At 42.6% G+C, this 72089-nt stretch overlaps 1 protein-coding gene and 1 long non-coding RNA gene across 2 annotated transcripts; both read right to left on the minus strand.

Annotated features, from left to right (window-relative positions):
• Positions 1–6031: 6031 nt before the first annotated feature.
• Positions 6032–18499, minus strand: LOC143723897 (uncharacterized). Its single transcript, XR_013197192.1, has 2 exons — positions 17569–18499; positions 6032–6258 (listed from the first exon to the last, which is right to left on the minus strand). It is a non-coding gene; the product is annotated as an uncharacterized LOC143723897 (long non-coding RNA).
• Positions 18500–45212: 26713 nt separating this feature from the next.
• LOC143723892 (uncharacterized) lies at positions 45213–47502 on the minus strand. Its single transcript, XM_077216761.1, has 5 exons — positions 47325–47502; positions 46845–47150; positions 46578–46698; positions 46244–46292; positions 45213–46136 (listed from the first exon to the last, which is right to left on the minus strand). Exons 1-5 carry the CDS (start codon positions 47392–47394, stop codon positions 46053–46055), a joined length of 630 nt encoding a protein of 209 aa, XP_077072876.1. The 5' UTR covers positions 47395–47502; the 3' UTR covers positions 45213–46052.
• Between the last annotated feature and the right edge of the window lie 24587 nt (positions 47503–72089).

Genomic DNA, 72089 nt, shown 5'->3' on the forward strand with positions numbered 1-72089 from the left:
TTTACATGTTGTGATTTGTATAGTCACAGAGTGCACAAATAACAAGGTCATATGAGACACAGCCATCTTTTAACCGTATAAATATTGGGAACTATATTCTCAGAAGGCGAAGCACTGCTACTTGGGCGGAGTGATAACCGCAGCACCTGACACGCGCCGTGGTGAGGAGCAGAGAGTTTGTTCAAAGTTGGAGTAATAGAGTCAGTTACTAGATTGTAAAAGCATGGTTTACAATCATGTGTGTTCGCTGTATTGTAAAGAGCTGCGACAATAAACAGGAGATACCAGGTAATACCATGATGTTTCATAGAATTCCAACCAAAAACGAATCAATGGCTACTTGCCCTATATATTGATCCAAACACACCTGAAGAGACCATCAAGGACCATCGTGTTTGCTCTGTACATTTCACAGAGGACGACTATTTAGAAAAAATGGAATTTGCCACACGGACCATGAAACGTGTGCAGAAGGATACGGCCATCCCATCGATAGCACAGACAGGACAAAGAAAGATCTGTGGTAAGTGTTCCATTATGTTTTTAGATAACTATCTTGTCTATCAGCTACCAAAGTTTGTAATTCCTCATCTGTGTATTCTGGCTCAAAACGATATGGTTCTAAATCTTGGTTTGATACCAAATAAAAATCATCTGACAATTCCTCAAAGTCAGCCATGATTACCATTCACGTCCGCTACTAGCTAGTTAGTCACGTTGGTTTTGTTGACGGAAGAAACAACGGCGCGTCTCAGGTGCTGCGGTTATCACTCCGCCCAAGTAGCAGTGCTTCGCCTTCTGAGAACATAGTTCCCAGTATTTATACGGTTAAAAGATGGCTGTGTCTCATATGACCTTGTGATTTGTACACTCTGTGACTATACAAATCACAACATGTAAATAGGAAAATGTTTGCGTTGTTTTGTCACTTATTGGGATTAGTATGCTAGCTGTAACCATTTACATCCAGTCTCTGTGCTAAGCTAGGCTAGCGGTGGGTGCGTAATATATAATTGACCTATGGCTAAGCCAAGCCCCCAAACGCGATGAGCCAATCGCAGTGCGCATAGCTCCCAATACACTCGGACATTCTTTGCTTCCACGTCCTTTGAAATGCATTGATTCGCCTGTGGTGGTGCATTCAGCTGATGGAGAGGTTTTGCCTAGAAGGAGTCACAGACAGACTCTACAGATAAAATGTCAGTATCTTGGCTGTATTTAGCCACTGTAAGAAAAGTGACACTAATGAGGTTTTATACAAATAGAGTGCCAACATTTACATATTTTCCAAAGGCATGGGCAGAGATTTGCATACTGGACAAAAGAATCGTCCCAACTCCTTCAGGGAACCCTTGAGCCTGTCTTTAGGGTGTCAAAATCCACCACCACCAAACTGTCGCTCACCAAAAGATTTGTGGTTGAAGAGGACACTTATAAGGTAAATTATTTGATTGGTCATATATCAAGCAGTTGCATGCTTGCTGGATAAATAGTTTAATTATTTTGTGCCATCATATATATTTACTTCACCAGGTGCAACAGCCAATCATTGTAAGAGACCTTCTTACATCGTGGTACTGGGTACACAGTCACAGAGACCTATTCTGTGGGGAGTTGACAAAAGCCTGTTTTTCTGCAGATGAACGGGGATCAACAACAAAATGCCCTCAGGAAGGTCCTGGAGGGGGGATTTCCTCAAGCAAAGGATGACTTTTTGTTTATATTCCAGTGTCTAGATGACATGGAAACATTTTTGTCATAATGTGCTGATGAACAAGGCCTGAAGGTCAATGCCATGTTCGTTCGTTTGTGAGTGTGCAAGCGTGTGTGAGAGAGAGAGCGTGTGAGAGTGTGTGAGAGTGTGTGAGAGTGACAGAGAGAGCGTGAGAGTGTGAGAGGGACAGATTTATGAATAAATAAATAATGTTATCCTGTGTGTTTCTTGTCACGGTTTATGGATTCGCTGTCTACTTTCTTGTCTCGCGTGTGTGTGTGTATGTGCGTATGTCTGTCTCCAGTTTTATCGTCTCAGCATCCCAGATAGCTTAGAAGAACTTGATATTGCAACAGAAACTTTTAACTCTCTCCTTTCCAGCACTTTAGACACAGTTGCTCCGTTGCGCTTAAAGAAGATTAAAGAAAATAGTCCAACGCCGTGGTACAACGAGCACACCCGGGCCTTTAAGAGAGCAGCCAGAAAAATGGAGCGCAACTGGAAGAAAACACAACTATAGGTATTTCGGATTTCATGGAAGGAGAGCTCGATTGCTTACAGAGAGGCTTTAAAAGCTGCTAGATCTGCTTATTTTTCAACCCTATTAAAAGAAAATAAACACAATCCAAGGTATTTATTTGAAAAAGTGGCTACACTAATGAAAAAGAAAGCTTCAAGCCCAGAAGTTTCCAAGAAACACAGCAGTAATGACTTTATGAACTTCTTCACTTATAAGATTGATAATATTAGGGACAAAATTATAACTATGCAACCGTCTACTACAGCATCACATCAGGGAGTGCATTATAGTCTCCCTGAGGTAAAATTTGATTCATTTGTTGCCATAGGAGAGGAAGAATTTTGCAAAAACGTTAATTCATCTAAATCGACAACATGTATGTTAGACCCTATACCGACTAAACTACTGAAAGAGATGCTTCCAGAAGTCATAGATCCTCTTCTTAACATCATTAATTTCGTCTTTGTCTCTAGGATACGTACCAAAAACCTTTAAGCTGGCTATGATTAAACCGCTTGTTAAAAAAACGCAACTTGATCCTACAGAATTAGTCAATTACAGGCCGATCTCAAATCTACCTTTTCTGTCAAAGATACTAGAAAAGGCAGTATCTTCACAACTGTGTTCCTTTCTTGAAAGAAATGGTATCTGCAAGGATTTCCAGTCAGGATTTAGACCGCACCATAGCACTGCAGGGCTCTCAAGTCACACGCATTTCAACCTGTTCACACGCTCACACGCCACACCTTGTATTTCTCACGCTGAGGAGTAAGGGAACTTGTCCCGCTATACAATTAATGGACGAGACGCAGGCAAACGGGGGGAAGTTCTCTGCCGAGTTCATAGCATCTGTCTCGAGTTATACAGAGTTAAATGCTAGCTACCAGCCAATCAGAAATTAGAATTAGTTGTTTCCGGGTAAATTATGTGTTCCCGCTGCAAGCACGTTCGTTACTAGACAACACGCACACACGGAGTGGAAGTTGAAAGAGCACGATCTGATGAATGCGGTTTGCGGACATCGTGATTTATTATTATTATTTTTTTTAGCATTTTGATTTTACGATTCCTGGACGATATCTCTTGCCTGTGATCAAAGACAGTGAGAGCTGATGTTGAGGAGTATAGCCAAATTCGTGCTAAATTATTTTTTGATGCATTCAAAAACTCTCCAACTGCTTTTAAAGGGGTCAACGGATGCAAAATACACTTTTATATGGTATTTGCAAATAAATGTGTCTTTGCAGTGTGTGGACACAATCACCATGCAATGAAAAAAATACATTCACTTTTTTTTAATCCTCAAAAAGCCAAAAAGTTGTTGCTCATTATCATTTAAAGAGACATGCAACGAAACGGGTCACTGTGAACAGAGCTGTTTTTGAAGAGGTAAAAAGGGTGTTGTTTTACACAACCTTTGAGAAGTTTTAACCAAAGTATGTTACAAACTTTACATGAAGACCCAAAAGAATCATACCAACTTGTGGAAAATGGGCATCCGATGACCCCTGTAAAGGTGACCGGTTTGGGTCTTGACATACATGCTCAGGGCAAGTTGTTATGACACAATGTTATGTACATTGAGCACTGATGTTCAGTTGGCTTGTTTGGGGTCAAATTTATCTTTTATTTTTCAATAAATTTGTATTTTTTAAATATAACTATTTATTTTATTTGGATGAATTTGTCTTTTTATCAGATTTAACAATTGTTATAATTTCCATTTGTGCTGGTCAATTATGAACAATAGGCAAAATTGAACTGCTAGCAAAAATTGAAGCGAATTTGGTTGGGTCGAGGGACCGCTGCTGCAAATATTTGGGTGGCTCCTCCCCTAAATCTCACTCTAAACTTTTGATAAAACTTGAGAGCCCCTGGCACTGAGACAGCTCTCATTAGAGTCACAAATGATTTGCTCTTATCATCCGATCGTGGTTGTATCTCTCTATTAGCGTTACTTGATTTTAGTGCTGCATTTGACACCATTGACCACAACATTCTCTTAAATAGACTAGAAAACTATGTTGGCATTAGTGGAATTGCATTAGCATGGTTTAAATCATATTTATCTGACCGCTATCAGTTTGTAGCAGTAAATGAAGAGATGTCTTATCGATCGCAAGTTCAGTATGGCGTACCACAAGGCTCAGTACTAGGACCGCTGCTGTTCACTCTGTACATGCTACCTTTAGGAGATATCATTAGGAAACATGGAATTAGCTTTCACTGTTATGCTGATGATACTCAGCTCTATATTTCTTCCAAACCTAACGAAACTCACCAATTAACAAAATTATCAGAATGCATAGTTGATATCAAAAATTGGATGACTAGTAATTACCTACTACTAAATTCTGAAAAAACAGAGATTCTAATTATTGGACAAAAAACTTCCACACATAATAACCTAGAATACCGTCTAAAGGCTGATTTATACTTCTGCGTCGGACCTACGCCGGAGCCTCTACGCCGTAGCCTACGCTTTTGTTTTAATTTATACTTCTGCGTCGCTGTCCGCGTTGACGCACGCAGAGGGAGCATGTGAAACCCGAGGGAGCGGTTTGAGCAGACCAATCACAGCGCTTGCGTCCGCGTATCTTGTGGTTTTCAATCTTTCCGAAAAATAACTTCGCAGAGATCTTTGATGCCAGAAATAATTAGACTTTATTTTCGAACGCCGTCCCGTTCCATAGAACGGCGCTCTAACGCTCTGGCCCTCCGGCCCACTGGCCCTCTGGCCTTCCAGCGCGCTCCCGAGTATATTTTGGTTCAGAGTTATGTACATACATCTTCTTCCAAAGAAGGTAACACACCCTATAGATAGTTTTGGGTAAAGGTCTTTTACCATGTGACTTCTCAGAATAGAATTTTCTGCAGCAAACAACATTCCATTCAAGGTCTTTCACATACACAGAGGAAATCCAAAGTCATAGACAGAAGAAATAATTGTGTCCAAATATATAGCAAAATTACTTGTTTTCTAAATAATAAAATCTTCAACATCCCCTCCTCTGAGGCTTATTAAGCCTCACATTCACTATCCTTTTCCAGAGTGTAGTTTCAAAATCCAGCTCCCTCAGTTATGCTACCTGGTGATGACTCAATTTGAGTCACCCATTCTCCTTTCCAATTACTGGATTAAGCCACCACACTCCGGAGGAGCACTCGAGCCAAACATCTTCTTCCATACATTTTTATTTCTTTTAGTTGTTCTTTCTTTTTTGTTTAATGGAAAAAGTAAAAGACTCGAGTTCTCCCTAATCAGACAAACTTAAACATTGTTATAAGTGTGTATACATTTGTTCTTGCATTGCATGTTATTGTCACAGTTATGTAGAGTATATCAAACATAAAAGTCTCTTATACTATTGAAAGTTTTCTTGTGGTGTAGATATCCCATAGGGGCTGGCTCATCAATCATCTTCTTCGTCCTCAATTCCTCATTTACTGGAATCAACATCCAGGGTTTGTAAATATCAATTTGGTTGCCCTCTCAAATTAGTTTTCATTATCTTTTTTTCCGCATTTCCATTCGTTTAACCGTGGTTTTCCAACTAGTGATCTTAATATACAAAGTACACAACAGAATAATAACCCACTTTCAATATTATTAATTCAGAATATGGCTGGGTAAACATAACTCTCTCGTTTTTATCACTTCTTATGGGAGAATATCATTTCTTAAATTCGAAGAATCCATCTTTTAGTCAGTCAATTTTAGTGAACATAACACTTTACACCTATCTAATAAATTGCAATACATTTCTGTCATAATGTAACGAAAGACGGGAAGCAAATGCAAGTAAACAGAATATTTATTGTAAATGATGATGAAGCAGTACAGGCTGATGTAGAACGGGTGACACAGGGACTTCGGTGATCAGGATCCGATGGTGAAGAGATGATGGTGCGGTGACGGTGAAACAGCAGACGAAACCCAGTGACGAAGACGAAGAACAGGAACGGGAACACAAGGCAGGAACTGGACACCGGAACACCAACACGAACGACATCAAACAACGATCTGACAAGGATGATAGAACAGCGGTAAGTATAAGTAGGGTGGTGAGATTGACTGCAGCTGGTGAAGTGAATGAGGATCAGCTGAAGTGGATCAGGTGATGTCATACACTCACACCCACTACACACGTGCATTCAAACCACAACATAAACACGAGACGAGAAGGAACAGAGAATGTGTCTACCGTGACAGTACCCCTCCTCCTAAGAACGCCTCCTGGCGTTCCCAGACTCCTTACCCTGTCGATTGTAATCATCGATGAGGGAGTGATCCAGTATGTCTCTATCAGGCACCCAACTTCTCTCCTCCGGACCGTAACCCTCCCAGTCCACCAAGAACTGAAATCCGCGTCCTCTCCGCCTGGAGTTCAGTATACGATTAACCGAATACGTGGTCTCCCCATCTACGAGTCGCGGTGGGGGAGGAACCGGGACAGGCGGATTAATATGAGAATGAAACACGGGTTTAATCTTAGATACATGGAAGGCGGGATGGATCCTCCTGTACGCGGGAGGCAATTTGAGGCGGACTGCCACCGGGCTGATGATCTTGGTGACAGTAAATGGGCCAATAAATTTGGGAGCAAGTTTGTTAGATACGGAGCGAAGAGGAATGTTCTTGGTTGAAAGCCACACTTTTTGACCAACGACGTATACGGGAGGCTTCGACCTGTGGCGATCGGCCTTAGCCTTAGTGCGCGCCCCCACCTGGAGTAGAGTCTCACGGGCTCTAGTCCAAGTGCGGTGACACCTCTGAACAAAGGCGTGAGCGGAGGGGACCGCTACCTCGGATTCCAGACTGGGAAAAATTGGTGGCTGGTAACCTACACTACACTCAAACGGAGATAGGCCCGTAGCCGACACTGGCAACGTGTTGTGGGCGTACTCCACCATGGAGAGTTGTTGACTCCAAGAGGAAGGATTCTTGGAAACCAAACATCGCAACACTCTCTCCAAATCCTGGTTGGCTCTCTCGGTTTGACCATTGCTCTGGGGATGAAACCCTGAGGACAAACTAACAGTCGCCCCCAGTAATCTGCAAAACTCTCGCCAAAATTTGGACACGAACTGGGGTCCCCTGTCGGACACCACGTCAAACGGAAGGCCATGTAAACGAAAAACGTGATCTACGACTGTAACCGCTGTCTCCTTAGCTGAGGGTAATTTGGGTAAGGGAACAAAATGGGCTGCCTTCGAGAATCGGTCCACTACAGTCAAAACGACTGTGTTCCCTTGAGAGGGCGGGAGGGCGGTAATAAAATCTAGCGCGATGTGGGACCAGGGTCTCGAAGGAACCGACAGCGGCTGAAGTAACCCATCTGGAGGTCGATTGGAAGTCTTACCAGTGGCACAAACCGAGCAAGCCAAAACAAAATCGTGAATGTCGCGAGCCATAAGTGGCCACCAGAATCGTTGCTTGACTAAAAAGCTAGTACGATTGACTCCTGGATGGCAAGCCACGTTGGAGTTATGACCCCACTGAATAACGTCGGACCGTAATCCCTCCGGCACAAACAATCGGTTCGGTGGGCAACCGGGCGGAGGCGTTACCCCTTCTAAGGCCTTCTTGACCTTCGATTCGACCTCCCATGTGAGTGTGGAAACGAATAGGGTTTCAGGCAAAATACACTCGGGAGTAGACGGGCGTTCGGAAAAATCAAATATGCGGGATAATGAATCGGGTTTGACGTTCTTGGAACCCGGACGGTATGAAAGAGTAAAATCGAAGCGACCGAAAAATAATGCCCACCGAGCCTGCCTGAAGTTCAATCTTTTGGCGGTTCTGATGTATTCTAGGTTCTTGTGATCAGTCCAGACAATAAAAGGTACCCCCGACCCTTCTAACCAGTGGCGCCATTCCTCCAACGCTAACTTAACTGCCAACAACTCTCTGTTACCAATGTCGTAATTGCGTTCGGCTGGAGATAAACGATGAGACAAAAACGCGCAGGGATGCATCCTGTCGTCTGTGGAAGAGCGTTGGGACAACACTGCGCCTACTCCCACCTCTGATGCGTCGACCTCCACCACGAACTGACGTGAAGAATCAGGGGCGACAAGGATGGGGGCTGAAACAAAGCGGCCCTTCAGTTTGGAGAACACAGCTTCGGCTGTGTCTGACCACCTGAACGTAGTTCTGGGGGAGGTCAAGGCAGTCAGAGGTGCGACTAGTTGGCTGAAAATTGCGAATAAAACGCCGGTAGAAATTGGCGAATCCCAGAAACCTCTGCAGGGCTGTTGTGGAAATTTTAATAGTCATTGATCCCAAACAGGTATCATAAGAGAAAGAACCTATTCAATGTATAAAAGTATATGTGTGTACGTGCTTGTGCGTGACTTTTCAGGAACATATGGGACAGGACCTCTGACCTTAGAGACAGTCAGTTTTGGCCAGTTTATTTCAGTACCAGTTTGTGTCTTTAAGTAGAAACTGAACAGCAGTAAGGACCTTATCTGAGTGGGTGAAAGGTACAGCGGGTGAGGAGGAACCTTGAAAACAGTATAAAGGCTGTCTCATATCTTCCTGTTGTGTGTCACTCTCTTGCACAGCGTAACTTCTGTGTACTAGACTGAACCTATTCTTGCAAGAATAAATACTTTTCTTTTTATTAATTTGACTCTGAGTGTCTCTTACGCAGTGATGATGTTTAACAGAATTTTTGCCACAACAATTTTGGTGTCAGAGTGGGATTCCTTGGAAGTGCCTTCTGGACCTGAGAGCGGACGGTGTTTGGCCACCTGGACTGAGCAGTTCCAGCTCTACCTCGTAAGCTTGAGAGAGAGGGGCCGACCGCTGTCGGGTCCGGGAGGGGCTCCACTGGAATCAAAAGAAAGCGAACCCGTGGCAACCAACATATCTCTGGTAAGAGACGTCTAAAATATTTTCTTTTGGGGAAAAGTATTTTGTTTCGGGTATGAAATGTGAGTGAACCATATTGGCTGAAGGCTGTTTCTGTGGTACGTAATCTGAGATTAATTGAGATCTATATAGATCAAGAAATTTCAAACAGATACGAGGGAAAATGATCTGAGATTAATTGAGGTTTGTAACAGAACAAGAAATTTCAAGCAGATAAATAATCTGGGATTAAGTGAGAACTGTAACAGATCAAGAGATTTCAAACAGATAGGTACCCTGAAAATTAGTTGTTCCACGACGGAGCAAATTGTTTTTAGGTACTGAGGCTAATTAGGGGGAACCAGAACAGTTTTTGGTAAACCTTAATTAGGAGGGCACTAATAGTGCAACCCGACCGATTTGGGTTAAAAGAAAAAATCGGGTCTGTTGGGGACGCCTAACAGATCAGGAAAACGCGCGTTGAAGAGAAATCCACAGAGAACAGAGAAGCAGCCAATATGGGGAAGTCTCAAGGTAAGCATGCAAAATTTGATACACCGGTTTTTCTATCAAATGAGAAAATTATGGGGGAAAATTTATGTTTTAGATATTGAAAAAACTGAGAAAATACCATTATTTCCCAAGGGAGGGAACACTGAGCACAACTAGACTGAAAGTAGTGCGAGAATCAGTTGAACAGGGCAGTGAGAAACAAAAAGGTTGTTATGGCTGCATTCAACATGTGTGATTAGGCAGATAAAAAAGTCGAACTGCAAGGAGAAATAAAGTTTTTACTTCTTCATCCAGTAAATGGATGCATGACATTAGATGTCTGAGAACTTAAATTTACATGATAAGGATTGAAGTAGCAAGCAGCAATAAGGCTGTCTGTGTGAAATAGAGGGAACTGTAAGTGAGAGACTTGATGGAAGAGGGAAGTGAAAAACAAAAAGGTTGGTGTGTGAGATATGTGTGTGGGGATTGTTAGCAAACAATCATGTACTGGTTAGATAAAGATAAGGAATGTTTCATTAAGCAAAATGGGGAAAAATTCTATATTTTAATGGTAAAATAATGATTGAAATTAGGTTTAGTTTTAGTTTGATAACCATTGTGTTTTGAACCTAGGGTCCAGCTATGCTGGAGGTACAGCAACAGGGTTTGATTATTCAGCCCGGTTCCCGGATGTTAGATATGTACTTGTTCTGTAATTAGGGTTGTTGATGATAATACCAAATTAGTAAAATGTAAAGACTACTTTGACCAAAAATTCTGGAAATCAATAATGTATAATGTTGGATATTTGTTGATATTAAGTAATTGAAGCAAAAGATATTGTCTGTTTTATAAATGAAATTATGGGTCGGGGATAATTTCCCTGGACAAGTATGACTAAAGTTAAACGAAATCTTTGTGAAAACAACTTAGAATATTTTGAGCATTTCGATGCAGCTTATTAAAATTAATGTGCGGCCAATGATAATGATGAAGATTATGATTTGGCTATTGTGATTAAATCCGCCACTGGTGGACTGTAAAAGAATACAGAGAACTGCTTAATCAGTGGCTCTGTTTACATTCCTGAATGGGACACACACTGCTTCAAGGGTGTGCAGTAAGTTGGAGCCGTTTGCAAGCTCACAGTGATCAAACTATAGTAAAGGACAGGTGTCTGATGCTGTAGTTGAGGCTGACACATGAACCCACTAGATGACAGAGAGTGTCTTGATTGTGGTCAGCAGGACATTCTAACATGTAACTGTAAATGCCCACCGAGAAGGTGTAATAAACAAAGTGTAATTAAGTGATATAAATTTCTGGTGTTAATGTGGGCTTGAAAGTAGATCAGTGTTTAATATGATGATATTAACATTTTCGTCTGAGAAGGAACAAGAGATAAAAACAAGGTCAAAGGATTGAACTCTTAAAGTGAATCCTTTTGAAGAAAAGATCTATAATAGTAATTTTTATAAGTGAATTGATGAATAAAGGTTGAGGTAAAATTACAGATAATGACTCCAACAAATGTGAGTAGCAAAATATATCAAAGTAACTAACAGGATGATTGTGTTGTAATTAAACATTAAAAAAAAAAGATTTTAGACTATATAGAGAGACTAATCTCACAGATGATTTACAATAACTGCAAAAGTATCACAAGCAGAGAGTGCTTGCCTCGTCAAAATTAAATCCTAATTGGAGATTGATAAACTCCTAGGAAAAATTTAAGTCAAATATTAAACTATGGTAATTGAGATTGAGAAATGTGAAACGTTATTGAGAACTAGAATAATTATTTTTATGTAAGAACAAATAAGCAGAAGTAGTAGGCTACTGAATTAACAGTTGCTAAATGTAAAATGTGTTGAAAGGCATCTGAGTAAACAAACAGCTTGAAAAGTTGACCATGAAAGAGCTAGAAGCTGATGTTTTGCTTTCAAAAGATAAGTCTGCTATTGGCTGTAATGAAACAGTTCGCTTATCTAAATCTGATGTGTGCTGTGGCTGAAACAGCCAGTGCGACAGAGACTCAATCTGAGTGGAAATTTGTAATGTCTAGATTCCCTGACGTGGGCAAAGGACAACTGTAAAACTATGTTTATTTCAAAACGTATGTAATTTCTGGCAAAGAGGCCTTAAGCTGGGCTAGAGTTAAAATATGGTAGATAAAGTTTGATGTTAGAAGTTTATAAGAGGGCAGTGTACCAGTCTTGGATGCCTCAGAGTCTCTCTCATTAAATGTCAGATAAAAGCTGTTATCTGAGCCTGTGTCATAAGTGAAAATAAGTTATTGATAGTAAAGCACAGTGTTTCAGTTGAAAATCATAGACATGGAGAGGTTAAAAGAAATCATTGCCGTTCAGAGGGCAATTTGTATTTGTAAATGTTTTAAATGTAAAACTGAATGACTTTAAAGAAGTCTTTAAAATAATAATACAGACCTTAAACGATGGAGGTGACATTTTGATTAGCGTATTTTAGGACCAGTAACAACTTTGTCTAATTTAGTCTCCACCATTCAGGACCGATGGCTCCGGCTACAGATGAAGTACACTGAATGTACGGTTGTGATCTAAATTCATTGAGTATAGTCTAAGTAGCTAGGTTGCTGCTTTTAAGATAGTTAATGGATTTAAGTGATTAAATACTGTTGTTATTAACCTGTCTCCCTGTGAACACTATTAGGCAATCGGAATGGCTCTGGTGACTCTTGAACGTGCCTTTCCTAAGCTCCAGAAAACAGCTGAGTTCTGTTGAAGAAAACTGATTGTATTGGGAATGAGCGGTCACCAGTGTGTACGTGTGTACGAGTGGCTACTCAATGACGGGATGATCTTCCTGGCCAGGGGACAGCCCAACGCAGGGGGTCACGAAACAGGTGTTATTTGTGAGAAAGGTATGAGAGTTGAGCGCTGATTACTGGAGGCCACCGGGGTCAGCAGAGCATTGAGAGGTGAGATGGGCTGTGAGGTTAAAATTAACTTTACGGCAGTCTGACCCAGAAATGTGAGTTCCTCTATACCACTCACCAGAAACCGCATTCGTTGTATGGCTTGTTTTTCATTGTGACAAGTGTCTGAAACTATGCCAGGGGACGACACCCTGAAGAGAAGAAAATTAAAGATAAATGATTAACGGGAGTGGACTTTCAAAAGCCAGCTGATTCCATGAGGTGATTGCCATTATTTGCTGCGGAGACAGTAACAAAACTTAATTATATGAGGGACATGATGTTGGTTGCCATATGGGCAAGTAAAATGTATAGAAGAGTTAATGTTGAGCTAATATGTTTATAACATAGTTTTAACTCTTGAAGGTCGTTAGACATGGTGGTGGCTAAAGATGAAGACAGCTTTTGATTTAAGGAAAGTCTGGATGACAAAGGTGAATGGTCAAAGGTTATTGTAATGAATACAAATTTTGTCTAAGTTACAGCCTTAGGAGGCTGGTGGAAAAATTATTTGTTATAGCGAGAGAGACTGCCTGAGTTGGAGGAAGGGATGGTAACTGTGTCTGTCTTTCTGTTATCTGCCTGCTAGAGCAAGCTGAAGCAAAATAATGATAATGAAACAAAACAACCCAGCTGACTTGTCTAAAAATCAAATGAATAATGAACAGACGTGCTTTGAAAGTGGTTAAGATACCAATGTAAAAATAGGTAAAAGCTACAGTAAAATGTGAAGTTTAAAATCTTACTTAAAATTTAAATCTTTTTAGAGATGATATAATGAAAAGCGAACATTAAAAATGAACAGTTAAAATATGTGTCTAATATTAGTGTGTGTGATGGTGACTGCACTCTATGTCTTGTATGTATTAGTTTGGGGCACTAATATTCCGCCTGAATGGTGTGTATATTGCGTCATTAACCTCTGGAATGAGTTTATCATTACAGATGGGTTAAGGCAAATGACAAATTTTAAAGAAGCTGATAATTCTGATGAAGAGACAATACAGAACATGGGACAAGCTTTAAGTTGATTGGCCATCAAGCTCTGTCTGGTAGTAATACTTTTGTCATACATAATGTAGATTTGAAGATCAGTAAATTGGAATTGTGTAGTTGTAGATCACCATCTGGCATGGGCTGAGATAAATGAAAATGTTGTAGATTTGAGGGAAACAACAAAGTGACATATTGGCTAAGTCAACATGAAATTATCAAGAGAGCCCCTCACATTTATGATTATTGTGAACAAAGGGGGAGAAATGATTGAATGATTGACTGACATTGACCAAGTCTGCACAGCACGACCTGAAATGATAGGGAAAATTGATGACTTTGGAAATGTTTGTAGATGACTGACTTGAGAGACCAAACAACAGGCCTGAAAAGCAGAATACGCTGTGAAACTGAGGGCCGTTGCCTTTCAAATACTTCGATAAGAAGATGAGATTGTGGCTTTAAGTGAAGAATGTAATATTTTTGTTTCAGAGGCAGAGAAAGATGTCTGGAGGAAATTTGTCTGAAGGACAACATTTGGGTTAGTGTTGATAGCAAACTTTATAAAAAAACACTATGTTAAATGTTATGTTAAATTGATGCTCGAGTTGTGTCGTGCATCAAGAGGGAGATGGTATAACAATTGCCAAATATGGTTTATTAAGGGGTTCACATTTGCTGAAAAAATGTTGGGAGAACACTAGGGGTAATTTGATAAAAGCCCTGAAAGAAGCCATTTTTTCTGCCTAACAAAATGGATGTCTGTGAGTGTGCCGCACACACCAATAACAAAGATTGTTTCAACAGGAAACGCCAGGGCATCGAAGGCCACGGGAGAACAGTAGACAAAAGAAACTACGTACTTTACTATCTGACAATAACCTCGAAATCTGTTTCTCTTTACAGAGAGCATGCAGGATTGGGAGACAGGGCAAAATGGGCCCAATAAAATAATGGTTATGGATGAATTTGGCTAACTGTCCTGGCCTGGGTTATTAGTGTGGCAGAAAGGTGCTACACCTGCGCAGCGCATAACTTAAAATTTTCCTTTTACAGAATGTCAGGAAGGATTGGATCAAACAGAACTAATTCTGTTCCAAATGTATAAATATTGTGTGGACATGAGGACAGGGGTTGAGTGTTTTTCAGGGTAAAAGGACCCCGAGTGCTATAAAGTGAGCAAGAAATTATCCGGAGATAATGTTCCAGGTTGTTGATTCCACAGGTCACACCAAAGGGGACGAGCGGCAAGACAAGCGGTCACTAACAAAATACTTAAGGTCTCCATTCACAGGTGACAGTTCACTCCAGTGGGGGTGCGGTCGTGATTTAAGGGAAAACCTTATAAGGATCAGAAAATGGTTGGAGAGTGTGACACCTGGGTCCAAGCCTCTCACCTACACCAACAGGCCACAACCATCCCATAGTCCATGGGGCGAACGAGATGATCAACACGCCTGGAGGAGGATGTGAACCAACTAATGGTTTAAGAATGTGGTTTTGTGATTATTTTGAGGATTTGATTCGATTAAATCAAAATAGGGCTTAGTATTGATATACACTAGATCAAAAGATTTGATTGGTTACTTATTCATTAGGAAATATTTAAGGAAAATGTTTTTGGGGAAGAGAAGATCTATTAATTAATGTAAATTATAGGGATAATTGTTGAAGCTTATTAAGTAGAACCACAGCATATTTGAATTAAAAGTTAAAGGTAAAAGAACACAGAACGTCCGTGGGGCGAACGAGATGATCAACACAACTGATGGTTGAAGTTTAACAGAAGAATCTGTTTTTGTGATGATTTTGTTTGATTGAATCAAACTAGGTATTGATTTGATTGTAAATGTAGAAAATATATTGATTGTGTCCGTAATGGAAATATTAGAGTTAATTTTGAACAACTACATTGGTTAAAAGAATGGATTAAAAAAAAAAAAAAAACCTTTTCTGGATAGATTTTATTAAATATGGTGTTAAATAGAGCTTACTAAGTAAAACCATTGGCTGAATCGAGTTAAAAGTTAAGAAAATATGGTTAGGAAAATGGAGGCGATGTATGGAAATGGGCGTGGATTGATGGTAAATGGATAAGATTGGTTAATCTTTGGGGGGTTGGGGGTACTGTACTACCAATTTCAGCGATAGGATTATCAATATTGTTATAATTACCATGCATTATAATGTGTTTCCAGCTCAGTACAGAGACTGGTTAAAGCTGGGAGTCTGTTCAATTGGATGAACAAAATATATTGATACAAGTAGTGGGAGCTACTGTGACATGTGCTAAAGTGTATGTTTCCTTTTCTTTTTCTTTCTTTCTATGAATGTTTTTGATATGAACAGAAGGTTAAAAGCTGTGGTTATCCGCTATGTGTTGACGTACAAGGAGAGGGGTCGAAATGAGGGATTTTATTCTACTTTTATTTCTTCGTATTTCTTAGCCTGTTGAAATGCCATGTGGGTTTCAAGATGTGTAATGATAACCAGGGTGTTAAATTGATGTGTTTCCTACTTAAACTGTACACTATTTCTTGTTTATACTGAGGTGACTGAGGGTCCGACCTAGGTCGGGAGTGCAATAACAGTGCTTATTCATTCAGCCCGGCCGCAGATAAAGTCTTTACTTGCTTGCTAATAGTTAAGGGACTATCCCCACAAAAACAGCCTAGGCTTTTTACTTTTCCAAATGTTATTTCACAAATGTTTAAGAGAGTGGTCAGTGAAAACCAGAGATGAAGAGTATAAGTGTGATGAAATGACTTAAAATTTGTTCTATTATTTTTATTATTATGATTGGGTAATCTGAATGATAAAAAGGGGGGAATTGTTGTGGAAATTTTAATAGTCATTGATCCCAAACAGGTATCATAAGAGAAAGAACCTATTCAATGTATAAAAGTATATGTGTGTACGTGCTTGTGCGTGACTTTTCAGGAACATATGGGACAGGACCTCTGACCTTAGAGACAGTCAGTTTTGGCCAGTTTATTTCAGTACCAGTTTGTGTCTTTAAGTAGAAACTGAACAGCAGTAAGGACCTTATCTGAGTGGGTGAAAGGTACAGCGGGTGAGGAGGAACCTTGAAAACAGTATAAAGGCTGTCTCATATCTTCCTGTTGTGTGTCACTCTCTTGCACAGCGTAACTTCTGTGTACTAGACTGAACCTATTCTTGCAAGAATAAATACTTTTCTTTTTATTAATTTGACTCTGAGTGTCTCTTACGCAGTGATGATGTTTAACAGAATTTTTGCCACAACAGGGCCTTGCGGGAATCTGGGCTTGGCCAATCTACCACAGCCTTGATCTTCTCAGGGTCCCTCCGCACATCCTCAGACGACACGATGTACCCTAGAAACGGGACCGACTGTGCATGGAAATCGCATTTCTCCGCCTTGACAAAAAGCCCATTCTCTAGCAACCTCTGAAGCACTCGTCTGACGTGTTGCACGTGTTCCTGGAGAGAAGAAGAAAAAATCAATATGTCATCCAGGTAGACATATATGAACTGATCGATCATATCTCGCAACACGTCGTTGACCAGTGCCTGGAAAACTGCTGGGGAGTTGGACAGCCCGAAAGGCATGACCAAATATTCAAAGTGCCCCCTGGGGGTGTTAAACGCAGTTTTCCATTCATCCCCCTCCCTGATGCGAACCAAATGATAAGCGTTACGTAAATCCAATTTTGTGAAGATGGACGCTCCCTGCAACCTCTCGAAGGCTGAAGACATCAACGGCAAAGGATAAGTATTCTTTATCGTGATGTTATTCAGCCCTCGGTAATCAATACAAGGTCGCAGAGAACCGTCCTTCTTCCCCACAAAAAAGAATCCCGCCCCCGCTGGAGAAGAGGAAGGGCGAATGAACTTGGTTGCTAGAGAATCAGAAATATATTTCTCCATAGCCTCCCTTTCTGGAATAGAAAGTGAATATAACTTGCCTTTAGGCGGAGACTTACCTGGCAGTAAATCTATAGCACAGTCATAGGGACGATGCGGAGGGAGAGAAGCAGCACGAGACTTACTGAACACCTCCTTCAGGTCCAGGTACTCCGCGGGCACGTTAGACAGATCCCCTGCTTCCTCCTGAAACACAGAAACAGGCACAGACGAACAGGCAGACACGAGACAAGACTTATGACATTCCTTGCTCCACTCCAGTACTGATCTATGGTGCCAGTCCACTCGGGGGTTGTGTCGGATGAGCCAGGGATGTCCGAGGACGACGGGTGCAAGGGGTGAGTCCAAGATGAAGAATGAAATAGTCTCAGAATGGTTGCCGGAAGTGGTGAGGGTAATGTCTTCAGTGCAAAGGGAAATGGTGGAGAGTTCTTGTCCATTGAGTGCGTGAACGGCAATTCTGTGAGTGAGGGGTCTGAGGGGAATCTGAATCTTCTGTGCAAAAGTGTGGTCCATAAAATTACCTTCAGCCCCAGAGTCCAGAAGTGCATGGCAGTCGTGCTGTTGGACTGACCACCTTAGTCTTACCGGAAGGAGTGTGGAGGTAGATGTAGTCGATGATGAGGTCTTCCTAGCGGAGATCCCACCCGATAGTAGCCTCAGTTTTACTATCGGGCTTGGCCTTTTACCGGACAGTTGTATGCGTAATGTCCCGCTCCTCCACAATACAGGCAAAGGCCCTGGGATCTCCGCCTCTCCCTCTCCTCCCGGGAAAGCCGAGCTCGACCCACCTGCATGGGCTCGGGATCGTAGACGGGGCTGACCACCTCCCTGCCGCTGGATCGTGGAGGGTCGGTCCCTGCGAAGGTACGGGTGGACGGGACTCGGCGCTCGACCCTAGACAGCCGAGCGTCCACCCGCAGAGCCAAGTCGACCAACCCGTTGAGAGTGGTGGGTAGATCCAGGGCGTAGATCTCCCTCTGGACGTGGTCAGCCAGCCCATGCAGGAACATATCCCACTGCGCCTCCTCGTTCCAGCCGCACTCCGCCGCCAGGGTCCGAAATTCAATAGAGTAGTCGGAAACCGACCTCTCTCCCTGTTGCAGTTCCGCCAGTCTTCGGGCTGCCTCTCTCCCAGAGACAGCCCTGTCAAAAACTTTCCTCATCTCGGCAGCTAGGGTCTGGAACGAGGCGCAGCATGGGTGTTGGTTCTCCCACACCGCCGTTCCCCAAAGCGCAGCCTTCCCAGTCAGCAGGGTGAGGACGAACGCCACCTTCGCCTGTTCCGTGTCGAACGTGCGGGGCTGTAAAGCGAAATGCATAGTACAACGGGTCAAAAACGCTCTGCAAAAGGTGGGCTCACCGGCATAATGTTCTGGCACTGGAAGACGGGGCTCTGACTAGGAGGGTCTTTCTGGTGGTGTGGGAGGAACGGTCGGTGTGGGCGGCGCAGTGGGACCCTGTAGGCGTTGGATCTGCTGGGTGAGCTCGGACACCTGTGTCACCAAGGCCTGTACTGCGCGGCCTGTGTCGCCGATCTCTCGCTGCTGCGAATCCATCCTCCTGATGCTATGGTGAATGAATTCTTCCATCGATCTCTGCGATGCACTCGCTGCTTCCCTTTCCAGATCGTCAGATCGTTCTGTCATAATGTAACGAAAGACGGGAAGCAAATGCAAGTAAACAGAATATTTATTGTAAATGATGATGAAGCAGTACAGGCTGATGTAGAACGGGTGACACAGGGACTTCGGTGATCAGGATCCGATGGTGAAGAGATGATGGTGCGGTGACGGTGAAACAGCAGACGAAACCCAGTGACGAAGACGAAGAACAGGAACGGGAACACAAGGCAGGAACTGGACACCGGAACACCAACACGAACGACATCAAACAACGATCTGACAAGGATGATAGAACAGCAGTAAGTATAAGTAGGGTGGTGAGATTGACTGCAGCTGGTGAAGTGAATGAGGATCAGCTGAAGTGGTGTCATTTTATTACCAAATTTAAACAATAAATTCCATTTTGACCTTTTTAATCTCGCGTGTTGCTTCTCATTCTCATTGTAGCTCCTCAGTTCAAGACTAACCTGAATACATTTTCTTCTTTTCTACTAATTTCTAAATAAACTATCATGAATAAACTAATTATGTCTCATGTAATCAATCTAACTAAGAAAGCTTCAGAGCAATTTTACATTTATCTCATAAAAGTCATTCAATAAACTCATTAGACAATTAGAAAAATAACTCTAGAGAACAACTTTTTGCACTCTTACATATTCCGTACATTTCTTTTTCTTTATATCTAACAATCTAAAAGTTTTTCTATCAACCATTTAAACCATTAGCATTATAACTTAATCATTATTAAAACTTCCTTGTGTTCGTATGCAACTTATTTTTAATCTTCAATACTTCTGTTTAGTTGACATATAATCTGACCTTATTTCTGATAGTTTTTCAATCTAAGGATTACTTCTCTGTTAGAAATTTAATTTCTGTTCCTGCCCTCCTCTGTTGATTTCATTGCTTTTACCCATCTATATCATGTCCACATAATCCATTACCAAGTGTTTTAATAGTTCTTCTGGTATACTGATATATGGCCTATTTTTGTCGCTGTTCTTTTCTTAACTTTGTTTTTGCCTCAAATTTCACAAAACTTTGCAAAAATGCCTTTTAATTTAAAATGCCTTTAATTTTATCTTCATTTTAATTTTTAATTTCCTTATCTTACTCCCCCCTTTGCGCACTGGTTTAAAACCTGGACTGAGAATATTCAAAAGTATTCACTGGTTCAACAATCTGTCCTTCATGTGAAATGCCAAATATCTATTTTTGACCCCCCTGAGGTGCCATTTAGATTGTTCACAAGGGCCTGTTAGTTATTGGATTTTAATAAGTTCTTGTAAGTCTACAAACTTTCTATCGAGCACTACTTGATATAATTTTAACTAATCAATTGCATTTTGAATCAAATTGTATTCTTATCAATAAATATTAAAATTTAATATTTGTTAATACTTGCTTTAATTTCAACTGTAGTCTTAAAGTAATTAAGTATACCCTTGTATTGACAAATTTCATCTGAGTACCCATTAAGATTTATTTAAAAGTTATTTTTAGTTCTAATTTTTTTTTTCTTTTTCCTTTATTTATTTTTAAACAGGGACAATGCAAAATATACATTAACCTTAAGAGGAGAGATGCATTTTACCAGGTTATAGCACTTGTGCTAATTTTCACCTGTAGTCCCTGGGCAGGCTGATGTCAACAGATACACATATTAATAAAATCATTCCTCTCAAAAACAGCACAAAAAAACACAATAAAAGAAGAAGAAAAAGAGTCACACCCTTCATTCATTCTTCAACATTCATTTACAAATACCCTCTCACATACACGTCAATTACAATACATTATGCAAGCATGTTTGTTTTAAAAGAAGCCATTTTTTGGCCCGGTCTGAAAAAGTGCTAAAATGTACACATGTGGTCAGCTCCGTTGGCAACTGATTCCATTGTCTGATGGCCACACATGAGAAAGCTGAGCTGCCGAATGCTGTTTTACACTGAGGAATCCTACACTCGCCCCGGACAGTGGATCGAGTGACTCTAGTTGCAATTTCTGAGCTCAGTGAAATAAACCTTTTTAACGGAGGGCCTGCAGTACCATTTATTATCTTAAACAAAAGACAGATATTTGAATATATGACTGTATTTTCAAAACTTAAAATACTATGTTTTTTAAGAATATGACAATGATGAAACAACCTAGATTTCTTGTCATGAATCTTAAGAGATCTTTTGTACAATGATTCCAGGGACCTTAGTGCTGTTTTACATGCTTGTGACCAACTCGTCATGCAGTATCGAAAGTGCGGAATTATCATCGCATTCAGATATAAATTAGATGCATCTATGGTCAAAGAGTTCCTAATATATCTAAAATGTGCTATGTTCATTTTCAACGTGTTGGTTATCTTTTTAATATGTTTTTTAAAATTTAAATTTGGGCCAAGAATGACTCCTAAATATTTAATTTGGTCAACCCTTGAAATTTCCTGACCCTCAATAATAATTTTCCTTCATGAATTGTCTTAATTCCCACTATGCTATATCAATTTCTTAAATTAATTGTTAACATTATTTTACTTTCTTTTCTTTTTTTCATTATCATTGTTTTCTATGTTGCTTTAATATATTTTTCTGTTCAATCATTTTTGTTATGGTGGGGTTATTATTAAGTTGCTACTGAATCTATTCAAGGGCTGAACATTCATTCATAGGAAAGTTGGTCTATGTTGACTATTGTTTGAGCTTGTACTCATCTCTGTTGATTCTCTTTTCTTTACAGAGTTCCTCTCATTACTGTGTTTCTGGTCAAGTTTGTCTTCTTTTTTCCATTCATGATTTGATCACTCTGTTAGTCTTGTCATATTTACATCTTTCACCAGGGTGACTCTTGAGTCGTTCATTGCAATGGACTCTTTTTTCTCATTGTCAGCATGTCCTTGATCCATCACTTCAGTTGTGGGGGGTTGCTGAAGTTAGTTGGTGTATTTTAAGTTGAGAGACATGAACTCAAATGTCACTCTGTTGATCACTTCCTCTGACCTTCCTCTGAATTACAAAGCATAGTTACTGGTTCTTTTTGTTAGACTTGTTCCAGAATCCTTCCTGGAATCGAGCTGCTGCTATCTGTAAATTAAAGCTTAATTATTTTTGTTAGTGAAAACAACATGTGATTTCAATCATCTGCTCATCTGTCCCATTGTACTTCTCGCTGTTACCTGTAGAAAGGTCATGTGGGCTGAGTGGTGTCCTTTCTGCTTTCATTAACAGCAGTGCTTTAATCCATATATTCTCATTTGTTTTTCATAAATTTGACTTTTCATCATTATTTGCAACTTTTTGCATTTTTCTCACAATAAATTTCAATGTACTCTTATATTTAGTCAATTCAACTCAGTTATCTCTTTGTCTTGAGTTCCACTATTAGCACATTATTTATTAGGCATCTTGGACAATACTCAACCCACTTTGACAAAAGTTACAAGACAATATTTCATACTTTTGACATAGATCTGCTCCATCACGATATGCTGAAAAGAAAGTCAGATATGTTATGCGCTGCGCAAATGTGGCACTGTTTTTTCTATTTTTATTTTTCTCTTTTCATTCTTTGTTTTTTCATATTGTTACTTCAGTTCCTGACCAGGAAATTTAACCAAATGCATCCATGGTCATTATTTTATTGGGCAGAATTTGCCCTGTGGGCCCACATGTTAAATTTTAAATACAGCTGTATTGGCAAAATAATTGATTTGCCTTAGATGTTTCTTCAAACACCATCTCACACTCAGTGTCTCTCTCACACACACTGGCCAGCATACATTCTTGCAGGTTGTGCTCTAAATGTGGCATCCTATAATTTTAGCCATAAGGTCTGATCAGGTCAACACAGACCTTTAAGAAAAAAATGGACATCTCTGCATAATCTTGGATCCATGGCCAACAACATTTCCATCTCATTATCCCAGTTTTGACAGCATTTTTTGCGATTTCATAATTTTGGACTTTTGGAGTAATTTTTCCTCCAATCTAGCTCTCTAAAAAATTACCAAAACAAAATGGAGTGACCAGTATCATTGTTTTGCAAACAATAATAATTGTTCTTTGACATTTTGCGTCTATCTTTTTCTTTGCTACAGAATAATCTCATGCTTTTAGCCCTATAGTTGTTTCATATAATAGCCCTCACTATACCAAATCCAGCCTCAGTTTGAACTATTTAGTGAGTTGAGCACCCACTGCTCTCTTTCAGTGTATTTTCTTTCTTTTTTATATGGCTGAACTTGAACCTATACTGAAAAAGCAGAGAGGGTTAGTTTAGCAGAGAATATAAAGAATTGCTTATGAGACCAGTGAATAATCAGAATGAATAAAGTTAATCTAATAATTAACAAAATTTGAAGCAGTCTCTATAGAGCGATCATTGAAGTTGCCACACCTGTGTTGCCAGTTAGGGAAGGATGTCGGTCATTTTTTCTGCTTTTAGATTATCAGTCTGTTGAAGCTACTTGGCTGTCGCTATGCATGTGTCGTCAGCCTGTCACTCAAAGGCTTGGTGTAAACTGGAATATAGGCTCTGTTGTTTCTCTGCCCCTTCTCAGTTTGGGCTTTGATAGATTTTGCCACAGCTTTGCATCTCAGGATTTTCCTCTTGTCCTCAGGAAAAAGTCTCCAGTGAAATAGTGAAAGTTTCACCTTTTCCAGCATTAAATCAGTCTTTCTCCATGCTGAGTTTTCCAGAGAGTGGTCATCTTCAGAAGGGGAGCTGAAAGCCCCTCACCCACTCTTCTTCTTCTCTCTGCAGTCGTCTTTGACCTTTCACCTCTTCCATTCGACACTGAAGCCATCTGAAACTTGAACACTCAGAGAGCTGCATAGATCAAATTAATCTTTATAAATATTTGTTCCTGAGCTATTAGTTTTTTTTTCTAAATTCCACTTTTTAATCATCTTTTTCCTAGTTCTTTTATACTATATAATAATCACTGGTTGACAACAGCAGTTCTCCCATTCTGTTTTTAGTAAAGCAAGTTCTTCGTTGCAGGAAAAAGCAAGCTATCTCTTCTTTGCAATATCAGCAATAATCTAACTTTTGACTCTCTGAGTATAATACAAATAAATAATTTTCCCTATCATAAAATCAGACTTCAATTTTTCTCCTATATTTGCATGCTGTGCTCAAAATAACTCACATGGTGAATACAATTTTGCTCAGCCATTTCCAACAATTCCCATTTACTACAGTTCTAAGATTGCTGTAAATTATTTATGACTGTTGAAACTTTGTCACTCAATCTTGTTCACTTTTAGCACACTGCACAAGTTATTTTTTCCTTAGCACAAACTTAATTATCTACAATGGAATCATTTTTCTCACTTTGTCTTCAGGGATAATGAGATACAAATTTTAGACGTCTTCAGATATAAGATATAATATATTAAGCACGTGCATTCTTATTTATTTATCCATTAATATATATCAGTCCATTTATTAATATATATATATTTTATACTTTAACTTATTTCATACTACAATAATCTGCAAGATTATTATATTGAAACAATTGTTTTCTTTTACTATTTCCTTTATTTTTACTACCAATCATTTATACAGTACTTGTCCCTCAAGCTCATTCACACATTCCTTGTCCCTTATTTTTAACCACAGGCAAAGTCAAGCAGACACACAGGATCCCACATACACACACACACACACACAAGCTATACTCTACTTACAGTGTTACTCACTGTCTTTATAACAATACATCACTGATACACTTCCCCAACACAGTGAAAAATAACTATATAAAACTTAGCCTACCCGAGCAGACTTTTGTCAAACCTATGTTTGACAAAACGGTAACCGCAGGCTATTAGGTTCCCCGAGCAGTCTCTTGTTAAATCTTTAACAAGACGGTAACCGGAAGCTAAACTTGATCTGTACGCATGCTATACTTGTATCCCTCCAGGCCCACTTACAAGTAAACAAAGATCAACACTGATATCTTATCAGTACTTATAATCCTCTGTGTACATGCTATCTTATTATCCATCGAGGCCCTCTTAATAGGAAACACAGAAAACTAATACTAAACTTCATCTGTGTACATGCTATCCTATTATCCGTCAAGGCCCTCTTAATAGGAAACACAGAAACCTGATACCCTATATCAGTATACTTAAATCTATAAAAAACTGATAACCTCTACCAGTAAATTCAAACATCCATCCAGGCCCTCTTGATTTAGCAAACACAGATCCTTACATACGTACGTCAAAACCTTTAGCGGCACATCAGCAATACCAATATTCATACAACCTACATCAGATTATATAAATACTGGAAAACACTAATGGGAGCTCCGCCGCGCTATAACACAGTACTTGACATCATCAACAACAATGCATGCACTTATTTCTAGAATCAAAGATCCTTTTTTTATTTATATTTTTTATTTTTAGTTCTTTAAATTTGGAGAAGCTTTTTAAAGGGTCTTACCGCAATGAGCAAATGTCTGGGCGAACAACACAAACTTTTAAGCAAAACTGCTTACCTTGTGGCCACTTTTAGTTTGTGTTGTTCGTCCAGAGAAGCTCGCCGCAGTTCACCATCAGCTCCTGAACCAGCCCCACGTTGGGCGCCAAATGTTGTGGTTTTCAATCTTTCCGAAAAATAAGTTCGCAGAGATCTTTGATGCCAGAAATAATATCCATAGAACGGCGCTCTAACGCTCTGGCCCTCCAGCCCACTGGCCCTCTGGCCTTCCAGCACGCTCCCGAGTATATTTTTGTTCAGAGTTATATACATACATCTTCTTCCAAAGAAGGTAACACACCCTATAGATAGTTTTGGGTAAAGGTCTTTTACCATGTGACTTCTCAGAATAGAATTTTCTGCAGCAAACAACATTCCATTCAAGGTCTCTCACATACACAGAGGAAATCCAAAGTCTCAGACAGAAGAAATAATTGTGTCCAAATATATAGCAAAATTACTTGTTTTCTAAATAATAAAATCTTCAACATGTAGAATTGACGCGTTGTTACATTTTTGGAGAGGTGCACGTCAGGGTACGCCGAAGGGTACGCACGCTACGCACAGACTATGGCGTAGCTACGGCGTAAGTTCGACGCAGAAGTATAAATTGGGCTTAACACTTGATGCCTGCTCTGTTAAGTCTTCGTCGTCAGTTAGGAACCTGGGTGTGCTCTTTGATACCAATCTTTCATTTGAAAGTCACGTGTCTAGTGTCTGTAAAACCGCATTTTTCCATCTTAAAAATATATCTAAATTACGTCATATGCTCTCATTGACAAATGCGGAACAACTAGTTAATGCGTTCATGACATCAAGGCTAGATTATTGTAATGCTCTACTGGGTGGTTGCCCTGCACGCTTAATAAACAAACTACAGCTAGTTCAAAACGCAGCCGCTAGAGTTCTAACCAGAACCAAGAAGTACGACCATATTAGCCCGGTTCTGTCAACACTGCATTGGCTCCCTATTAAACATCGTATAAATTTTAAAATATTGCTGATTACTTACAAAGCACTAAATGGTTTAGCTCCCCAGTACTTGAGCGAGCTCTTAACGCATTATAGTCCTTCACGTCTATTGCGATCTCAAAACTCCGGCCAGTTGATAATACTTAGAATATCTAAATCAACTGCTGGTGGAAGATCCTTTTCCTATTTAGCACCAAAACTTTGGAACAATCTTCCTAACATTGTCCGGGAAGCAGACACAGTCTGTCAGCTAGACTAAAAACACATCTCTTTGACCTAGCATTCACATAACACTCTATAGACTTCTATAATTCAATATTAGGCTGCTTAGATTAGGTCAGCCGGAACTGGGAACACTTCCCTTAAATCCTGATGTACTTGTTACATCATAAGAAGAATGGCATCTACGCTAATTTTAGTGTCTTTGTTTATCCCAAGGTTTTCCCGCAGCCTGCCGGATCCGGGCCGTATCCAGATCTGACGAAGGACTTTCGCCTGGACCTGATGACAATGCAGTGCTGAAGTGCCAACTAGCCTCTCCCTATGGAGGATCCCTATACCACTCTACAGATAAAGCGTTGTGGAATTTTTCGGTTCGCGTACCTACCCAAAGTGATAAGATAAAATAAAATTCTGCATCATAATTTATAGACAAGACAAGTAGTTTGTTTAGGCATGGTTTGTAAGGAATTACCAACCTGCGCACATATATTCAAACGCACATAACTATAGAATCAATTCTTAATGCGCATGTGAACGCCATCAGCGTCTATCACAGGTTCGCGTTTAAAGTCTGTTAGAGAGAACGGTGTCGTCTTAGCGGCCCCTAATTTAATAACAAACTATCATTTAGACGGAAGTGAATCAATCAAAACTAACTTTAGCTGGAAAAAACATTTTTCAAGAGCCACTATAAAACCAAACCAATCTCTGTTACCTGAAATTATATGTCTATCTCTGTAAAGCTGCTTTGAAACAATCTACATTGTTGAAAGCGCTATATAAATGAGGATGACTTGACTTGACTTGACTATGGGCGGGGTCGCTGATCACTGCTGCTGATCAGTCACCAGCCGTCTGATCAGCACGCTAGCTGCAGCTGATCAGCGAACCCTATTTAGTCCCTCTGTTTTCTCCTTGTCTTTGTCAGATCGTTGTTGGATGTTCCATGTATCCTGCCTGTCTCCAGTTCCCGTTTTGTCTGTTCTACATTCCTGCACGTGATTTTTTCCCCCAAACCACTTCAGTGGAAATCCCGCCCTGCAGCCGATTCTAAAGTTTTCATTGGTCATGTCAATCACTGTACTGATTGCCTACACCAAACACTGATCCCTAAACCTACCCGTCACTGTAACCTAAACCAATGAAATCGGCTGCAGGGCGGGATTTCCACTGAAGTGGTTTGGGGGAAAAAATCACGCCACTCCGTCAGCTTCCGGTTATACAGTCTTCGCTTCCTTTCCTGGATCTCCCGAACTACGGTCATCACCTTCATCATCATCTTCACTCTCTTCTTACCATCCAGATCGGGTTGGACCTCAGCGTCCCTGTGCTGCCTTGTGCTTCTCTCACCAGACTTTACTACCATCAGCTACCATGACTCACTCAATAAATATTATAGGCCTACTTTACTTGCTATTGGATCTCCTGTTTATTTCCTGACATTTCTGTGTATTTTCTTAAGTGTAGACATTTGTTAAAGTATGCTGAAATAAGTAGAACAAACCTTTACAAAATGAAATATTAAATGTAAACAAACACTTAATGCACATCTGTATTAAGTGTTTGTTTACATTTAATATTTTATTTTGTAAAGGTTTGTTCTACTTATTTCATTAAAGCACATCTAGCAAATGTAAACTATTTGGTGTAATTTTATTAAATTTTTCCATTTATTTAATTTAATCAATTTAATGTATGCCACATATTAACCTTGATATATTTTTTAAAAAACTGTATTTGTCAAGATAATCACTATTAAATAACTATTTCCGATACGGATCGTTTAGTGTCAAACAACAACGATGATTAATGATTTCGACATACTACAGACAGGAAGGAGACGCGTTTTCGCACATGCGCAGTACAGATTGTGTTTCCGGTACGGATCGAGTAGCCTAGTGACTGTCGCTACTCGATCCGTACCGGAAAAACGATCTGTACTGCGCATGTGCGAGATCGAAGTTTTTCTGCCACTTCCTGTCATCATCAATGATTTTACGACATCGTCACTGTCACTACTCGATTCGTTTACTGTCACAATTTGTACTGTACTGTGCTGCATGTGCGAAATAAACATGGATTCTTTTGCATTTTATGTGGAAGTTCAAGAATTTCTCTTAAAAGGAGAAATGCCTGACAATCACGCAGAGCGTCGGAAAGTGAATACTATTTAGGACGGATAGTATGCGAATTGGGACGCACCCATAATAAATACATAGGCCTATTGGCCTCTTGATCGTAAGTCAACGGCGCCGCCATATTTGTACGGGCAACTTGTCATAACTCTGATAAGTGGACTGAAGAAAAGCTGCTTGATTATTTTGAGGTTTTACAAACTGTCGTACGATCCAAACCTGTTTTAAGGGAATTACGTTTCACAGGTAAGACTGAACAGTTGTTTTTGGTTGTATTTGTTCTTTATAACATAATGTTGACAGCTAGTTGGCCACCAAAGACAAACTATTAATGGCTAGCGATAACACTATTTAGTTATGAAAAATGAGACGTTATAAGCAATAATATAATGTTCACATGATTCTTATGAAGTCTGAGCTTATATTATAATTTATATTTTGAACTAATGTAAATGGTAAGTGAGTCTTCAGGTCAATGCAGTAATCAGAGGACTGACAGGACAGAATTACAGATAAAGGTAAACTGACTCATCTCTGTAGGTGTTTTAATTGCTTGTCATTATCTTGGCTCATTTATATATATTTTCCCCATTTTAGCCAGTGGAACCAGGACAGCACAAACCTCAAGGAAGGCTGAAGAAAGCCTGTCAGTAGACTGTTTTCTGCATTTCCAAGAGAATGTACCTCTTCTGCCTATTATTATTATTACTACTACTATAGGACTTATACTTTATATTATTTTACTATTCACAACTCACTCTTTTATTTACAATTTTTATTATACTGGCTATATTATTTTACAATTTATGCTATATACTATTTTATTCCGTTATTATATTCTATATCATACTCATACTTAATATACCAGCCCGTCCTCATCCCAGTGCGTCATATACAACGCTTTTTCCAAAGCGTACATATCCTACGCACATGGCACCCTTTAGCGTAAATTTGAGACGCAGATATATATGGGGCAGAAGGCGCCTCCTAGTGGTCTAACCCTAACCCTACCCCAGACCTAAACCTACCCATACTCTGTGTGTGTTATATTTACGCTAAAGGGTGCCATGTGTGTAGGATATGTACGCTTTGGCAAAGGCGTTGAATATACTCAATTGCATTTTAAAGGTGCAGTGTGTGATTTTTAGCGGCATCTAGTGGTGAGGTTACGAATTGCAACCAACAAAAGTTACGGTGGCCGACAGGAAAATATGTCATGTCTGAGACAGCATAGAGTAGCCAGTTCAGCAATGAGGTTTCTTTACAAGGATAAATTAAGAAATCATGTTTAGGCTACTTAATTATTCAATAAAACTATATGTTATTGCGAATATTATTGTTACTTGTTAATCATCAAGATTACAAGATGGCGCCTACATGTCACAATGGCTGCCTCGGTGTGGGGCTCTTCAGCTAATGTGTTGTTGTTGTTCGTTTGTTCTGCGTTTAGTCATTCTTTTCCAATCAGTTTCACCAAAGACAAACTACTGGACAGTAGGAAACACACACCAGAAACCTTTTCTACAGTTTTTGATTATTCGGACATTTTGCTGGACATTCTCGTCAGAGGGGCAGCGGTGTTGTTCAAACGCGCGGTCAGACGCAAACCCGGGAAGCGTGCCGGCGCGCTGGTTAAACTCCGCGAGCACGGCCTGCGCACTGCACTCCCCAGTATACATCTTGCGAATCTCCGATCCCTTCCTAACAAAACGGATGAACTTCTTCTCCTCACCCGCACTAACAAGGATTTTTTAAACTCTGCTGCTCTGTGCTTCACTGAAACTTGGCTGAGTGAAGCCATACCGGACAACGCAATACATCTGCCGGGCTTCCAGCTGTTCCGAGTGGATCGCATCGCTGAGACGTTAAGATGTAACAACACTGAAGAAGATGTGCTCTCCTAATTTAGAGGCACGTTTCATAAACTGTAAACCCTTTTACCATTTACTAATGATAAACCATGGTTTACTGGGAAACTCAAACACCTTCTTCATGCCAAAGAGGATGCCTACAGAAGTGGGGATAAAATCTTGTATAACCAGGCCAGAAACAGACTGACAAAGGAGATCAGAGTTGCTAAAAGAAGCTACTCTGAAAAAACAGTTTTAAGCCAACGACCCATCATCAATCTGGAATGGCCTGAGGAACATCACCAACTAAAAGTCACCATCCCCCCGATCTGTGGACAATCAACACCTGGCTGATGATTTAAACTCATTTTATTGCAGGTTTGAAAAGCCCTGATTCACACCACACACCGGCTCTGACCTGCACTTCACACATTCACCATCAACTCCCATTACTCCCCCGTCCTGCCATCCAACCTGAGCTTAAGGTCTGTGTGGAGGACGTGAGCAGAGTCTTCAAAAAACAGAAGACTAAAGCCTCAGACCCAGACGGCATCTCAGCTGCTTGTCTAAAAGCCTACGCTGACCAACTGGCCCCGGTCTTCACGAAGATCTTCAATAGATCATTGGAGCAGTGTGAAGTTCTCTGCTGCTTCAAACTCTCCACTATCATTCCTGTCCCCCAAAAACCCAAAATCACTGGACTTAATGACTACAGACCTGTCGCTCTCACGTCTGTGGTCATGAAGTCGTTTGAAGACTCTCACAATCAGCACTGGTGCCCCCCAAGGGTGCGTTCTCTCCCCACTGCTCTTCTCCCTGTACACTAATGACTGCACTTCTAAAGACCCCTCTGCCAAGCTCCTGAAATTTGCAGACGATACCACTGTCATCGGTCTCATCCGGAACGGTGACGAGTCTGCTTACAGACTGGAGGTTGAACAGCTGGCTGTCTGGTGCAGTTATAACAACCTTGAGCTGAACACGCTCAAAACAATGGAGATGATCGTGGACTTCAGGAGGAACAGCCCAGCACTCCCCCCACTCACCATCATGAACAGCACTGTGGAAGCAGTGGAGTCATTCAGATTCCTGGGCATTATCATCTCTCAGGACCTGAAGTGGGACAATTGGTCCCAGTGAGGATCATTGGTGCCCCCCTGCCAAACCTCCAGGACCTGTACTCTTCCAGAGTGAGGAAGAGAGCAGGTAAAATCATCAGACTCCACTCACCCTGGACACCACCTGTTTGAACTGTTACCGTCAAGACGGAGACTTAGATCACTGGCCACAAGAACATCTCGGCACAGGAACAGTTTCTTCCCACAGGCCCCACAGGAATTTCCCTTTAGTTAACATATCTCCCAAGGCATATTCCTGTAAGTGCAATACTCCCACTGTTTAGTGCAATATCTTAAAAATTCAGGTGATATTTATATTAATTCATACTATACAAAATACTGTAAATATGTTCATAAATGTTTATTCTGACAAAACCCAACTGTGACTGTCACGATTCCTGTCTTATGTTTTCCTTGTCTTGTGTTGACTTTTGTTATTTCCTGTCCTGTGCCATGTTTTGTAGTCCTTTGTAGTTTTTCTTGTTTATTAGTCTCTCCAGGTGTTTCTAATTAGCCCCGCCCCCTTGTTATCTTGTTTGCCTGTGTATTTAAACCCCTGTGCTTCAGTTGTGTTTTGTCGGCCGTTGTTTTGATGTTGCTGGTAGCTGTTCCGTGTTCCTGTCCTGAGTCCATTGGATTACCTGTTTGTTTTATTAAAGTGCTTGCATTTGGATTCTCTCTCTGCTTCATTTCTACCACATCGTAACAGAACGACCGACCATAAATATGAATCCAGCAGCACGGATCTCGCCTGATCTACACAGGCTAGACCGGGAGTTCGCTGGACAGATCGCGGCGTTGGCCCTGGAAAGCCTTGATCTGTTCCAGTACACCTGGGGGTTTGTTCCCCTCGCTGCCTCCTGCTCTCTGGGTGATGAGGTGATTAAGATGTGTTACCGGCTGGGGGCTAAGGAGGTCGACCCGAGGGAGCTCCCCGATCTCTCCGGTCTGGACTGGAGAGAGGCACTCTCCAGATGTCTGGAGAGCTTCCTCCCGTGGCACGCCACGTCATCACCTGTTCTTCACGTTCACCAAGACATGCCTGAGCTTCACCACGACATGCCTGAGCTTCACCACGACATGCCTGAGCTTCACCACGACATGCCTGAGCTTCACCACGACATGCCAGAGCTTCACGTCAGCCACGTCGGGCCAGAGCTTCACGTCAGCCACGTCGGGCCAGAGCTTCACGTCAGCCACGTCCAGCCAGAGCTTCACGTCAGCCACGTCCAGCCAGAGCATCACGCCAGCCACGTCCAGCCAGAGCTTCACGTCAGCCACTTCCAGCCAGAGCCTTCACCGCTGGTCCCGTCCAGCACAGAGCCTTCACCGTTGGTCCCGTCCAGCACAGAGCCTTCACCGCTGGTCCCGTCCAGCACAGAGCCTTCACCGGTGGTCCCGTCCAGCACAGAGCCTTCACCGCTGGTCCCGTCCAGCACAGCGCCCTCACCGCTGGTCCCGTCCAGCACAGCGCCCTCACCGCTGGTCCCGTCCAGCACAGCGCCCTCACCGCTGGTCCCGTCCAGCACAGCGCCCTCGCCGCTGGTCCCGTCCAGCACAGCGCCCTCACCGCTGGTCCCGTCCAGCACAGCGCCCTCACCGCTGGTCCCGTCCAGCACAGCGCCCTCACCGCTGGTTCCGTCCAGCCCAGCGCCCTCTCGCTCTCAGAGACGGAAGAGGAAGAGGACTTCCCGCGTCCCGCAATGCCTGGAAGTCCTCCCTGTACTTCCTGTCAGCCCAGAGTCCTCGCCGCTGGTCCCGTCCGATCCAGAGACTGTTCAAGTCACGTCTGCCGATCCAGAGACTGTTCAAGTCACGTCTGCCGATCCAGAGACTGTTCAAGTCACGTCTGCCGATCCAGAGACTGTTCAAGTCACGTCTGCCGATCCAGAGACTGTTCAAGTCACGTCTGCCGATCCAGAGACTGTTCAAGTCACGTGCGCCGATCCAGAGACTGTTCAAGTCACGTCTGCCGATCCAGAGACTGTTCAAGTCACGTCTGCCGATCCAGAGACTGTTCAAGACACGTCTGCCGATCCAGAGACTGTTCAAGACACGTCTGCCGATCCAGAGACTGTTCAAGTCACGTCTGCCGATCCAGAGACTGTTCAAGTCACGTCTGCCGATCCAGAGACTGTTCAAGTCACGTCTGCCGATCCAGAGACTGTTCAAGTCACGTCTGCCGATCCACAGGCTGTTCAAGTCACGTCTGCCGATCCAGAGACTGTTCAAGTCACGTCTGCCGATCCAGAGACTGTTCAAGTCACGTCTGCCGATCCAGAGACTGTTCAAGTCACGTCTGCCGATCCAGAGACTGTTCAAGTCACGTCTGCCGATCCAGAGACGGTTCAAGTCACGTCTGCCGATTCAGAGACTGTTCAAGTCACGCCTGAACCTGATCGCTCTATGTTTGTTTCTGTGTTTACGTCTGTCCTTGTGGCTGTTTCTGTTCTGGTGTCTGTTCCAGAACCGGAGCCAGTGTCTGTTCCCGAGCCATTCTGTGTGTTGTCTGTTCCCGAGCCAGTGTGTGTGTTGTCTGTTCCCGAGCCAGTGTGTGTGTGGTCTGTTCCCGAGCCCGAGTGTGTGTTGTCTGTTCCCGAGCCAGTGTTTGTGTTGTCTGTTCCCGAGCCAGAGCCAGTGTGTGTGTTGTCTGTTCCCGAGCCAGTGTGTGTGTTGTCTGTTCCCGAACCAGTGTGTGTGTTGTCTGTTCCCGAGCCAGTGTGTGTGTTGTCTGTTCCCGAGCCAGTGTGTGTGTTGTCTGTTCCCGAGCCAGTGTGTGTGTTGTCTGTTCCCGAGCCAGTGTGTGTGTGGTCTGTTCCCGAGCCAGTGTGTGTGTGGTCTGTTCCCGAGCCCGAGTGTGTGTTGTCTGTTCCCGAGCCCAAGGCAGTGTGTGTGTTGTCTGTTCCAGAGCCAGTGTTTGTGTTATTTGTTCCCGAGCCAGTGTGTGTGTTGTCTGTTCTTGAGCCCGAGCCAGTGTGTGTGTTGTCTGTTCCTGAGCCTGAGCCAGTGTGTGTGTTGTCTGTTCCCGAGCCAGTGTGTGTGTGGTCTGTTCCCGAGCCAGTGTGTGTGTTGTCTGTTCCCAAGGCAGAGCCAGTGTGTGTGTGGTCTGTTCCCGAGCCAGTGTGTGTGTTGTCTGTTCCTGAGCCCGAGCCAGTGTGTGTGTCTGCTGTTCCTGAGCCGGTGTCTGCTGTTCCTGAGCCGGTGTCTGCTGTTCCTGAGCCGGTGTCTGCTGTTCCTGAGCCGGTGTCTGCTGTTCCTGCGCCTGAGTCACCGCCCTGGCCGCCCGAGGGGTCTTCACCGCCCTGGCCGCCCGAGGGGTCTTCACCGCCCTGGCCGCCCGAGGGGTCTTCACCGCCCTGGCCGCCCGATGGGTCGTATTCACCGCCCTGGCCGCCCGATGGGTCGTCTTCACCGCCCTGGCCGCCCGAGGGGTCTTCACCGCCCTGGCCGCCCGATGGGTCGTCTTCACCGCCCTGGCCGCCCGATGGGTCGTCTTCACCGCCCTGGCCGCCCGATGGGTCGTCTTCACCACCCTGGCCGCCCAATGGGTCGTCTGCTTCGCCCTGGCCGCCTGAACTGCCTGCTCCACCCTGGCCGCCTGCACATCCTGCTCCACCCTGGCCTTCCGTCCTGCCGCAGTCTCCAGGTCCTCTTCCGCTCCATGGGCCTGGCCCTCCATCCCGCCCCCGGGTCCGTCTCTGCTCCACCTCCCTCCTGGACTGTTCATGAGGAGCGTCTGGAATCCGCTCCTTAAGTGGGGGGCTATGTCACGATTCCTGTCTTATGTTTTCCTTGTCTTGTGTTGACTTTTGTTATTTCCTGTCCTGTGCCATGTTTTGTAGTCCTTTGTAGTTTTTCTTGTTTATTAGTCTCTCCAGGTGTTTCTAATTAGCCCCGCCCCCTTGTTATCTTGTTTGCCTGTGTATTTAAACCCCTGTGCTTCAGTTGTGTTTTGTCGGTCGTTGTTTTGATGTTGCTGGTAGCTGTTCCGTGTTCCTGTCCTGAGTCCATTGGATTACCTGTTTGTTTTATTAAAGTGCTTGCATTTGGATTCTCTCTCCGCTTCATTTCTACCACATCGTAACAGTGACCATATATTTTTATAGTATTTTCATATTTTTTTAAATTTAATTGGTAGAATTTGTATTACTATGTTTCTGTTGTATCTGTATTTGTATATGTGCACTGGAAGCTTCAGTACCAAGGAAAATTCCTTGTGTGTGCAAGCACACTTGGCAATAAAGCTCTTTCTGATTCTGATCATTGTGTCAGTTTTATTCACTGAACTAAGCTTGCTTCCTTGCACGAAGAGCAACATAGTAACGGTATGCGTTTGTCCGTTTAGGGATATGGTAGAAACATGACGACACTATATGTCGACCTCCATAGAAGGGGGTGCCCGCGGTTATGGAGATATAAATGTCTCATTCTAAGCTAATAAAAACATAACGGTTCTTTATGCAAGGTCTTTATACACCACTGAAGAATTGCTATGGATCTTATATTGCATTTCTGTCAATAGATCCTCAGAAATATTACCCTTTTTTACCTTTAAGGCTAATAATAATAATAATAATATGCAATAGAATAAAACTGCCATATACTGTATATTGAACTATTACGCCTGACCTTGCATATTATATATTACGTTTATATTTCATGCAATTTATACTGTACTGTAGTTGTACAGTTTTTTTCCCACCATATCACATAAGTGTTATATGATTGCAACATGTTTTACTGGATTCATAAGGACTATCTCATAATTAGGAGTCCAAGCTGTGATATTAATGTTGCCCACTAGAGGAAGCCACTGGATAAATAATTGAAAGAAATGCATTTAGTTAATTACTATAGGTATGGTGTACTAACAGTAAAAATCAGTGAAACGCTTATAGATAATTAAATGTAGAGGGCTATGAAAACATAGACTGAGAAACTGCTTCTTTCTGCACACACACACACACGCACACACACACACACACACACACACACACACACACACACACACACACACACACACACACACACACACACACACACACACACACACACACACACATTCCAGATACAGTAGTGACATAATTGCACTTTATTTTGCAGTAATTGCTGCTATTTGTAGCTGTTTATTGTTGTTTGTTTTAAGTTTTGTTTTTGTTTAGGTCTTTAACTGAACAGAATTTGATTGTACTATGTACAATTACAATAAAGTCTAAAGTTAAATTTTTTAGACCCCAATAAAATGAAGAGACAATTTGATTTATTTTTCACTATGTTATAAAATTTCTATAAAGACATTTATTGTTTAGGTAATTAATAAATCTAACACTTGTCTGTTAGATTGGAGCATAAGGTTAGGAGGAAAACTATACATAGAAAATCCTATGATGTGATTCTAGAAAAAAGGCTAAAGGAACAAGAGAAAAAGCTAATAATGACGGTGTTAAAGACAGAAAAAAGTCATTTCCACAATGAAATGCATTATGCATATTTCATGTACTTTAAATTATATTACATTAGGGTCATCTCTACAATTATGAACCCAGAAAAAACTATGCTTGACGTGTGCGTTTTCACAATTCCTAATTAAAATTAATATTTTTCAAACTATAACTAGCGAAATTCTTAATAATTGGGCACCTAATAATCCTCCTGCTTTAGATCATAAACCACTGAAATCGGTTGAGAAATCGAAAAGTTCTTGTGTTTTTTTTCCAGAAAAGCAGCTGCACCCCATTTACTTGTATGTGTTTATAGAGCGGTCTTGCCCTGATCAATATGGCGGACTTTTTGACATATCGCATGAACGGTCCAAACTGGCCAATGGGGCGTCTTATGTATATGGTTGAGCGTGCATTAGTTGTACACTCGTTATTGCGGTGCATTGTGGGATTGAATGAGTGCACTCAATGGCTGGATCCCAAATGGCACACTTCATGTCGACTCGCGGTCTCGTGGCCTCAAATTGCGCGTGCTCGCCATGTGCACGAGTCTATAGGGTGTCCAATTCGGTATTTCAGCACTCAGAAGTGTGCTCGTGAGCGGCGCCTTTGCGTCCTCGATGCGGACTTCGGCGAAGCCCGCACTTTCGCACCCTCCACACGAGTTACCTACCCAGGAATCATTACGAACGCCCAATCAGATAAATGAGGGGAGGAGTTTCGTGGCTGTTTGACTTTCGGTGGGATGATGTCATCAAGCCTGTCCCAAAATACACTCTCGCGTGCCCTCGTGAACTCGAGGCCAGCGCCCCTTGGTCTGCATTTCCTGATGTCACCAAGTGTAAACTCGAAGGAGGTCCACAAGGCCGGAGTGTGCCATTTGGGATCCAGTCAATAATGTCTACTATGGTTTCGGACACCACTACAAATGACTGTCCCCTCAAATAGTGCCCTATTTAAGAGTATGGGGCGATTTCGGACACAGCACATGGAGTCAGATCAGCGCATACATTTTTTATATAGCCTATATATTTTTCACGCACGTGAATTTGGTTTTATGCATGTGAAATAGGCACATGCACAAAACGCGTGCACATCGAATGTGTGCATGATTTTTTGTGTGAATTATTAATGAGACTGATCAGGCTATAGATAGGCTCCCTTGCAATACATTTACAAGTGTACATCTTTTTACTGCGGCTGTCAAGTGGGCACTGTACAGAAAAAAACACATGAATTTCACATGTGCAAAAACACATGTGAAACACACAGACTACTATGCACATGGGAAACGTGGTTTCGGAACAGTTCCCATGAGAAATCCATGCGATCACATGAGGGAAAACATGGTCATTCATGTGGTTTTTCTGTAATAAGCAAACCACAGTGTTCATAACTGCAACTACATTTATTCCCGGTTACATTTTACTCAAAGCTTGACCAATATAAGTGGAAATAACTTCCTAAATATTTGACTAATTTTATTTTGTAACATCACATTGATCACTCTTTGCTGACAGCTGTTTTTATTACAGCTCCTTTGTTCTCAGATCATTATGCCTCAGTTAAAATCAATTATTGCACTTATGCAATTTTTCAGATTTATATTTTCTAATCTAGTGGCTGTCTTCTAATTCTGAATGCTGGGACAGGGCCGTATTTATCCCTTATTGTTTACCCCTGCATTTTGGGCCCCCTCTGGCATACAACCATACTTGTGCATGCTATGCATAAATTCGACCCTGTGAAGGGGTATACTAATGTGCTTCTTTACCATTTTTTTTTTTCAAAATCATAGTTTGTTTGTTTTCATATTAACTTTACTGTTATATAAAATGTTATGTGTTCATTTTATTTATTTATTTTTTTCACTTCATGTCTTTTCTGTCTTTTATATTGGTAACACTCCTAATCAGTAACATTTTGGTTGTAATGCTTTCTCCAATAGACTGGATTTATTTCACCAATGCATTGTCTGATAAAAAAAAAAAAAAAATTAATCATGGTTTTACAATATGTACAATCATCCAAAATATGCTTTACAATAAAATAATTCACATTTAGAAATAAGTTCAATGTACACAAAATAAAATTATGAACATTAATTTTTTTTTCCCCATTTAGCCTACTGTTATATTTATCACATATGCTACCACTGCATCAGTCCATCTCAAGTGGTCTAAAATTTCTTTGGGAGCATTGCAATCAATATGATTTTGGTTTAACCACAGTAGTTGTCTTTGTTTCATGGTGTACAACAGATATTTACGGAAACCGGAAAATTTTTTACGGAAAATATACTTTTTTCAATATAAACTGTAACATTAAACTGAAATCATGTTTTACTTATTTTTATTACTACAGAACTGTAAGCATGAATCAGCCTAGATAGAATGGCCTTTGAATATTGTCACGAACAAAGGGGGAGATGCTATGACTTGGAGTCATTTAAACTTTTAGGAATTTAAATAGTTTTAAGGTCCCTCTCAGAAGTTTGCCGAGGCCCCCTAGTGGCTCCCAGCCCCCCATGCTTCTTGAGAAACACTATCTGTTAAGTTTTCAAAATGCATGAGTAATGTTGGCTCTCCCCCCGATTTCTACTAGCCCTAACTCTGTACAGCATGGAATCTCAAACTCAGTATTTATACAGCAGTTCCCTTTCAAGGGAACTTCGAGCTGCGTCAAACGCTGCGGGAACGCCCCTGCGTTGTGCGTCATGAAGCACGTATGGAATCAGCCCAATGGAGAGATGAAACGTCATAGGCGGGTGACGTCATCGACCAGGAAACTATAAAGCACCCCAAAAACACAAGCGCATTAGCTTCTGTGCTTTCAGTCGCGCTTCATGTGAATCTGTCCCTGTGTGATATTGTCTGTCTTACATACCCTGCACCACACAAACAATTTATCCCTATATATATATATATTGAGAGATTATGGCGGACGAACAGCAGTTTAGAAAGTGTGTTCCTCCCTGCTCGCGTTATTTAACGAGCGGGGATACACATGATCTTTGTGTTGTTTGTTTGGGAGTTCAGCATGCCCAGTTTGCTCTCGAGGGAGCAGACTGTGAGCATTGCGAGCGTTTGCCGTTAAGGACGCTCCGCTCCCGCCGGTCGCTCTTTGAGGAGAGCGGTTCGGTGCGCGCTCCCCGCGGTTCGGGTCCCGCTTCTGCCGAGGCAGAGCGGCGGCGCTTATCGTGGGGATCGCAGATGGATCTCACAGCGGGGTTTGAGACGGGCTCTGCCTTATCTCTCCCTTCACCTGTGAGATCCAGTGCCTCAGTCCCGGGTTCGGAAGCACGCGCTGCGGTTTCTTCCGCTCGGGCTGAGGCACCAATGCTGCAGCTATCCAGTTCTGAGGAACTTGATGTTGTTAGTGTTGAGGGAGATGTGGAGGATTCGCCACCCCACACTCCTGAGAGTGATGAGCTTATGGAGGTGTTAACAAGAGCTGTTGAAAAACTTAATATTGAATGGCCAGTGACTAGACAGGAGTCTGTTTCTAAATCAAAGTTGGATGAGAGATTTTTGCCGTCACGTGTGCAGCCTCCACGCCGGTGCCTGCCGTTTTTCCATGATCTCCACACCGAGGTGTCGAAATCATGGAGAAAACCGGTGTCATATAGAGTGTTTAGTCCCCAGACTTCAACATACGCTAATATTATGGGAGCCAAGGCTCATGGTTATGGTGCTTTGCCTCGTGTGGAAGAGACGCTTGCGAGCCATCTCTCCCCCGAAGCAGCATCATCTTTTAAGGCACCGGCATTACCCACCAAGCCTTTAAGAAACACTTCGGCTTTAGTGGGTAAAGCATATTCGGCAGCAGGTCAGGCTGCGTCATGTCTGCATACTATGTCAATCTTGCAGGCATACCAGGCTGATCTGCTAAGGGACATGAGTGAGAGTGAGGAGGTCAGTACTGACGTAGTTCGTGAACTGCGTCAGGCTGCTGATTTATCCCTGCGTGCCACCAGAGAATCGGCCAAATTAATGGGTCGTTCTATGGCAGCTCTGGTGGCCGCAGAAAGACATTTGTGGTTAAATCAGACTAATATTAAAGAGAGAGAAAAAGCTTTTCTTTTAGATGCTCCTCTTTCTCCCATGGGGTTGTTTGGTGATGCTGTGAATTCAGTTATCGATAAATTCCAAGAAGAAAAGAAACAAACTGCAGCTTTTAAAAAGTTTCTTCCCCTTAAAGTTCATGTCCCTGGGGCTGCTGGGCGGGAGCAGCCCCGGCCGTCTTCGAGCTCATCACATAGAGCGCAGCAGAGGCAGAGTGTCGCGTCTCGTGCTCCCCCTGCTGGACAGTGGGCTCAGCCGCGACACTCTCAGCCGAAGCCTTCTCCCAGTAGAACTGATCTGAGGACAGTTATATTGGCTAAGAAGGCTTCGGCTAAGAAGAAGTCCTGACGCCAAGCCGTTCAGGATGCTGAGGGTGGTCCCCACCGAGGCGGAAAGGTGTTCACCTCTTTTTACGGTGCCCATTCCTCCTCGGTGCCCTCAGGGGCTCGTTCTGCCAACCCCGCCTTTATGCCGGGGCACAGACGATCCCAGCGAGCGCTTTCCCGAGGGACGCTCGCTCCCTCTGAGGAGGGTCTCAGAGCGGTCAGACCAGTTGTTCCCTGCCGGTGCGCCGTTACAGGGCGCTGCGTCTGCTGCTCAAGTTACACCAGAGGCCAGTCTCGAGAGGCTGGTACCCTTAGTAGAATTTCTGGCAGAGTGGAAAAGCCTTCCAAAAATATCTCATTGGGTCCTGCAGACAGTAGAAAAGGGTTATGCTATCCAGTTCAGGTGTCGTCCACCAAAATTCAGAGGGGTTCTGCACACAGTGGTGGGCCCCGAGCAGGCTCTGGTATTGGAACAAGAGGTGAAAACGCTCCTTCAAAAAGAGGCTATAGAACGGGTTCCTCCTCCCAGTTTGGAGTCAGGTTATTACAGCCGATATTTCATCGTTCCAAAGAAGGATGGGGGGTTGCGTCCAATTTTAGACCTGCGCATATTGAATCGCTCGGTAGGGAAGCTAAAATTCAAGATGCTCACTATCAAGCAGATCGTGTCTCAAATCAGGTCCGAGGACTGGTTTGTCACGATAGATCTGAAGGACGCATACTTCCATGTGTCCATCCTTCCACAACACAGGAAGTTCCTGAGGTTCGCCTTCGGGGGCGAGGCGTACCAGTACAGGGTTCTTCCGTTTGGCCTAGAAGTGAAGCTAGGCCAGCTACTCACTGTCAAGCAGTTTCAGAGACTGTTGGGTCTGATGGCAGCAGCGTCCAACGTTATACCTTGCGGCCTGTTGTACATGAGACCGCTACAGTGGTGGCTCAGGACCAAGGGATTCTCCCCGAGGGGAAATCCGCTCCGCACGTTCAAAGTCACGCGGCGCTGCCTTCGTGCTCTGGTCATGTGGAGAGAAACTTGGTTCCTATCCAAAGGTCCTGTGCTGGGGGCTCTTTGTCGTCGCATAACGCTAACGACGGATGCTTCCCTCACAGGGTGGGGGGCGGTCATGAGTGGTCGCCCAGCCCAAGGTCTGTGGCAGGATCATCATCTTTCGTGGCACATAAATTGTCTAGAGATGTTGGCTGTGTTTCAGGCTCTGAAACACTTCCTAACAGACCTGAGAGGCCATCATGTGTTAGTTCAATCAGACAACACGTCGGTGGTCTCTTATATAAATCATCAGGGGGGCCTGCGGTCTCGCCGGCTTTACAAGTTGGCCCGTCAGATCCTCCTGTGGTCCCAAGGGAAGCTACTATCTCTGAGAGCAATGTATCTCCCTGGGTATTTGAATGTGGTAGCAGACTCCCTGTCGAGGCAGGGGCCGAGGCCAGGGGAATGGAGACTCCACCCCGAGGTGGTGGAGCTCCTTTGGTTGAGTTTCGGTCGCGCCGAGGTGGACCTATTCGCTTCCAAGGAGACCACTCATTGTCATCGGTGGTTCTCCATCACTCTTCCAGCCCCCCTGGGGTTGGATGCTATGGTGCAGCCGTGGCCGAGGTCACGTCTGTACGCCTTTCCCCCGATTGCTCTGTTACCAGGAGTTCTGGAGAGGGTCCGCCGGGACGGGGTCAGTCTACTACTAGTAGCCCCGTTCTGGCCGGCCCGAGTATGGTTTGCGGACCTGATTTCTCTCCTGGACGGTTCTCCTTTGGAGCTCCCGGTCAGGAGGGATCTACTCTCCCAGGCGGGGGGCACGATACTTCACCCCCGCCCAGAATTGTGGAAACTGTGGGCTTGGCCTCTGAGGGGGCCCAGCTCATAGACTCCGGTCTCTCAACCGAGGTTGTTGAGACCATTCTTAACTCCAGAGCTCCATCCACGAGGAAGCTTTATGCCTTGAAGTGGAAACTTTTCACTTCTTGGTGTGGAGAACACCTGCAGGACCCAGTTAACTGCCCAGTGGGTGCAGTGCTGGAATTCCTGCAGGAGCGCTTCTCCACAGGGTTATCCCCCTCCACACTAAAGGTGTATGTGGCGGCACTAGCTGCTTACCACGTCCCTTTCAGTGGAGTTTCTCTTGGGAGACACCCGCTTATAACTCGTTTCCTCCGTGGCACTTTGAGGCTGAGGCCAGCAGTTCGTACGAGGGTGCCGACTTGGGATCTGGCCATTGTATTAGAAGGTCTTTCCCTAGCTCCTTTTGAACCTATCGAAGAAGTTCCCGAGAAGTTTCTCACTTTTAAGACTATCTTTTTGCTTGCTATCTCTTCACTAAAAAGAATCGGAGATTTGCAGGCTCTGTCGGTTTCACCCTCGTGCCTGGAATTTGCACCTGGCATGGTTAAAGCTTTTCTGCATCCTAGACCAGGTTACGTTCCTAAGGTTCCTACTAATATTGTTAGACCTACGGTTCTGCAGGCTTTCTGTCCTCCTCCATTTATGTCATCGGACCAGGAGAAACTTAATTCACTCTGCCCTGTTAGGGCATTAGACGCTTATGTCCACAGAGCTGCCCTGTGGAGGAAATCAGAACAACTTTTTGTATGTTTCGGGCCACCCAGGAAAGGGTGTCCGGCGTCTAAACAGAGAATGAGCAAGTGGGTGGTTGAGGCTATCTCACTTGCTTATGAGTCGGCTGGCCAGCCTTCACCTTTGGTTGTCCGAGCTCACTCTACCAGGAGTATGGCTGCTTCTAAAGCTCTTTTGTCGGGGGTTTCCCTGAGTGATGTTTGTGATGCGGCTGGATGGTCTTCACCGCATACTTTTATTAAGTTCTATGACCTAGACTTAAGCTCTACCCCTGGGGCACAGGTGCTCTCGTCCTCTGTGCGCTAGTCTCACATGACGGTCATTTGGTCCTATGGCGACGTGGGTATTCGCGTTCCCGCAGCGTTTGACGCAGCTCGAAGTTCCCTTGAAAGGGAACGTCTCGGTTACGTATGTAACCCTAGTTCCCTGATAGGGAACGAGACGCTGCGTCGCTCCGCCATACTCCCGGCACTCCCGTTAGCGCTTCCTTCAAGCCTATCAGAAGCTAATGCGCTTGTGTTTTTGGGGTGCTTTATAGTTTCCTGGTCGATGACGTCACCCGCCTATGACGTTTCATCTCTCCATTGGGCTGATTCCATACGTGCTTCATGACGCACAACGCAGGGGCGTTCCCGCAGCGTTTGACGCAGCGTCTCGTTCCCTATCAGGGAACTAGGGTTACATACGTAACCGAGACGAATTCTGTCATAGAGGAATTATAACTTTGAATTTCTGGTTACTATCTGGCCCCCATTAGAGATCCCTGCTTAAAGCACTCTCATCCTCATCAAAAAAAAAAAAAAAAAAAAGAAGAAAAAAAAGAAGAAAAAGTTAAGTCTTAGAAACAAAAATGAGCAAACTTTGCATGTGGGCATGTGCCTTGTTATATACTCTAAAGATCAGTTTATGTTCATGGAGGTAAGGACCACCTTGAGCCAAGATATAAAGGTTTCCGTAAACTTCATAATTTATTGTGTGCCATGACACATAGCTGTTGTGAGTAAACCAATTCAAATTAAAATAAAAAATTGGTTAAGCGACCTACATTGGACCACTTGAAATGGTTTGAACCCAATGATCCAATTACACAGTGATACATGTTATACATGTGACATACATTGGCATTTGTGTAGGGCTGTAAAGTGTGACATATCCAACAAAATCGAACATTTAATGACATTATTTTATTTCAAACTCACTTCATATCGTCAGCGTCGAGTGTTTTATATAACTTCCTTTTGTGGTCTTATCTGAAGTGACTTCATAACACAGAATGAGGCAGAGAAATTATGTAATTTTTTTAAATAGTATTCTACAGTGATAGAGGCTACAGTATGTCGATTAGCATTGCATTATAAATATACTTTATTCTTATGAAAATACCTGAGATGTTTTAAAGAAAACAGATAAACCATTTATTTTCTTCCTGTTTCATCTGTCATTTTTGGCAAATAAAGAAAATGTGTGTATGAAAACATTTCTGGTTAAGGTTTGTATTTTGTGTGTCCTGTATGGAACATTAATGTCCTTTGTCAGTCACATGCCTGTTTAGGTGATGAGCAGCACTATACTGTGGCTGTTTTCAGAGACACTAACACTCGTTGTATACTTTTGCTACACTGTGTGCTATACAAAACTTTCAACCTCTGTAGCACCAGTGCGTGCAAAAAGTCTTTGTGTACTTGTTTAATTGACTTAGGTTACACAGGCATTTGCTACTTAAATATCAAAAAGTTCTGATGTAAAATGTTTAACTTTTCTGAAAAGAAAAGAAAAAATGACATCATACTTGTCCATACACCGAGTTGTATCTCTCAAAGTACTGACTGTTTTGAGTCTGTATCCTTCCTCTGGCTGGTGCCTGTGGCTAAAGTGAAATGAGAAATGAAATCATTACTGATGGATTCAGTTTTTATGAAAAGGACCATTTACAACGTATTCACTATTTAAGTGATGGGGGTGGGGTGGACTCACAATGTCCTGTCCTGTTTCTCTGTGACTTAAATCTTTGCTGTTTTTCCTCCTGTAAACATAACTTACAGTATCACATGTGTTGTTCTCACATTTGACAAAGGTTTAATATTACCACAACAAATACTGAGATATGATTTGCATATCTTTACTCATCATCTTTTCTATCTCTAAAATTAGCAGAGACAGTGCATTAAAGCAAGTGAAATAAATATATGCATACTGGTGTGTCAAATATTTACTAATATTCATGAAAAGGTCACTGTCACTTCATCATACATGAAATCTAAAATCAATAAACGATCTCATCAGTTTATAGTGTGTTAATGTCTCTCACCTGTGAATGCAGATGCTGATGGTGATTATAATAAAGACTATAATGACACCAGAACATGAGATGATGATGATGATGATGATGGTGTAGAGAGGCATTTGTTTGGGTGACGGTGGCCTGTTTTCTGACAGACAAAAGAGTCAAACAAACATGATATCAGTCGACCAGCACTCTTCTAGATACTAGTCACTGGTTACGAACATACTTATATTTATTCTATAATAAATGCATTCTTTTTGGAAGGATCAACAAATGAAATCATGGAATAACCTGTTATTGTTAATGTCCATCTTATTGCTGCTGGATAACAGGTGTAGTTTCCTGCATCAGACGCTTGTATTTGATGTATTTTTAATTCTCTTGAAACTGGGTTGATGTGAATCCTGTTTGAGCTGAAGTTTCTCAAAGTGTTGTTATTATTCGAGTCATAACTAAAAATAACAGAGCTGTTCATTTTCCATGTCCAATCTTCATCAAATGGGGTTCTGTTGCAGTGAAGTGTAACTGTTTCCCCCACAAACACTGTTTCGTTGATTTGCTGCCGAATCCTTTGCTCTTGATTTGATTTGGAATAATCTGAGGAAAAGACAGTAACTGCATCAGAATTAAGGTAGAACACAAGTGTGAACACATGAATCCACAAGCTCATAAGACAAACCTGTTGCCCAATTCCTTAGTCACCGCGAACACACACAAGGACATCACACAACACCAAACCAAACAATCAGTCACAACAACAATGGAACATACCTGCATAAGTCAGTAAATATATGATGACCCATATATTTAGATGCAGGATTCTGGTTCGAAAGACCTCCATGATCGCAAAAGGTAGACATGAACATGTCACGCTCCCTTCAACATTTCAAGCACTTCTGCAAACGAGAACGAAGGGAAGTGGTTACATGAGAGTGGGACACCGCCAAGAACCGCTGAGCTCAAGAGAGCAACGTGATAATCAGAACGTGAAATAGCTTAAGATACTTACGATTATTACAGCTACTCTGAGACGACATAAGGATTACTATCCAGAGTAGTATATTTCTTACATTATATTTGAAAAGTACTGTATGAGTAGTTGACTTCAGATGTAGTCTTTTTTTTACTAGCATTAATAATTTGTTAAAATTTATAAAAATATAAAAAAATAGAATATACAGTATGTACAGTATATAAAATAAATGTTTTTAAATAGCTTTATTAGTTCATTTTAAAATGGTCCTATAGTGTAAATTAATTTTATATATTATTATTTTTCTAATGCTGTTTAAAATGTTTTAGATGGAGTTTAACACGTCACACAAGCGTGCAGGTAATGTCATCTTTCTAAAAACTTTTTATTATAATTATTTATTGCTACTGTATGTATTGCTATTAAGGCATACATTAGCCTTCCTTTATATCAAGCCTGTATGGTGTAAATACACCCAAAATTCATATGCACAATTATTTTGCATTAATGTAGAAGCAGGACAAATATTTTCTATAAATTCAGACACTAAACTCAGTAGTGTGCATTACAACAGCCTCTTTGACAGACAAACCTCATAACCCACACACTTCCTGTATTCTAGGACCCTCTGTACCATAGAAAACATTTGTGGACCAAAGATAAAAGCTTTAAGCACATTTGACACTTATAATGATGACCTTTGTTCACTGTTTTGACTGGACTTCTTCAATGGGGGTGAAAATGAAAAAGGGATATAAGAATACAGAGAACACCACAGTTTAAAACTGATTATAAAATGGATGGTTCAAGTTCTGGATGTTGATGCAAAACACCTCTTCAGGCATATCACTGTGCGGCTCCCATATAGTTATGTTTTCTGCATAGCAACATATTATCATAGGCTCCATTGGAAATATGTCACTTGATGAATTTGCTTAGCAATATAATATTACAATGATAATTAATAAATGTGAAAAAAGCAATAAAGCACTTGTGCTTAACAACACCTCTTTAGCCGTGACTGTCCTGACAATATAGCATGACCTGTGATATTTTATTATATAATCTTTTGTGTGGGAATGGAAAGATCTGTACGATCAGGTTTGTATGTGGTGAATAAATTCCACTGGTCAAAGCAGTTGAAAGCACATGTGCACAGACCGTTGTATCATTTTTCCACCTCGGTTAGCGTCATAGAAGTAGATATGAAGCAAATAGGCCAAAAACCACTACAGCATGAGGTGTAGATCTGGGCTTGTAATGGAAAGGTTGTTCGTTCAATTCATAAGCTTCTTAAAGCAATAGTCTTGTTTTATTTAGTCTCCTGTCTTTTATTTACTGGTTTTGGTCCATGCAATTTTAAACAGCACATCATCACCATCATCAGTGCCGTAAAAGATTATTCAATAAAACGTTGAGTAATGAATCATTTAAAAAGCTTCCAATGAATTTGCTGGCCCGATCAAACAGTGTCATTTCAACTTTTAGGTTTCTGTACATTTATTTGATCAATGACCTGCTTAAACACTTTATGAGGGAAGAAAAACTGTAACTTTTTCTGATGGTGGATTTAATGTTGCTTGCTATTGTGATTTGACAGAAGCTGCAGTGAGGTCATCATTTAACACATTTTCAACAAGCTAATTAAAAAAATACAACATTTGCTTTAAATTACTATTTAATAATTGTGGGGCGGCAGTGGCTCAGTGGTTCATGTAGGTTATCTACAAACCGAAAGGTTGGTGGTTCAATCCCCGGTTCCACCTGACCAAGTGTCGAGGTGTCCATGAGCAAGACACCTAACCCCAACTGCTCCCGACGAGCTGGGTGGCGCCTTGCATGGCTGACACCGCCGTCGGTGTTTGAATGTGTGTATGAATGGGTGAATGTGAGGCAACTATGTAAAGCGCTTTGGTGGCCATTCGGTCTGTGAAAGCGCTATATAAATGCAGTCCATTAAATTACTATGACTACCATTTTCTGGACAGTTACATTTTCAAGTCAATGTAATACTCATTTAAAGGACGATATTAATGAACACACGTCCAAGCGTTGCTTTATCGAGAATGAAGCGCAAATTATGTACATCAAAATGTGCATAGTTTCATACCTTTACACACAGCTTTAAATTACATACTAGTAATTTAAACACTCAAATTCCATTTATGCCATGTATGTACATCCAAGTTCACTCAAATACATACTCATGACGTCATATATGACGTATATAGAGTACGTATGTACTGTATACATACTCACACTATCAGTGAAACAGCACGAAATAAACTCATAACATAAAATTAAAGGTGCTCTAAGCCAGTAGTTCCCAAACTGTGGTCCGCGGACCACTAGTGGTCCGTGAGGGTACTGCAGGTGGTCCGTGGAAAGGCAAAATAAAATATAAAATAATATTTTTTACCTTCATTTTACCAGGAATCCCCATAAAAAAAATAAAAAGTAAAAATAATATGTAGGCCTATATTGATATAAACTTTAAATTAAATTGTCAGGTTATTGTGTGATTACTAAAATAGGCTAGTGGTGCTCGGCCGTGACGTTCAAGTTCAGTGCCTTTAGAACCACAACATGGAACGGTGGATAGCAACAGGTTCTCTGAAGAGGAAAGCGGCAGAGGCAAATATTTTGTCATTATATAAAATATTTGTCTGATTATAATTTCACCAACAGTAATTCTGGATTGCCTCCACCAGACAAGTAAATAGGAAATAAGCAAATCAGAATACTGCACGCCAAAACAGCAGTATGCGCGCAAGCGTGAAACGCTAGTGTTTCTTCTTGGTGCTTATCTTTTACGGGGGTCTCCAACACGTCGCTCGATTGGAGGTAGCTCATCAAGGGGCCGTTCATATATCGTGTCTTTTGCGCTCTCAAGTTCATTATTTCATGTAGGCGCGCGGCAAGTGGGCTCATAATTGACAGCTCATAACAGAGCTACAGCAAGCGTTTTTCGGTGGTGGAAATCGTCTCGGTTACATATGTAACCCTCGTTCCCTGAGTAGGGAAAGGAGACGTTACGTCGGATGACGACGAATGGGGGTTTCGCCTAGAAAGCCAATCATCTTCGTGTATTATAAAACGAGCCAATGGCGATGAAATGCCATGGGTCTGCGGAATTTGCATAGCGTAACTCCGCCCCACCTCGTGGGTATAAAAGGAGGACGCTCGGCAACATGCAGATATGTCTTCGCTGAGGAGCCGAGACTGAACTCAGGCGTCTACCCAGCGGTACAGCGGAAGTGGCAGGGAGACGTAACGTCTCCGTTCCCTACTCAGGGAACGAGGGTTACATATGTAACCGAGACGTTCCCTTTCGTAGTAACTCCGAGGTACGTCGGATGACGACGAATGGGGGTCCCCGTGAAATCACGCCACCTTCACAGCTGTCTTCCAGTGCCCTGCGAAAGTCTGATCCCCCTGTCGTGATACTGGCACGGACGAAGGAGTCCTACTTAACACAGGAATACCAAGGTACACTGGGAAGCATATCTCAGAGGAGATATGCCGCAGCATGCCTACCCGTAGGGAGGACTTAAGAAACACATATGGCCGGAGGGCTACATATGGAGGAACACTGGAGTAACCAGCCCGAGGGGTGGCAACTTTCAACTCCAGGAGGGCAAGGTGGCTTGCCAAGGGAAAGACACATGCTCAAGGAGGCTTACAGTGGAAATACACATGTGGGGGTTACTCAGGGAGGAACCATGCACACGGAGGCACCTAGCCGACGCCCAGGCAATAGACACTGGCGCCACCGTCAACAGTGCTGGAGGAACTCAGGGCTTCAGAGAGGAAGGCTCACCTGAGGAATAATCGCACGTATCCAGTCCGTGGAGTGGAATGGCGAGCAAGCGAAGACACCTGAGCGGGTCCAGTACTAGCTAACTGAAGTGAGTACACGAGAGGACACAGGCTCCACTCGGAGATTATAGAATCTGGCGAATGTGTTGGGTGTCGCCCAGCCTGCAGCTCTACAAATGTCTGCCAGCGAGGCGCCATGCGCTAGAGCCCAAGAGGAAGCCACACTCCAGGTGGAGTGGGCTGTCACACCAAGGGGGCACGGTCGGCCTTGCTGTTGGTAAGCCAAAGCAATGGCGTCCACTATCCAGTGAGACAACCTCTGCTTTGAGAGAGCCTTTCCCTTCAGTCTCCCACCATAACAGACAAAGAGCTGGACTGAGGTCCTGAAACACTGCGTTCTGTCAACGTAAGCACGAAGAGCGCGTACTGGACAGAGCAGTGCCAAGGCTGGATCTGCCTCCTCCCGGGGCAGCGCTTGCAGGTTCACCACCTGGTCCCGGAAGGGAGTGGTGGGAACCTTGGGCACATATCCAGGCCGGGGTCTCAGGATCACGTTAGAGTGACCGGGCCCGAATTCCAGGCACGCTTCGTCAACGGAGAATGTGTGCAGGTCCCCTACCCTCTTGATAGAGGCCAAAGCAACCAGGAGCGCTGTCTTCATAGACAGAAACTTAAGCTCAACTGAATGCAGAGGCTCAAAGGGAGCCCTCTGCAGGGCATTTAAGACCACTGAGAGGTCCCAAGAGGGAACGAGAGGAGGGCGAGGAGGATTCAGTCTCCTCGCCCCTCTCAGGAACCTGACGATCAGGTCGTGCTTCCCCAAAGACTTACCTTGAACTGCTTCGTGAAATGCAGCGATAGCGGCCACATACACCTTCAGGGTGGAGGGAGACAGCCTTCGCTCCAACCCATCTTGCAGGAAGGAAAGCACGACAGAGATCGAGCATCTCCTGGGGTCTTCTCGACGAGAAGAGCACCAGTTGACGAAGAGGTTCCACTTCAACGCATAGACATGTCTCGTGGACGATGCTCTAGCGGAAGTGATGGTAGCCGCCACCGCAGGTGGCAGGGTACTCAAACCTGCCTCGTCCCGTCCAGGAGCCACACGTGGAGCCTCCAGAGATCGGGTTGAGGGTGCCAAAGGGTGCCCCGTCTCTGAGAAAGGAGGTCCTTCCTCAGAGGAATTGGCCAAGGAGGTGCTGTCGCGAGGAGTACCAGTTCGGAGAACCAGGTCCGGGTGGGCCAATACGGCGCAACCAGAATGAGTTGCTCCTCGTCCTCCTTGATCTTGCACAAGGTCTGTGCGAGAAGGCTCACTGGGGGAAACGCATATTTGCGTAGGCCCCGCGGCCAGCTGTGCGCCAGTGCATCCGTGCCGAGGGAGCCCTCGGACAGGGAATAGAATAGGGCGCAATGGGTCGAGTCGTGAGAGGCAAACAGATCTATCTGTGGGTCCCCGAACTGGTCCCAAATCAGCTGAACCGACTGGGGATGGAGTCGCCATTCGCCGGAGATGGGCCGAAACCGTGACAGCTCGTCGGCTGCAAAGTTCCGATCTCCCGGAATGTAGATAGCACGAAGGGACCTCAGGTGCTTCTGACTCCATAAGAGGAGGTGGCGTGCGAGTTGCGACATACGGCGGGAGCGTAGACCACCCTGACGGTTGATGTACGCTACAGTCGCGGTATTGTCTGAACGGACTAGTACGTGTTGACCCCTGAGCAACGTGAGGAAACGGTGCAGGGCAAGGCGTACTGCCAGCAACTCGAGGCAATTGACATGCAAAAGGCGCTGGGGTCCTGTCCAGGAGCCCGCGGCAGCATGTCCGTTGCACATGGCGCCCCAACCCGTGGAAGAGGCATCTGTGGAGACAACAACATGCCTGGAAACTCGTTCTAGGGGAACTCCAGCCCGTAGAAAGCTGAGGTTCCTCCACGGAGTGAAGGACTGACGGCAGGTCGGAGTCACTGGAACTCGGAACGTGCCGTGATGCCATGCCCACCTCGGGACTCGATCGCGAAGCCACAGCTGAAGCGGTCTCATATGAAGCAATCCTTGCGGCGTTGCCGCGGCTGCAGATGCCATATGCCCCAGGAGCCTCTGAAATAATTTCAGTGGGACCGCACTCTTGCCATCGAACTGTCGAAGGCAAGTCAGCAGTGAGTGTGCGCGCTCGCTCGTAAGCTGCGCGGACATGGAGACCGAGTCGATCTCCATACCGAGAAAAGAGATCCTCTGCACGGGGCAGAGTTTGCTCTTCTCCCAGTTGACCCGAAGGCCCAGACGGGCTAGGTGGCGGAGCACAAGATCCCTGTGTTCGCAAACCTGGTCTCGAGAGTGAGCTAGGATCAGCCAGTCGTCGGGATAGTTCAGGATGCGAACCCCGTGTTCCCGAAGGGGAACAAGGGCAGCCTCGACGACCTTCGTGAAGACGCGAGGAGACAGGGCTAGCCCGAAGGGCAGAACCGCGTACTGGTATGCCTGCCCCTCGAAAGCAAACCGTAGGAACGGTCTGTGTCGAGGTAAGATGGAGACATGAAAGTAGGCGTCCTTCAGGTCTATCGCTGCAAACCAATCCCGTGGCCGCACACATTCGAAAATGCGTTTGGCCGTGAGCATCTTGAACGGCAGCCTGTGAAGGGAGCGGTTCAAGAAGCGTAGATCCAGGATCGGCCGTAACCCACCGGACTTCTTGGGGACAATGAAGTACGGGCTGTAAAACCCTGACTTCATCTCGGCTGGAGGGACAGTCTCGATTGCACCCTTCGCCAGCAGGGTGGCAACCTCCGCTCTCATGATAGGAGCATTTCCACCGACCATAGTGAAGCGAACTCCCCTGAAGCGGGGAGGAGGCCGTGCGAACTGAATCGCATAGCCGAGCCTGACAGTTCGGGCGACCCAGCGAGAAAGGCTGGGAAGCTCCAACCAAGCTGTCAGAAACTGAACCAGCAAGGTCATACGAACCACAGGCGTCCCCCCGGAGGGGCAGCGAAGCGGAGTGACCGGCCCAGGCGAGGGTGGCAAAGCGGCCCGGTGCGGGGTCATGCTCCGCGTCCTCACAGAGGAGACCAGGGAAGGACCAGCGTTCCACGGGGGTCTGCTCTGCCAGGCGTCTGGCGATAGAGGGGGACGAGAGTGGTGAGGTCCGGGGACGGCACACACTGTCGTCCGCACCCTCCGGGACAGAGGGGGACGGGAGTGGCGAGGCCCGGAGGCGGCACACACTGCGGTCCGGGAACTCTGTGACAGAGGGGGATGAGAGCGGCGAGGCCCGGGGGCGTCGCGCACTGTCAACCGGCTCTGTGTGCTCAGTGATGGGTGTATTGGTTCTTTCTTTGACCATAATAGGGTACCGGCCCTCCGCCAGGGGAAGGAGGGGGCCTGCAACCACCTCCTGGGAAAAAACTGACACCATCACTGAGCAGCCCGTCTCAGGAGCGCCGCTTAGCCTGGCGTTTAGCGGGGCGCGGGGCTGGAGAGGGCTGTGGCGCCTTCCTGCGGCCTCCTCCACGACGCGGCCCGGGTGAAGGCTGCTGCTGGGGCCGTGCGGGAGGGGAGAGAGCCACAGGAGGGCGCCCTAGGCGGCGAGTAGTCTGAGGTGTCTGTACCGACGGCTGGGTGGAGGCAGCAGCAGGCCGTCGGGGCAGAATATGTTTAATCGCCTCAGACTGCTTCTGTGCGGTTGAGAACTGCTGGGCAAAGTCCTCAACCGCTCCGCCGAAAAGGCCGGCCTGGGATATGGGGGCGTCGAGCAGACGGCATATCAGCCGTCCCGCATATCAGCCAGGTTCAGCCACAGGTGACGCTCCTGGACCACAGAGGTGGCCATCACCTGACCCAGGGAGCGTGAGGCCACTTTCGTCGCTCGGAGAGCGAGGTCAGTGGCGGCACGCAGCTCATTGAATCAGTCCCCGCCTCGTGCATATCTCTGAGCAGCTGGGCCTGGTAGACCTGCAAGGTGCTCATCGCATGCAGAGCGGCAGCCGCCTGTCCTGCAGCTCTGTGAGACCTCGCCACTAGGGTGGACGAAAATCTACAGGCTTTGGACGGGTGCTTAGGATTACCACGAGATGAAGCACTCTGAGGACATAGTTGCATGGCAACAGAGCGTTCAACCGGGGGAATCCCAGTGTACCCATGGGCGGCCGCCCCATCGAGGGGAGGACAGGCGGAGAAAGCTGACGAACGTACACGGGAGGTCAAAGGAGCCTTCCATAATTTCGTCAACTCCTCATGCACCTCCGGGAAGAATGGCAATGGGGTTGGCTGTGGCCGTGAGGCGGCAGCCGCACCCAAAAACCAATCATCCAACCGCGAGCACTCAGGGCAGGGCGGAGGGTTCCACTCAAGCCCGATGCTCGCGGCGGCCCGGGAGAGCATGGCCGTCATCTCGGGATCTGATACGGGCAACGCTGGAGCTCCAGAAGGAGGCAACGCAGCCGCATCGTCACTTCCCGATGACTCTTGCCCGCCTTGTGATGCCGCGATCGACATCGAGTCTTCCTCTGGAGCGCAGAATGAAACACGCGGAGCATCGAAGGATGAACCCGGTAGAATCACCGCAGCACTCGCGGGTTGCAACACTGTAGAGGGGGGCGTGGTCCGAGGACGCATCGTCGGATTGTCCAACACCGTGACCCTCAAGTCACCCTGTCCACCAGGCGAAGTACAGCCTCTCGTGGAGGATGTAGATCGGGGTGTGGATGAGGGGACTCTCTCTCGAATGAGATCATTGAGTCTAGACCTCAGTGTTGCGATGGCCATAAACCCACAGAAGGAACATGAGTCATCCACAAGCGCTGCTTTAGCGTGTTCTAAGCCCAAACACGCAAAGCAGCGATTGTGCCCATCAAAGGAAGACAGGAAACGACCGCACCCAGAAGAACACGGGCGAGACATCTTTAAAAAGACGTGCCACGTGCAGCTCTTTTAGAGAAAAAACTCAGCGATGCTGAGGTGACCAGGGAGAAACACACAGACTGGCAGATCACTGCTCAGATCGCAGGCAATGTGAACTCGCTGGGTACCGCCGTCACACCAACACCGGAGAATTTGCTCGTCACAGAAGATGAAGTCAGGATTGGCTTGTGGAGTGAAGAGAAGCTCTTGGCTCCGAAGCGAAAACATATCTGCATGTTGCCGAGCGTCCTCCTTTTATACCCATTTCATCGCCATTGGCTCGTTTTATAATACACGAAGATGATTGGCTTTCTAGGCGAAACCCCCATTCGTCGTCATTCGACGTAACTCGGAGTGACTACGAAAGGGAACTATTAGCTACTAAGCACAACTAAGTTGTGGAGAGCGCGCATAGCAACGACAGACTAATTTTACTATTAGCTAATAATAAAAGATAAGCTAATGTGCATCGATGTAAATGTCAAGTAATTTATCTTTTTTTGAATCATTCTTTTTATAAAAATGATTTAAAGGCTGAAATATGTGAGGTTTATCTTTTATAAAACCTTTTTTTGTTAAAACTTTATTTGAATTTCATTTTACTATATGTGCCTATAGGGGTGGCATGGGTTGGCGGCAATGTAAGTATCTGGATATTTGCCGCGGGGCGAGGGCTTCGATTACCTCTCTCTTTTTTGACCATACATGTTTGCATCCCTGAAATGAACCTGATTATGCCCTCGGGTGCTTGAGTAAATAAATAAATAAAATATGTGGCAGCATTTGTGTGCAGTTAACTTTCTTTTAACAAGCTGTTGTACTGATGTGATGACCAGTTATAGTTTTAATGTTAGTAAGCCTATTTAGAGGTGCGGATTAATTCAGGAAGGACTGTGTGTAGATATATTTTATTATGTGTATTATGAGGTGGTCCGTGAAAATTCTTGATTACAAATAGTGGTCCACACACACAAAAAGTTTGAAAACCCCTGCTCTAAGCGATGTCATGCGTTTTTTTAGGACAAAACCTTTTTGTCACATACAGCACATCTCCTCACTCTCCGCTAGCTGCCTGTCCCCTGAACACACTGTAAAAAAACGGAGTCTCTGCAGACACCCCTGGCTCCACGTACGGCAACAAAAACAAACTGGGCTAACCCGCACCACGAAACATAACAAACGGTTCTAGCCAATAACCGACAAGAAGGATTTGGGGGGTCAGTGTGCGGATGATAGCTAGCCTCCGTTTTGTTTGACAATACTTCGAACGTCAACAAGAAGTGACGTCACCCAACATCACCTTTAATAAATAAAGGAAAACATGAAACATACAATAACACTACATACTCTGTACTTTATCTCCGCATCACTCGCGTGCACACTAATCTCAGCACGTTTGCTAACCCTGTGGCAGCACCGATCGTTAACACTAAACAGAGTTTACAGACAAATATACATCGGAAAACAATTAATACAGTCAACAATCCTTCTTATGAAGCTATAAGAACAATGATGTGTGCATTTTATAAATTTGTTACAATGTAAATGATGATAGTGATGAACACACGTCCAAGCTTTGCTTTATCGTGAATGAAGCGTATCGCGAGAACTCCTTTTACAAATGCACGCACTGACGTGAACACGCACGTATAACCAATCACACACTTCCATCATTAACTATAATAATGTATTGAATTAATTTGAAGCAATAGTGCTTATTATAGAACCCAAAATATTTGCAACAAGAATTTAAATGAAAACAATAATGATGATAATTATAAAAATTGAATATAAATCTGCAAATAATCCCTTAAAACAAAAACACATGAAAATCACAGAAATACATGAGCTGATAGTGATAATAATTCTGCACTTATCACAGTAATTATTCAGCATACCACACCAACACGTTATGTTGTTATGTTATGTTTTTTTAACTGAAGTACATACATTCAATCAATTTGGTTTGGTAATTTATGTTGTACAATATGACATCTTTCAATAATACAACTGAGTGAAGTAGCCAGATTTTTGACTAACAGCATACAGTTTGCTCCACTCAACCCACACAGGAAGAGTCCGTTTCACACATATAAAGCGACCAATCACAGTTTGTTTGCACTGTCGTTTCACAATCAGTTGACTTTCACAGAAAACAAGGAACTTAATAGACACTTTGTGATATTCTCCTCCCTCAAAAGTAATAAGGAATATTTCACAAACAGAAGTAAAGCAGAATACACAGATTGTCAATAATAAGTTGTCAATGTTTAGTTGATAAGTGCCTATAACAAAACTTTTTTGACTCCCCATTAGTGTCTTTCAAAGATTTGATGACACTAAACCTGACTAACTTTAGCAAATCCAGTGATTAGTTCTTCCTCAAAAGCCATTGGGAAACGATTTTGTTTCCATTTGTACCCACTCAGCTGGAAATCGCATAGAAGCCAGACAAACTGGCTGGAACTTGAAACTTTCAGACAGTATTTGTCATTTTTGGGGGCAGTCAGTAAACAGACTTGTGGGTGATCTGTGGGCATGTCGTCTGAGACTGAAACTACACTAAGTAAGACCTTATGTTCATGAAGTAAATATTATCTCGAAGAGAGTGGAAGGGCTGTCAAAAAAAAAGTAGGCATTTGCTGCATGGAAAAAGTCATGGCAATTATCATCCTGGAATAAAAAAAGCATCTGACCTAAAACCACAGAGAGAAACAGGAAGTGTCTTTATTAGGCCTAAATAGCATTGAGAGATTATACAGGTGCTCGTCATATAATCAGAATATCATCAAAAAGTTGATTTATTTCAGTAATTCCATTCAAAAAGTGGAATTTGGATATTATATTCATTCATTACACAGAGACTGATATATTTCAAGTGTTCATTCCTTTTAATTTGGATGATTATAACTGACAACTAATGAAAACCCCAAAATCAGTATCTCAGAAAATTAGAATATTGTGAAAACGTTCAATCTTGAAGACACCCGGTGCCACACTCTAATCATCTAATTAACTCAAAACACCCGCAAAGGCCTTTAAATGGTCTCTCAGTCTAGTTCTGTAGGCTACACAATCATGGGGAAGACTGCTGACTTGACAGCTGTCCAAAAGACGACCACTGACATCTTGCACAAGGAGGGCAAGACACAAAAGGTCATTGCTAAAGAGGCTGGCTGTTCACAGAGCTCTGTGTCCAAGCACATTAATAGAGAGGCAAAGGGAATGAAAAGATGTGGTAGAAAAAGAGTTTACAAGCAATAGGGATAACTGCACCCTGGAGAGGATTGTGAAACAAAACCCATTCAAAAATGTGGGGGAGATTCACAAAGAGTGGACTGCAGCAGGAGTCAGTGCTTCAAGAACCACCACGAACAAACGTATGGAAGACATGGGTTTCAGCTGTCGCATTCCTTGTGTCAAGCCACTCTTGAACAAGACACAGCATCAGAAGCGTCTCACCTGGGCTAAAGACAAAAAGGACTGGACTGCTGCTGAGTGGCCCAAAGTTATGTTCTCTGATGAAAGTAAATTTTGCATTTCATTTGGAAATCAAGGTCCCAGAGTCTGGAGGAAGAGAGGAGCGGCACAGAATCCGCGTTGCTTGAAGTCCGGTGTAAAGTTTCCACACTCAGTGATGGTTTGGGGTGCCATGTCATCTGCTGGTGTTGGTCCACTGTGTTTTCTGAGGTCCAAGGTCAATGCAGCCATCTACCAGGAAGTTTTAGAGCACTTCATGCTTCTTGCTGCTGACCAACTTTATGGAGATGCAGATTTCATTTTCCAACAGGACTTGGCACCTCCACACAGTGCCAAAGCTACCAGTACCTGGTTTAAGGACCATGATATCCCTGTTCTAAATTGGCCAGCAAACTCGCCTGACCTTAAAGGAGAACTCGGGCAATTTTTAAGTTAATCTTGATCGTTATACCTTTGTGAGTACTGTCTATAGAAAAAAAAAAATGAACCGGATTGGTGCTTGCAACACGGAGCTGTTCCCGCAAATGCCCAGAGCTCCCACTCAGCTAAAACAGCAGTTATAGGGGCATATACATAAAGAGTGTCTTTGTGCCTCTTAACAGACACAAAATGTAATTAAAATGTCTGTCCAACATGAACAGGGCCCTTACATGTGAACAAGACGCGTTTAGCAACTTAGTCATTGTTTAAATTCACCTAAATAGTGTTTTAGACGGCTAGCTGTAGTCTCGCGCTGAAGTCCCGTGGGAACTCAGTTGTAGCCAAAGGTAAATAGCAGTGTGTAGGTGAAGAAGAAATGGTTCGCGTTTGTGTCGTTCAAGGATGACTACACAGACACAACACAGCGCCCAAATGGAAGGATAAATAAAGTTTACATTACCTCAACGGTGGTTGCACACGTCTTCGTCCATGGAATCACTTTTTTCTTCAACCGGCCCGCTGTGTTGTGTCTGTGTAGTTATCCTTGTCAAAGTGTTCGCTGCAAATGCGGTAATCTTTAGCGCGTAGTACTTATATGGGAGTTTGCGCATCAAGTTGTAGTACAACTAGACACAACTGCAGTATCTCGAGGTCATGGAAAGGAAGACGATGAAAATAAGTTATTTTATTTTCGTATTCTGTTGCAATAATTCGGAACGGCACAAACGCGAACCATTTCTTGAACCGGTTCATTGAAATGAACTGTCCGAAAGAACTGGTTCGCGGAAAAGAACCGGACTTCCCATCACTACTATTTACCTTTGGCTACAACTGAGTTCCCACGGGACTTCAGCGCGAGACTACAGCTAGCCGTCTAAAATACTATTTAGGTGAATTTAAACAATGGTTGTTGCTAAACGCATCTTGTTCACATGTAAGGGTCCTGTTCATGTTGGACAGACATTTTAATTGCATTTTGTGTCTGTTAAGAGGCACAAAGACACTCTTATGTACATGCCCCCATAACTGCCGTTTTAGCTGAGTGGGAGCTCTGGGCATTTGCGGTCGCAGCTCCGTGTTGCAAGCACCAATCCGGTTCGTTTTTTTTTCTATAGACAGTACTCACAAAGGTATAAAGATCAAGATTAACTTGATAAGAAAAATTGCCCGGAGTTCTCCTTTAACCCTATAGAAAATCTATGGGGTATTGTGAAGAGGAACATGCGATACGCCAGACCCAACAATGCAGAAGAGCTGAAGGCCACTATCAGAGTAACCTGGGCTCTCATAACACCTGAGCAGTGCCACAGACTGATCGACTCCATGCCACGGCGCATTGCTGCAGTAATTCAGGCAAAAGGAGCCCCAACTAAGTATTGAGTGCTGCACATGCTCATACTTTTCATGTTCATACTTTTCAGTTGGCCAACATTTCTAAATATCCTTCTTTTTTATTGGTCTTAAGTAATATTGTAATTTGCGGAGATACTGAATTTGGGATTTTTATTAGTTGTCGGTTTTAATCATCACAATTAAATTAAACAAACATTTGAAATAAAATGAATATGTGTAATGAATGAATATAATATAATATATAAGTTTCACTTTTTGAATGGAATTTCTGAAATAAATCAACTTTTTGATGATATTCTAATTATATGACCAGCATCTGTATACTGATTAAATGATGACTGTTTCACAAGATCAAAAATATTCAACTGTAACAGCTTTGTTGGTACTGAACTTATAATAAATTCACTAATTATTATAACAGTGCAATGCAAGTATAAACTTCTGTCATGTGACAGCCAGGGCACTGTAAAAGTGGAAAGTGCAAGTCGACATAGATGATCTTTTAACATAAACACTAGAGGCATGAGTATCCGCTTAGTCATTGATTGGGTGGCCATGCAAAGCTAGGTTGAAGGGTTTAATGGAGTTTATACTAATTTTGAAGTTGCTGTTAAACTACTGGTTTATATGTTTTTGTGATCACAAAATTGATAAAACATAAAATAATTAATTCACAGGTTTGCTAGTGAACAAAAAGTAATTAATATAACGTGAACAAGAATGTCAGCACTGGCCTATTTGTACTAGTCTAAGAAGTTAACTGGAAACTATTTTACACCTCAACCACAAGGCAGAAGTGTCATGTGCCTTTGCATCCTTGTGCCCTTTCAGGTAAAAAGTCTTACAAAAGAACATCATAACAGGTTAAATTATATAATAGTGTATGCATATAATAATATATAAGTTTATAATATTAAAGTATAGGCTATTGTAAAAAAAAAATACACTGTTGCAACAAAATTTTTCAGAATTCAGAAATAAAGTGTCAAGGAGGGTTGTACTCACTAAAAAAAGCGCACTATGATTAGTAGTAGAAGTACTAATACTAGTGTACTATAAAAGTAACTATAAACTTTATATGCTCTGGTTAGAGGAAAACAGTTTTATCTGCAAATTAAATAGCATTTAACTATTATACATTAATACAGACTAGTAATGTACATCTGAGTAATGTTATCTGTATTGTCATCAGAATCTGCAGAAGATGTGGGTTAAAGCATGCTGTACTAAGATAACCCTTGCAGTAACTGCCCAGAGTGTGGTGTTCATGACAGTACCCACATACATCCTGAGAAGAGAGTTTTTTACATGTACAAACTGACATGAGGGTGTCTAGATTTACACCAAACACTATGAACGAGAAATAAATAGGCTATTTCCACTGCTGAAGGGAGTTGTTTGGCATGACTCACAGTGGAGTGATTATATTCATAATATAGCACTGCCTTTTTTGTTTTTACAAAGTGCTCTCTGCATATTACAAATAGTCAGGACACAATATTTTATTTAAACATTTTATTATACACAATTATTAAGTGGTGTCCTATGCATATGCTTAATAGGTAGACGTGCTCTGCCTTCGTGGAAATCTAAATGTTTTCTGGTTCATTTCTTCTGTTCATTCCATCAAAGTCAAAACCCAAGTAAAAACATGAACACACTGGAGAGTTTCCTTATAGTAGAAATTGAAGTTGTAATTCTAATTGAAAGTGACACAGACATGTTTAATCCTGTAAAGATGCATGCTTTAAAGCAATCTGTTGTATAAAGCACTATATAAATGAATGTGATTTGACTTACCTGCAGTGCCGAATTGCAGAGCCGGTGCAAACATCACATCGCTATGATCAGATTCTTTCTAATCAGCTGTAGTATTTGATCCTGGTCAACACTATATAGGTCAGCTTCACTAGAGGCGAGCTGTCAGGAGACCATATCAAATTAAACTAGCTCCACCTGTGTGCAATCATCCTCTATAAATACAGGTGCAATAATCCTCTATAAATACAGGTGCAATGCTGCCGACACATTCTCATATTTGCTCTTTAGGCTACGTTCAGACTGTCAGATTTTTACAAATCCATTTCGAGCTACATCCATATGTGGTTTGAAATCCTTTTCAAATGGCATTTCTGGAAATCCGTTTCAGAATCTCAGGTCAAGCCACTAGGTTTACTTCATATTTGTCAGAATATATCAGTTTTGTTTGTTAGTTTTGTTTTCGTGTTTTTTTAGTTCTACCAGAAAGACTTGGGAGAATTAATATTGTGACAATGAACATTTATTTAAGCGCTCAGCAAACAATCAAATTCTTTGACGTAGGCCCCGTCCGTAACTCGCATTCCGAGGGTACGGAATCTGCATATCCTGCCTGAAGAAGAAGGCAGGGGCGCAGCTCACCCCCCGCAAAGTAAGGAAGGGTGCCATCTGGTGGTGGTGGGGTGGAAGGAGGAGAGAACATCCTGACATCTTCAAGGTAGAGGGGAGAGCCCGTCTGGAGGTGATGGGAAGGATGGAGGGGAGGACCTAGCATAGAAATGTTAGGGAGATGAAGGAAAAGTCCTGTCTTGGTGGTGGAGGGGGAGGATGGAGGTGGTTGAAGCGACAGCATCTGTGAACTCAGACATGTGTAAGTACCGCCCTTTTATACTGGCTATTAGGGTATGATTGGATAAATGAGAAGGTAATGCATGACTTGAACAATTGAGTCTTCCTGGCAGAACTTGCGCTAGGCTTCATTTCTCTCGGCTCCACCAGAGACCCTCGACCTTGCGTCTTCGCCGGCTCCCCTCATCCCACCGGCTCCCCCTTGGTCAGTCGTCCCTCTTCTTCCACCACAGACATGCGAGCCTTCAGCTGCGCTCCATCTCTCCACCCCTATGGCTACAGCGGGTCCCTCCTTCCCTTCAGGCATGCTTCGGTCCTCAGTCACACCAGCTCCGCCTCAGTCCTCGGGCACTTAGTACCATCAGCTCTCCGCCTGCGCCCTTGGATCCATCAGCTTTGCCTCTGTCAGTCTTCTCCCAGATGTCGACAGTCCCATCAACACCTTGGCTCCTCCCTCCCTCGACTCCGCTGTGGTCTGTCGTCCCTGCTGTGCTCTGGGTCTGTGGCATCGGAGACACTCCATCATCGCCGTCAGTGTTTCGTCGTTCTCCTGTTACCATCCCTCTGCCGCCAACTATCATCATACCTTCGTCCGCCTCCTAATCCTCCTCCTTCTCCTCTCCACGCAGTGAGGTTTCGCCTTCCCTGAGGGGGGTACTGTGACGATATATCAGTTGTGTTTGTTAGTTTTGTTTTCATTGACTTTTAGTTTGTTTTCATTCAACACGTGTTCCATTGTTTGAGTTTTTCCACCACTCATCTGTTTCCTTTTGTAGGGTCTGGACAAATCAGACACACACTAATTATTCATATTCACTATATTTAATGAATATAAAGGTCTATGAAACTCTCCCCCAAAACTAACCTCACAAATGAAGTTACTTTGTCAGCCGGGTGTCCGGTTACAGAACACTTTAAGACTGATAACAGACTTTACGACCTCAAAGGAATGTGGCCACATGCGCCACATGCTTAAGAGAGAGAGACCATCTTTAATTAAATAAACTTTGCGGTGTTACTCTGATCTATGAAGGAACATGCCTCACAGAAACTGTGATGATTTACTGTCTCGTGTACTATTAGGTATAACAACATGGTATGTTTGATTGGGGTGTATGTGGTTGAACAACCACCCAACGGTCAATATAACCTCACCTGTATCATGCTTCCTAGCAAATTAATCCTCATTTAATGACACACACTTTGATGTACATCACCTTCTCTTAGAATGCAATGTGAATTTGTTATGTCTATTTGAGCTTGAATGAACAGTCTAAGCATGCTGGGGACAAAGAACATAAATCAACTAAGAGCCGCTTCCCCTCTCGGACATGTCACCTTACTCATAGGTCCATTCAAACCTTAGGGGTTGGTTCTTTCTCAAGGTATATCAGAGGCAGGCAACAGTGACCGCCCTCTCTTAGTTTTTTCACCCAGCCGCAACACTGTTCTGGTGAGACTGGGGAGCCCCCTCCCCCTCCACGGGGGCCCCAAGGGCCCAGCAGGCCTCGATTCCAACCAGAGGTGGGCTCAGGCAGGAGAGAGAAGACTCTCTCACAAAGAACCAAGGACAATCTCAGGAGTTTTGGAACAAAGACTCCAACCAACAACGACTCCAATCACCCATCCCTTTGACTTCCTCACTTCCAATCATGCGTTCCTGGAGAAAGAGAACGCTCAACCAACTTCCACTTGACGCTGCCGGAACCATCAACGACTTCAATTTTCAACAACTTCAAGAATTGTTCCCATTACAAATGCAAGTATTCAATTCAATGAAATGTGAAAATGAAATTCTGATGGTTCTTCTCATAGACCCTCTTCCGGTTTCCAATTTCATCCTATCACTAACCTATTTATGTATTCATGTGTGTATGTTGTTTAGTTTATTTATATTCATATAAATATCTATATTTAGTTAATAAAACTTGTACATAATATGTATTTGGTTCTGTTTTGTTTGCAATACAAGTCACTTTACGATCACGGTTTTTGCTACTGGCTCAAAGTACTGTACAGGCGAAGAAATAATTATTCTTCGGTGGCCATGGAAGATACCCTTTATTAGAATAAATTAATAATCAAAATAGTTCGTTGGAAGAACTGATTAATTGATTGTAATATTAATTCAGCCACATAAAGTTAATCCAATTAACTGACCCAAATATTTATAATTAATAATAACAAGATATTATTGATTATTAATATTTCCAAAAAGCTGAGTTCCTTACACTTTGATACTAATCATCATCCCAGCTATGTATATTAGTTCCTCACCTTAATTCACCCCGCATCTCAATGTCCATACTATCCATCCTAAACAGTATGTGAGATTAAAATAAGTGTGTCCCAAAGCATAGTATGTTAAAAACAGTATGTCAGAAGTCCCCGGATTGTCTACTATTTCCAGTGGATTTTACAAGTGTTGATCCGTGCTCACTATAACGGCTAATTTTGCCCACAACCCATTGCGCTTTGGAGGAGGAACTACAAACATGAGTAAATTGTGTTAAAAAAACTACAAAACATGCCGGATATGCACGACCAACAGTGATTTAGACAAAAGTTTGAGTGACTAATTAAAGTTTTACCTGATAAAAGAAATATAGGCCCTTTAATGTTATCTTTATTATATTTCATCTGCAATAACAATGTGGACTTTTATGAAGATCCATTTGGCTATTAACTTTTAAATGCATCATTATGCATTAATATGGTTAGAGTTTTCCGCATGAAAGACCCGCGACTGCAGATCAACGTGCTTCTGCATTTCTCTCGGATATAATAGGAAATTAAATTAAATTAAATGTGAAGGATTTTAACTGTGACAAGATGATAGACAGGTCAGTTCAATGTTTGTGTTTTGAATCTTCATCACGATCTTCTTTGAGTATTCCTGCACCCTTGCTGACAACGTGTGGCCGTTACAGCAGTGGTTCATAAGTTGAGATTTTGAAGCCCAAAAAGTGCATCAGAAAAGTAAATCCATAAGTCCCCGGGAAGTTAGTAAAGGCCTTCTGAAGTGAATCGATGCGTTTGTGTAAGAAAAATATCCATATTTTAAACTTTATCAACTAAAATAGCTTCCTGCCATTATAAAGCTTGGACAGCCAGGACATTTTGTAATATAACTCTGATTGTATTTATCTGAAAGAAGAAAGTCAATACCTATGGCTTGAGGGCGAGTAAATCATGGGGTAATTTTCATTTTGGGGTGAATTATCTCTTTAAGTGTGACTAACTGACCGCATTTCTTTACATTTGAGTCCAAGTTCGAAGACTTTGCTTCATTAACGCACGGAGCTCTGAAACACTGCCAGTGGGCCATTAAACAGGAGGTGTATGTCCGAGCTCACAACAGGTTTTGCGTGGGAATGCAAATATCTTTGCAAGGGAATGCAAAAGTTTTCCAGGGGAACGCAATTGTCTTTGCGAGGGAACGCAAAAGATTTGAAAAAAAAAAATTCTCCCATCCCATTTTTTTTCCATCAGCACGTCCCTTTAGGGGCTCTGTAACATCCTGATTATTTGATAATGGTGAACTATCTATATTATTGCTATGGTTCCTTTCTCTAACCCATGAAAATGACTGACAAAAATCTTCCTGTATTGAGATGCTCATCTGATAGTGGCAGATACACAAACTGGTGTCTTGAGAAGGAAAGATCATGTTCATGAAACAGTAGACCTTATGAAAACAAAGATAAAACAAGTCAAACACAAAGAACAGGTATTTCACCTTCTGTTCAAAACTCTGTTGTGCAACTTATATGTAAAAAGTATATTTATATAGTTGTTATTTTATAAAAATGACAAAAATTTAAATAGATGGAACAAAAGTGATTTTACAAAGAAGTTGATTGTACAACATGTTTGCACCAAGAAGTGTGTGTGTCAGTGATATTTGTTGTTTTGCAGCAGTTATACCAGTGATAGACGGAGACAGTGAAGTGACGTTATGTGGTAAATATAGTGTGTAGGAGGGTGTCAAGTTGAACTTACACAGGCTGTTATTGTGTGTTTGTCAAAGTGAGTGATCATCTTCACATGCACACATGGAAAGAAAAAGAAAAAATACACTGCAAGACTTTAACTTCTCTCAGAATTCCAGAACAGATCCCCTACTGTATGTGCTGCATAGTAACCTGTGGTGAGGTAAATATACTTACACCCTCCTGGACTGTTTCACTGAGACCAGAGTTCATCTTCTGCCTCAGTCTCCTGTTAAATTATGAAGCATTTTTACATCACAGAATGCAGTTCAGTTTATGTACGTGCCTGTAGTCATGCAATGAAAAATGACCTCTTTTCACCCAGTGATCTTTCACAAACAACCCTCTTAACACATGTATACAGCCCAGGAAACATCACGCCAGCGCCATTCATCTGAGAATTGGCACAGTTTCACTGTGATGTTTAACCTTGTTTATTTGTGTTTTCACGTAAGCGATACTAAATGCCAGTGTTGTATGAACGTCTCTGCGTGACATTTTTTAATTGAAATGTTTCAGTAAATACAGTATATCCATTCTCAGAAGAAAAGGTTGAATATATATTTGACATTGATATATGAATGATATTTTTAATTATATACAAGCTTTGGAACATACAGTAAAGCATTCTATGATGGTCTTCGGGGTCTATTGGACCCCAAATGACTTTTGCTCAAATTAAAAAAAAAAATTCTCTTTGTCCAAATGGTTTGAAACTTTCTACGGCTCTCAACACTTTCTAGATCTACAACAAAACATTTTTTTTTTATGATATCTGTTTTTATGTTGGCGTGACAAAAATAGTCACACTCGTGGTCTTCGGGGTCTATTGGACCCCGCAATCAAAATAGACAAAATAACATCATCAAAATCAGAAACAACGTAGAACACATAGACAGAAATGACAGAAATAAAGTGGCACACTTCCAACAATGCAAAAAACATCCACAATCCAAAATTATCATGCTCACCACAGGCGCACACACACACACAAACACATATAAAATAAATATAAATAATATAATCTAAAATAAAATAATCTAAAATGCAGAACCACCAGAAAAATAAATTGGTAACACTTAGACGCATTGAAAATGTGCGCACACACACACACACACACACACACACACACACACACACACACACACACACACACACACACACACACACACACACACACGAACACACACACACACACACACACACACACACACACACACACACACACACACACACACACACACACACACACACACACACACACACACACACACACACACACACACACACATAAAATCATACAAAATGAAGAACCACCTCAAAAATAAATTGGTGACATTGTACACATAAATATAAAAATAAAATGTACACACACACACCCTGTGTTTGCTCCAACCCTGTCTGCAGGTTTGGCACTTCACTGTTGTTGTTGTTTTTGTGTGTGCTGTGTATTTTCAGTACAAAAAATGCAAAATTTTGACAAAAAATATTTTATTTTTGTTATAATTGTGATTTTATAATATTTAGATATGAATCCAACTGAATCCAACTTTAGAAACTATATATTTCAGTAATTCAAATATCAAATAGCATATAATGGAGCTCTATAGCCATCTAGTGGTTAAAGTGATTTATTACAAATTTTAACCTGTATTTTCCAAAAAATGGGCAAAAATCTTACATTAAACCTTGTAAAATTATCCATGGTATCCCCAGGAATGAAAGTTAGAAATCTCGGTCTTTTATAAAGTTTATTTAACATAAAATGCTGTTTTTTTGCCTATTTAATTAAATATTTATTTATTTATAGAATTTTTTAAAAAATCATAAATTCTACAAAAACTGCACAAATGTTGAGTAAAAACATTAATTAACCGAGTAAAATTATATTTGTTAAAAAAAAATATATTGTTCGGTTACAAAATTAAATGTTGTTGTCTGGGGTCCAATAGACCCCGAAGACAACGAGTGTGACTTTTTTTTGAAGACCATCAGAGAGTTAAAAATGGAGACAAGAAACCTATGGGGTTCTATATTGAACCCAGTTAAATCTTTTTTCCCCTTTTTTTAAGCATGCAAACTTCAACCAATACATTTAAATCAAAGAGTTATTTCCATCGCATTTCAAACACTTGTTTATCAGCATTCTGTGGTATATATACATTTTAGACATTTGTAAAATAAAATGTCTATCTCGTTTGTCTTGCTAAGACTTATGCCATTGCTAGCATTTTATGTAGGCCTTTGTGTATCTTCAGTTTAATAATATTTCCACACCTGCATAATTGAACTAAATTCCAGCTTGAATGTATATGGTACACATAAATAGACTTTTCTTTATTTTATTTACTCATCAAAATTTATCAAAAAATATAAATTATTATTTGATACGCATTAGTGTGAGAATTGTTGTCATAATTGTAAATATGTAAATAAAAAAAGTGTAAATATGTAAATAATTGTCAGACAATAAATGCTGAAATGGTTTTTGATTATTTCTAACATTCCTTACATCAAAAAAAATTTAATAAAAAAAAAATGTATGATCGATTTTAGTATTTTAGTTAAAAAGCCTGGGTCTGGCAGGTAAAGATTTAAAATCTATGCATAAAAAGCATTTGAAAAGTAGCAGAAATAAATGACAAAGTAATGTTAAAATGTATCCAAGAAATAGGTGTAATTTTCAGAAAGGGCTGGAGTGAGTGTTGTGGAAAGTCATCTCTTTCTTGCAGAGGTGTCAATTCCAGGGGTCAGAAAGTAAAAGTCCTGCCATATGTTTATTCCACCCATTATCTCAGCCAGCTGATTTCACTAATTAGTTCTATCTCCTGGCTGAAAAACTGTGCTAATTAGCAAATCCAGGTGATTGGAACAAAATACTGAGGAGGAATTTTACTTTCTGAACCTGGACTTGACACCTCTGCTTTCTTGCAAATGAAGCTCAGGAGTCAGAGTTTCGGAAGTCAAAATAAGACTTTATTTGAACAAAGCAACAAAGATGCCTGCAGGACATCTGAATCTTCTTATGGCCAAGACACAATTATTGTACCTTTTTCTTATCTGTTATTTCGCAATAACCAAGTGACATAACGTCTAGTAAGATTCACCCCTCCTGTTTTCCCACCATGAAGTTCTACATCTTTTGCCTTTATCTCTTATTGTGGCATTCTGCCAATGGATGGTCAACTCTTTCTCATAAGCAAAATGTAACATTCTCCAAGGACAATCAACTTTTCCCAGAGGCAAGACACCTCCACGTGCCACAATGGTCTTATTCTTTCACATCACCTGTTGTTTACTGGAAAATCCCATACCAAGCAAAAACTGCCTGGTGACTGCACAAACTTCTTATCTTGACCTTTGTAATCACAGTCACATAGGCCATAAGGCTTTAAAAACACAAACTGGATTTTATAGTATTCAAACTAGTTCTACATTGTCACAGTCACACATAGTCACATGTCTTTCTTTGTTCTGTTTTCCTGCCACTCATCTGTTTCTATGGTTACTGTCATTTAGTTCATCATCTGTTCCACCTGTGTCTAGTTAATTATCATCTGTGTCACCTGGTTTCTGTTAATCTGTGTTCATCAGTGTCTGTATTTAGTTCCTTTCAATTCAGCCAGTCTTTGGCTACGTTCACACTGCAGGCTGAAACGACCCAATTCCGATTTTTTTGCCCCTATGCGACCTGTATCTGATCTTTTCATGACAGTCTGAACGACACAGATCCGATCTTTTCAAATGCGACCCAGGCCACTTGGGTATGTGGTCCAAATCCGATATGTATCCGATCTTTTCAAATGCGACTTCAATCTGAACGGCCAGGTCACATGTATCCGACCCGCACGTCATTGATATGCGACAAACGTCATAATTCTGCGTTGAAGTGAAACAACAAGTGACGTCGTTGACCGTTGAGTACTCTTCTGCGCATGCGGGTCTCTTCATTTCACGTTCACATTCACACAGGAGATCACAAAAGGGCGCATT

This window comes from Siphateles boraxobius, unplaced genomic scaffold (assembly GCF_051911475.1).
Source record: "Siphateles boraxobius isolate OS27281-9 unplaced genomic scaffold, OSU_SipBor_1 7, whole genome shotgun sequence".
In the NCBI taxonomy this organism is placed as follows: domain Eukaryota; kingdom Metazoa; phylum Chordata; class Actinopteri; order Cypriniformes; family Leuciscidae; genus Siphateles; species Siphateles boraxobius.

What these genes read in the sequence shown, in the direction of transcription:
- LOC143723892 (XM_077216761.1), bottom strand. Translation starts at nt 47,394, where the DNA reads ATGGAGGTCTTTCGAACCAGAATCCTGCATCTAAATATATGGGTCATC. An exon ending in ATATTTACTGACTTATGCAG is followed by an intron (nt 47,151 to 47,324) that starts GTATGTTCCATT and finishes TCTTTTCCTCAG; the next exon opens with ATTATTCCAAATCAAATCAA. An exon ending in GAGAAACAGGACAGGACATT is followed by an intron (nt 46,137 to 46,243) that starts GTGAGTCCACCC and finishes ATTTCACTTTAG; the next exon opens with CCACAGGCACCAGCCAGAGG.